The sequence below is a fragment of the Capra hircus genome, chromosome 18 (assembly GCF_001704415.2).
Source record: "Capra hircus breed San Clemente chromosome 18, ASM170441v1, whole genome shotgun sequence".
Taxonomy (NCBI): Eukaryota; Metazoa; Chordata; class Mammalia; order Artiodactyla; family Bovidae; genus Capra; species Capra hircus.
In genome coordinates, this window is record NC_030825.1 from 50,004,231 (window position 1) to 50,072,980 (window position 68,750).

Genomic DNA, 68,750 nt, shown 5'->3' on the forward strand with positions numbered 1-68,750 from the left:
GAGAAGGCAAAGGCTGGACCAACGGAGGAGAGGAAAACGAAGAGAGACATCGGGTCAATCAGAGATGGAGCCAGAAGTCACAAGTGACAGAGGCAGAGGCCAATGCTCAGAGAAAGAAGTCAGCAGGTACAGGCAGGCGTGAAAATTCCAAGACACTTGTGGCAGAAATAGGAGAAAGGACAGCTGCTGCTGCTAAGTCGCTTCAGTCCTGTCCGACTCTGTGCGACCCCATAGACGGCAGCCCTCCAGGCTCCCCTGTCCCTGGGATTCTCCAGGCAAGAACACTGGAGTGGGTTGCCATTTCCTTCTCCAATGCATGAAAGTGAAAAGTGAAAGTGAATTTGCTCAGTCATGTCCAACTCTTAGAGACCCCACGGACTGCAGCCTACCAGGCTCTTCCACCCATGGGATTTTCCAGGCAAGAGTAGTGGAGTGGGGTGCCATTGTCTTCTCAAGAAAGGACAGCAAAGACTCCCAAATAAGCACCTGCAGGATTAAAGCCAACTGGTGTTTTCCAGTGGGAAGATAAACAGGCCACAGAATGCTCAGGCTGGACACACTCTGGACTGCCTCATGGGGCTGTTTGGGGGACAGGGGACACTTCTAAACTCTCTGGTCTCTCCAGGATGATCCTAATAACCTGGCTGAGTCTGGTATCTTGATTGGGGGAAAGGAAGGGAAGAGAGTTCTCTGAACCACGACCTCCCTACTCTAGGCTCACCATCTCCCCCAGCCTCTGGGAGTACACTTCCAGGTATCTATGGATTGAGTAGAGATGGAAAGGCAGGGACGGGGCATTTCCTCTCCCCTGTTTTCCAGCTTGCTCCCTCTCTCTGTACCTCTTGTTTCCAGGAAACCAGGCTGCAACCAGAGAAAGTCTGGGGATGGGCAAGGTGTCCATGTGGCTTCTCTGGACCACCCTTCTGCTGGTGCTGCCCTTGGGAGGCCTAGGACCACCCCTCTGCCCGAGGGAGCCTTTCTACTTCCTTGTTGCCATCACAAAGATGCTGGTGAGGAAGGAGGGAAGAGCCAGCAGACAGGGGCAGGCTAGTTAAGGAGTGGGGCGGGTGGCATGTTTGTGCAAGGGTCAGTCTCTCCCTCTCCAAGATCTGATTTTCCTTCCTACCCCACAATTGCAGGAAAACAAAAATGATGGCAGTCTCTACACCCCAGATAATCTATTGGTGAGTATCATGTTCCCTCCTTACTGAGGTTGGACGTTTAGGGAGAATCCACTAGCTCAGGACACACTGGAGGCCAGGAGGCAGGCAGGCTGGTATTCTGGCTGTCCAATTCTTGATCCACCCCCAGTCTTGACAAATGTATTTTGTTCACAGCTGTCTGTAACACCTAGTACAGTGATTGGAATATAATAGCAACAAAGGATGCTAATGACTACAGCTATTATTTTAAATATATATATTTGTTTGGCTGCATTGGGTCTTAGTTGTGGCACCTGGAATCTTTCATTGTGGCACACGGGCTCAGTAGTTGCTTCTCCGCATGTGGGATCGTAGTTCTCAGACCAGGGATCAAACCCCCATCCTCTGCATAGGAAGGTGGGTACTTAACCACTGGACCGCCAGTGAAGCCCCAATAACAGCTATTCTTACATAGTTTCTTACTTGGTGCCTGGTACTGGTCTAAATGCTTTAAGTGTATCGGCCTTTTTTTGGAGGGGTGCAATCTTAGTTCCCTGACCAGCGATCGAACCCTGAGCCCCCAGCAGTGAAAGCGCCAGCGCGGAGTCCTAACCCCTGGACCACCAGGGAAGTCCTAAGCATATTAGCTTAATTACTCTTCACACTGACCCTACAAGGTAAACAGAGTTGTCACGTATGGATGTGAAGGCTGTACATTGCACAAGGGTCCCACACCTACAAGGACAGCATTCTCATTCTGGGTGTATTTGTCAGTTTCCAGCAGACGGCAGTAAAGTATCTTGTTCTAACAAAATCAGAACGTGGAAGTATTAAGGAAGGAACATCTTTTTGCACTTCTAGTAAAGTAAAAGGTAGGGATTATTCAGAACTCCATTTACCGCGGAGGAAACAGGCTTAGATTGGTGAAGGGGCTTGTTTCAGGCTACAAGTCAGAAACTGTGGGGGTGAGGACTTGGGATCAGCCCTTGCCCAGAGACACCAGATCACTCTGTCTCTACAGGTGTGTCCTGCTGAGACTCTCCGTTGCTTCCGGCTGGAGCTCTCTGTGATTGGGTTTGAGGAGGGCCCATCCGTGGGGATTGTTGTGTTCCGCCTACAGCGCCTACTGGATACCCTGGGGTCCCGGCTGTGGGTGACTGGTCAGGGCCCTTGTCCACCCTGCGAAGGACACCCTCAGAGACCAGTCCCTCTTTTTCTGGCCAAACTCTTGGAGTTATTACAGGGGACTTGTGCTCAGGAGCTGCCCTCAGCATAAACTTCAGAGGAAGTCTCCCTGGTGCTCCCAAAGAGGCCAGGTGGGGAGGGAGAGGAGACTTGATTTCCAGCCCTAGTTCCTAAACCCTAAGCCTTCTCCTTCTAGGCCAGAAGACCTTACCTGTAGCCCCAAGAGCCAGGGGAAGAGGTAAGAAGGAAGAAAATAAGGTGAGATGTGAAGCCTGAAATCTCTGACCTACTGGGGCAGGAGGTTGGATAAATTACCCCACCTTACCCCATTGTTCTCCCTCTCTTTCAGATACTTCCTCCTCTCTCTGCTTCCAGGAAGGGACAATGCACACTTGTCCTCTAACCTCATCCCCATCCCTTGAGGAGAGGAAGTCTTGTGGCTCATATCCCTGGCTACAAATAATCACCACTTGGAGAACTTTTAAATACTGCTGATGGCTAGGTCCTAGTCTGGAGAACTTGACAACTGGTCTCTGGTGAATCCTGAACATCTGTATTTTAAAAGTCAACTTTGTTGAGGAATAATTTACATACAGTAAAAGGAGAAGGAAAGGCAGAGAGAAGGAAATGGCAGCCCACTCCAGTACTCTTGCCTGGAAAAATCCCATGGATGGAGGAGCCTGGTAGGCTACCATCCCTGGGGTCACAAAGAGTCAGACACGACTGAGTGAGTTCACTTTCATTTTCTTTCACTTTCAAAAGATACCTGTTTTTTTAAAAAAAACTATTTATTTCGTTGTGCCGTGTCTTAGTTGTGGCATGTGGGATCTAGTTCCCTGACCGGGGATCGAAGCCTTGCCCCTTGCATTTGGAGCATGGAGTCTCAGCCACTGGACCACCAGGGAAGCCCCAAAGGTATGCATTTTAAGTGTACATTTCAAAGGGTTCTGACAAATATATATATATATGTATATAGCCATATTTCAATGACCCCAAAGCAATTCTTTTAAGCCTCTTCCCTATCAGTCTCCATCTCTAGTCCTAGAGACTGACTAATCTGCTTTCTGTTTGTACAGATGGGTTTTACCTGCTCTAGAATCTCATATGAATGGAACAATGCTGTACACATCCTAGTATCTGGCTTCTTTCACTCAGTGAATGTTTTTGATATTCATTCATGTGCATTATCAGTGGATTGTTATCATTCCAGGGCATGTATGCGCTGCAACTTGCTTATTCCTTCTCCTCATGATAGACATTAGGTTGTTTCCTGCTTGGGGCTACTATGCATATCTCTTATCTTCTCAACTGTTCTCATGTGCTGCCAGATGGAGAGTTGAGAACCACTGATACCCCAAGAAAGAGTTTTCCACAGGGAGAAAATGATGGTTCCCTCTCTTTCCTGGAGTAAATGTCTTCCTGCAGAAGTGTCAATAGGCATTTTTATGTGGAATCCCATTCTAAAGAACTGCTGTTTAAAGGAACCAAGCTTAGGAACTTCAATGGTGGTCCAGTGGCTAAGACTCAATGCTCCTAGTGCAGGGGGCCTGGGCTCCCTCCTTGGTCAGGGAACTAGATCCCACAAGCTTCAGCTAAGAGTTCACAGGCCAGGACTAAATATCCCACATGCTACAACAAAGATTAAGACCCCAAGTGCAGCAAGTAAGAACCCCGCGGCCAAATAAATAAATACATATTTAAAGAAGAAAAAATAAAAAAAGGAAGCAAACTTATAGAAAAAGAAACTTTTTTGTGTGTGCCACTGTCAGCCCATCAGTAACTCATTTCCCTGTAACTAACTAGGTATATATTAAATTTCTGTAAACTGAATCCAGATTTCTCATCGCTTACATGGGAATTTTAGCAATATGTTCTAAAAGCTCCCGATTCTTTTTCCCCCTGCATCAGGTTAATTTTTATCTCTCCCTGATGCCTGTTCTCTTTGCCGTCTCTCTGACAAATAATTCAGTTCAGTTCAGTCACTCAGTCGTATCCAACTCCTTGCAACCCCATGGACTTCAGCACACCAGGCCTCTCTGTCCATCACTAACTCCTGGAGTTTACTCAAACTCATGGTCCATTGAGTCGGTGATGCCATCGAACAATCTCATCCTCTGTCGTCCCCTTCTCCTCCCGCCTTCAATCTTGCCCAGCATCAGGGTCTTTTCAAATGAGTCAGTTCTTCGCATCAGGTGGCCCATCCAGTTACATACATAATTTTTCTGAGCTTAGGTTACCTCATCTGAGACATAGGGGTATCTACCTCCCAGGAATGTTTCAGAGGCTGTGAGATAGAATCTGACTTATTTGCAAATTTGTTACTATTTGCTAATTCCCTGCCTCCTCGCGGCTTAGCACACCGCGTTAGGCATCTGGACTAAATTACTTCTGGCTGATGCTGAGGCTGGAACTCCAATTCTTTGGCCACCTCATGCGAAGAGTTGACTCATTGGAAAAGACTCTGATGCTAGAAGGGATTGGGGGCAGGAGGAGAAGGGGACGACAGAGGATGAGATGGCTGGATGGCATCCCCGACTCGATGCACATGAGTTTGGGTGAATTCCGGGAGTTGGTGATGGACAGGGAGGCCTGGCATGCTGCGATTCATAGGGTCGCAAAAAGTCGGACACGACTGAGCGACTGAACTGAACTGAACTAAGAAAAGGCCGATCAGAGGGGAGTTAAAACACACCCATTTGACCCTCCGAAAATGTCGGCTCCACGCCCTACTTTAAGAACTCTCTGCCACTCTCAATATGGCGTCCTGAAGTACGTCATCGGGGACGAGCCTCGGGAGTCTCGCGTTAGGCGGGCGGGGCGAAGGGGTAGATTCTCGCGAGAGAGCACGTCAATCCCAGTTAGGCGTCGTGTGAACAGCAGCTGGTAGCGAAGGCTAAAGAGTTGCTAGAGCGGTGAGCCAGTGGGTTGGAGGCCGGGGTTTCAGGCCAGAGGGTTGTTGGAGGCCAGGGAGGCGTAGAGACTGTATTAGGAGCTCAGGAGGTATGGCAGGTGGCGTGGGGGAGGGGGTTCTCTTTCGGGTTCACGGTTACCAGACAAGGCTGCCGGAAGTGCGTTTAGGGATTTTTCTTCCTGGAACCCTAGGGGAAACTGAGGCTCGGGGTGGGATTCCGAACTGGGGGTTGCGCTGAGGCCGCTGTCTTTCCCTGCGAGCAGAAGATGTCGGACAGCGAGGACAGCAACTTCTCCGAGGAGGAGGACAGCGAGCGCAGCAGTGACGGCGAGGAGGCCGAGGTCTGTGGCCGGGACGCTGGGGGAGATATGGGGCCTGGGGACAGGACCAAGGCACAACGGCTCCTATGGGAGCCTAGAGAGGATCAGGACGAGCTCTGGTCTCTGGGGACTTAGAGATTGTCGGGAGGTAGAGAGAGAGAAATAGGCAAGCCCAAGTCAAGCAGAAGCACAGGTGCTGGGCTTGGATATTCCAGGTACAATGAGATAGCAAGTGATGTTTTTGAAGGACTTGACTATAGTAAGAAATATTAGTTTTTATTTTTAGGTATGCTCAGTCATTGGAGAAATATACTTTTAGTGTTTACTACATGCTAGACACAATTCTTAACCCTTGGGCTGAACCAGTAAACAAAGCAGGTTTTTAAAAAAATCTTTCTTTGCTCTGGTGAAGGTAAACAAACATAGCTGATCAGTTAGTCATTTATTAAGCTAGAAGACACTGGAGAAACGTAGAGAAGAGAAGGGAACTAGGGAGTCCTGGTTGAACTTTCAGTAGGACCACGGTGCACCTGGGAGGGTGACGTTTGGTGGTGATGGAGTGAGTCATGTCATATGCAGGAAGAGTGTTCCCATAAAGGGGAAGAGCAAGTGCAAAGTTGGGAGCATGTCTGCGGTGGTCAGAAATTAACGAGTCCAGTTTGCCTGTATCAGAGCAGAGTAGCTGTAACAGGAGCCAGATCATGTCAGATCTTGAAGGCTGTGGTGAGGAATTTATCCTTAACCGAGTGAGGTGAAGCCATGTGAAGTTTTTGAGCAAAGGAGGCATATGATCTAATATTTTGAAAAGATCACTGTGCTTTGGGTCTGTTGAATGTCAGTCTTTAGGAACCAAATACAGACATTTCCTGGGACATATCTGATTGTAGATATTCTTTTATTCTGCTGTTAGCCTCATTTATTTTTGATTTATTCATTTGTTGAACAAATGAATATTTGAGCACCTTCTGCTGTGTTCCAGAGACTTCCTAGGTGTTAGGGAGAGTGGAGCAAGGCAAATTTTTGCTTTCACAGAGTTTGCATTTAGTAGGCAATGATTACAGACTGACAAAGAGATGATACTGTGATTACAGAAATGCCAGTTTATTGTTAGTTGCAACACTTGTAAAAAATTTTATGTAAAAATCAGGTGAGGTCCACAGCAGTTCTTTGCTCAAAAAGTGGCACCCCGCCCCCGCACCTTTTTTTTTTTCACTGTACATGGCTAAGTGAAACTTAGCCATACAACTAAGATGTATAGGATCTTAGTTCCCTGCCCACAGATCAAACCCGTGCCCCCTGCAGTGGAAGCTCGAAGTCTTAACCACTGGACCATAAGGGAAATCCTGACACCCACCTTTAAAACTGGGAATTTCTCTACTTCCCAGAGTATATTAATTGCCATTTGTCATCATGCAAATTTAAGAAAAGGAAAATTTCATAACCTGGGTTCTGGAAAACATCAGATGGATGGAGAGAGCCATAGGCTTCCCTTGAACCGCCTCATTTACTTACGTTTCCTGTTTGCCCACTTGCAGGCATTTGATTGTCAATCCTTGTCATGCTCTTTGAGGAGTCCTTAGCTTGCCAGAATAGGAATGGGGCAAATGGGAAGATGACAAGAAAGGCCGTTCCTTCAAGCTGTCTCACTGGGTCCTCGGTCCTCTGACTCATGGCTTCAAGACACTGAGCTTGTGGTTAACGCTGGGTGGTAATGAGACCAGGATCCCCAGTTCCCTTGCCTGGCTGAGGCAGTGTGGTTTGTACTGTGCAGGTCTCACTTCCCTAACACCACGTTGGGCTTTTTTTTTCTCCACATCAGTCTTTTAACTCACCTGCTGGCTCACCTGCTCTCACCAGGAAAGGCAGGAGGACAATGTGAGGGCTTTCCTCACCTCCAGAGATAGGTCTGACTGGGCTTTATATTTTTATTTTAGTTGTGCTGGGTTTTCGTTGTGGCACAGGCTTTCTCTAGTTGTGGCTCGCTGGGGCTTCTCGTTGCAGAGCGTGGACTCTCTAGTTGTGGCACATAGGGTCCGGTGCATGCAGGCTCAGGAGTTGCTGCACTTGGGCTCAGTTGCTCCCTGGCATGTGGCATCTCGGTTCCCTGACCAGGATCAAACCTGCATGCCCTGCTGTGTGAGGCTGGTTCATTTGTGTGTGTGTGTGTGTGTGTGTGTGTGTGTGTGTGTGTTTGAGGCTGATTCTTAACCATTGGACCACCAGGGAAGTTCCCTGGCTGGGCTTTATAGACAGCCAAGTGTTGACATGGTCCTTAAAGGACTGGCTCCTGTGAATACACAGGTGTGTGTGTGTGTGCTAAGTCTCTTCAGTCATGTCTGACTCAGCGACCCCATGGACTATGTGTAGCCCACCAGGCTCCTCTGTCCTTCTCCAGGCAAGAATCCTAGAGAGGGTTGCCATGCCCTCCTCCAGGGAGTCTTCCCGACCCAGGGATCAAACCCAGGTCTCCTGCATTGCAGGCAGTTTCTATACTATCTGAGCCACCAGGGAAGCCATAGATAGACAGCTACAGATGGCAAATAATGAGCCACCGTTGAGGCAGTTATCTGGTTTATTATTCAGCGTAATTCCGTCACCAGGGATTAAACCAGTACCCCTTGCAGTAGAAGCACAGAGTCTTAACCAGGGAAGTCCCTGAGTGATCATCTTATTCATCCATTCAGCAAGTGTTCTTTGAGTTCCTGTTATGTTAGGATCAGTCTCCCTCACGAGCCCTGTGTTGAGGTTGAGATAGTTTATAAGCCGATGGTTACTCTAGGGCATGCTGAGGATGGGCTGTGTCGGAGCATGTTCAAGCCCTGAGGTAACAGAGATGATAGTGAGAACTGTCTCCTCAGAGAATGGGGAGCCAGGGTTAGCAAGAAGACTGCTGGAACTGACCCAGGGCGATGATGCAGAGTTCCTGGAAATCGGGCTGTGGTCCTGATTTGAGTTAAAATAAGGGATACTGTGGGCTAGTCAGAATTCTGTTTTGAACAAATACAATTGACCCTTGAACAAATGGGTTTGGATTGCTTGGGTCCAATTATATGTGGTCTTTTTTTTCAACAGTATATTATACCCCAGGTCCAAAATGGGTCAAATCCCGAGATTTATAATGGTGGATACTGAGAAACCCTGTAGTTGGAGGGTTGCCAATAAGTTACGTGTATATTTTTGACTGCATAGAGGGTCAGAGTCCCAACCCCCCCCATGTTATCTGAGGGTCAGCTGTATTTTTAAAGCCGTCTTCTGTTCCCAGCCCCGGGCTGGGTGGTGTTGAGGACCTAAGAGTGTCTGAGCTATCTTGGGCCTTTCACTCAGGGAGCTAGCTCACATGGTCAGAGCTGTGATGGTGGAAGCCCAGAGGACTGTGAGCCTAGAGAATGTGCCTGACTCTCCCTGGTGGGGAGAGGGCAAGCATCACTTCCTAAAAGAGTATTTTGATAGAAGTATGAGTGAGAGGCAGAGGAAGATGGCTTTTTATGCTGAGGATGGATGGTGGACAGTGCTAGGAGGGCGTGCTGTAAGAGCCTCCGAGGGTTTGGACCTAGCGTTTAGGAGGGCTGCCTGGAGGGCCGCCTGGGGAGGTGGCACAGGGAGGGGCAGTGGGCCCAGTGTGCACTTGCGCACCAGGCAGCTGGGCCTTCGCCTGAGGGCAGTGGGGAGCCCTGGCTGTCTTAAGCAAGGGACTAAATGATCAGATTCATGCTTTAGATCATAGTGTCCCAAGACTGTAGATGCTTTCCAGGTGGGGAGTAATGAGAAGTGCTTTAAGGTGGAATAAAAATAAGACCTGAAACCACATTGAATCATTTAGTAAGACAGTTAATTTCCTTTTTATTTGCATATCTTATCTTTTAACTGGGTCATGGAGAAAGTTTCACTTTAGTGCTACTGTGTCTTGAACACCTTTCTGAAATTTGCTAGTCTCTGTGTTTGGCAGGGAGAACAGGCTTTAGGCCTGGCCTGCAGGAGGCAACAGGCAAGTTCCAATCATGTTGGAACTTAGTTAACATTGTTTTCCTTTTAATTTTATGGTTACTTTCTATTTATAACAAGTGAAGTGAAAGTTGCTCAGTCCTGTGTACTCTTTGCAACCCCATGGATAGTCCATGGAATTCTCTAGGCCAGAATACTGGAGTGGGTAGCCGTTTCCTTTCTCCAGGGGATCGTCCCTACCCAGGGGTCGAACGCAGATCTCCCACATTGCAGGTGGATTCTTTACCAGCTAAGCCACAAGGGAAGCCTTATTTATAACAAGCTAACATTTAGAGTTTTAACTTCTGAAATGTTTAAAAGCAAAAGAAGTGCCTCTTCAGTAAAATTTCCAGTGAATTTAAAGAAAAATACCAAATCGGTTGTTCTGATTTGGAGATGGTGAGAAGTCATGAAGTTAATGAGGGAAAGGTTAATGTTTGGGGACACTGTTTGGTATGAATCATGTCCTTTTGTGATTTGTATGAAAAGAGGGGATTGGAGGTCAAGAGACAGGAAAGGAGGCTGGGGCAAAGATTCAACTTTAGAGGGCAGTGTTCTGGCGCAGGCTAGGGGGCTCTGGGAAGGGAAAGGGATAGATTGAAGCGATAATGTTCAGAAAGTAGAAAGATCAAGAGTTTGGTGCCTAGTGGGAGCTAGAGGAGGCTAGCATGGGTCTAGGGAAAGACCCTGAGGCCAGTTCGTGACATGGTGGATGTGAAGGGCTCAGAGGACATCAGGGGAAGGTATCCAAGAGGCTGTTGGCACAGGAGGGTGTCTAGTTCTGGGAGAAGAGTTGGGGACTGGAGACAGATGGGGTTGTCATCTACAGAGACAGGCAGTGAGATCATGGAAGATAAAAGGGCCAGAGAGAGGAGTGCATAGAGGGAGAGGGAAAGTGGGCCTTTGGCTGAACCCTGGTGATTGACACCAGCATGTGAGCGGTGAGCCCAGTAAGGGGAACCTGCAGAGGAGCAGGTGGAGAGGTTAGAGAAAAACCAGGAGTGATGCGGCAGATGCCAAGGGTAGAGCGGTTCCCTAGGGAGAGAGAAGTCGGTGGGGTGAGAAGTCTTACGGGTAGGGACCAGAGCCTGTCCACAGAAACAGCTGTGGAAGGTGATCGTGGCCTTGGCAAGCAGTGCAGACTGGAAGCAGCCCTGGGCGTCATTGGCACAGTGACACGGCCACGGGAGTGGATGAGATGGCCTGGGGGAGTCGTCGTATAGAGAAGGACAGGGACCACGGGTCAGGCCTAAAGGAGAGAGTGCTCAGAGGCCTGGCAGAGGCTAGCCAGGAGGTCTAGGGGAGGGGGAGCCCAGGTCGGCTCCCAGAGGCTGATTGGGTGGATGGTGGTGCCGTCACTGAGATAGGATGGCTACTAGGGAGGCCCGGCCAGGGTGGAAGAGCGTGTTCACAGAGCAGAGGGGGCGGTGGTCAGCCAGGCAGAGCTGAGGTCAGATTTAGGGATGGAGAGCATGGTGTCTGAATTTGTGGGGTTCAGAACACTGGTTCCCCAACCCCCCCACCCTGCAGGTAGAGGAGGAGCGGCGGAGTGCAGCGGGCAGTGAGAAGGAGGAAGAGCCCGAGGAGGAAGAGGAGGAGGAAGAGGAAGAAGAGTATGATGAGGAAGAGGAGGAGGAAGATGACGACCGGCCCCCCAAGAAACCGCGCCATGGCGGCTTCATTCTGGATGAGGCTGGTATGTGACAGGGCCGGCGGGTGTTGAGCAGACACTGGACTTCCACCTTCGGTTCTGTTTCTCCAGGGTATTATACTTGTTAAACTTTTCCTTTTGGTAAATGTCAGACACTCCCCGGTAGGATCGTATACGGTGCCCTGTGTGCTACCAGTAGTGAACAGCTCAACGCTGCACTTGCTTTGTGTATTCCTCCTCACTCCCACCCACCACCAGAAGGTGTTGAAGCAGATCTCAAATACATAATTTTACCCCCAAATATTCTTCTGAATAACCTGTAAGATAGATCCTTTTAAAACACAGAATTAAAATACCATTGTCATGTTTTTAAAAACTGGCGATATGCTGTGCTAGTCCTGAAAAGCTCAGGTGACGTAGAAGTAGGCAGCTGGACAGGGCACCAGAGGCAGACAGATCCTGGCCTGGCTCTGCTCTTTCCTCAGGGGCCCTGGGCAAGTGGCTGCCTGTCTCTCTCAGCCTCTTTACTCTTCGGTGCAAGGCAGCAGGCAGATCTGTCTACTTCAGCAGGAATATTTTCAGGGACTTGGGGGATCAAGTGTGTAAAGCACATCAAGTTGGTGGCAACCCAAAATGTAGTGGCCAGCCTGCAGTAAGCCCTCAGAAAACAGGGTTGTTATTTATTCACGTTGTGTGGGCCCACATCATATCTACTGTTCTGTAACTGCTTTTCTGTTCAATGATTATGGAGGTGTATATAATGTACATAGCTTAAGTTAAATGAGTTAGGTTAAATGAGTTAAGTTAAATGTAAGAAAAGTTTTCTGAACATTTGGCAGGTCCTCAATAAATTTTAACTCTTGGCATCATCATCATAGAAATATGTTTTTTCTGATGGCTGCTTAGTGTTCCATTCTAAAATGTGCTTTATGGAACCAGTCTCTTAGTGGACGTTGAAATTGTGTCTAATTTTCAGTAGTAAGCAGCATTACCATGAATATCTTCATATATATTTAAACACATGTATGCAAGTTATTGCCTGGGCTAGGGGTTCTTAATCTTTTTGTGTGCTGTGGCCCCTTTTAGAGTCTGCTGAAGCCTATGGAAGTGTGAATCCCCAACCCTTCTCAGAATCATGTTGTGAAATGCATAAAAAAAAGTACATAGAATTCCAAAGGAAACAATTATGGTGAAATACGGTATCTGAATATTAGAAGAACACTGTAACGTGGATTTCTTTGGTGGCCTAATGGCTAAGAGTCTGCACTTCCGCTGCAGGGAGTGTGGGCTCAGTCCCTAACTGGGGAGGTTCTGTATGCTGTGCAGTGCAGCCAAAAAGGAGAACACTGTGATGTATGTGCTGCCTTTTTTTTTTAGCATATTGAAAAAGCAAGGTTTAATGGAGGATCTGTTAAGAATCTAATTTTGAAGTAGCAATGACTGTGAGTAATATTTTGAGATATCTGTAGTTATACTATGCTATGAAAGTACCAGACTTCACTGCTTGACATGCTGTGGTTTGTTGCCATTGTTCACGATTGATGTAAATACTTAGAGATTAGTGAAAATGAAGGTGCAGTTTTTTTCATCTAACACAGACCGTGCAGATTTTCTACATGGTAAATCCCTAAGTCAAACTGCTGGACAAAGGGGATACGTATTTTTTTAAAGCTTTTTGATACCTTTGGCCAGACATAAGCTCCCAGAAAGGCCATACTACTTGATAACGCCCACCACCATCTGTGCAAGCGATGCTTGTCCCTGTGCTTGTTGCCTATGCCCAGGCAAAGGGGAGTGACTTGGAACGCCACCCCTCATTTTCTTGGGACCCTCTTACCAGAGAGGAAACCAGGGAACAGAAGGGCAGGAGATGCCCTGGGTATTCCTGGTTCTCAGAGAGCTTCAGGCCTGTTCTCAAAGGCTGAGGGGGAGGGAGTCCTTGCTTAGAGAAAAGGTCTTAGCAGATGGACTCAGATCAAGAGAGTGGATAACATGCCATCTGACACAGATGGTGGTCACTAGGGACACCCACTTAGTGATGGTGGGACTGTCACTGGGTACTGCCTGTGGGAAGGCTCTGTGGCAGTGCCCATTAACATTCCCCATGCAGGGACCCTTAGAAGGAGCAATTCCCTCTGAGGAATTCACCCCCAGGTACATAAAGATACGAGAACAGATGCTTGCTGCAGTCTGGTGTGCAGTTGCAAATGTTTGGTGACTTCAGTGTGCACTCTGGATTAGGGCCTGGTATAATGAACTCCGGGCTTCCCTGGTGGTTCAGCAGTAAAGAGTCTGCCTGCAACGCAGGAGCCGCGAGTTCGATCCCTGGGTCAGGAAGATCCGCTGGAGAAGGAAAGGGCAGTCCACTCCAGTGTTCTTGCCTGGGAAATCCCATGGACAGAGGAGCATGGCAGGATACAGTTTATGGGGTTGCCAAAGAATCGGACGTGACTTACCAACTAAACAACAACAGCATGATGAGCTATAGGGCCAATAATCAGGTGGCACTTGAGGCGTGTGCCGCTGTGGAAGAGCTCGAAGCCGTCTCATTGCTTAAAGAAAGAGGGTGAGACAGAACAACGGGCTAGAAAATTGTGTGGAGGGAAAGTAGTAGTTGGGGGGGGCGGTTTATAGGCATTTCTTATGTGTGGCCAGATTATCTCTAGAACAGAACCTGGTCACACGGTTGCATCTGGGAAGGGGACTGAAAGGGCTTAGAAATGGGAGGGAGACTCAGTGAACACTTACCTCTTCTGTACACTTTGGAATTTTTTGTCATGTTAAGTTTTTAGTGTAGTGTTTGATACGTACAAAAGAATACATGTAATGTAACGAAGAGGTTAGGTGCATGGACCCTGGAGCCAGATTGCTTCTCAGGTACCAGTTGAGAGCCTTTGGACAAGTTAGATGACCTTTCTGTGTCTCGGATCTCTTACTGTGAAATTAGAAAGATGGTGATATCTCCCTTAGGGTGGCCAGGAAGATTCAGTGAGTAATCTAGCAAGTACTCAGAGGAGGGGCAGGGCACTTGGTACCCTAACATTAAGTGTTGGCTATTAGAAATGTAAGAGAATAATAATAAAACCAACAAACCATGAATCCTGTCTTAAAAAAAAAACAAAACTATGTACCAGTCTTCCCTTAATAGTTAGGAGGGAACTCTTTTGCTTGCTTATTTGGATCTTGTTTTTAAAATGGATCTGTGGGTGGTGGGAGGAAGGGATAACTTTTAGAATCAGGTGGATCCACACATGAGACTGTCCCTGGGGCTTAAAGCACCTCTGAGGCCTTGGGCAGGAACCTTGCCTGTCTGAGCCTCAGTGTCCTGATCTGGAAGCTGGGGGTCCATAATACCCACTGCCTGGAGGAGATATCTGCTGGGAGCTGGTGCGATGAGGTCACCTCTGCCCTGGCTGCGCTGCTGACCACTCGGCATTTCCGTTTCAGATGTGGATGATGAATACGAGGATGAGGACCAGTGGGAGGATGGAGCAGAGGACATCCTGGAGAAAGGTGAGGGGGGCCCCACCTCCTGGAGACCGCTGGGGGTGTGGCTGAGAGGGTCTTGAGAGCCCACCCACCCCCGCACTGTCCTGCCCCTCACCCTCCTCACCTTGCTTCTTTCTGTCTTTGCCAGAGAGACCAGCTCTGCACCCTTTTCCTTTTAGGCCCATGAGCTGGGGGGTTGGGGGCTGTGGGGAGAGGACTCTGGGATCCCAGGGCCCCAGTGAATCCCTTCTGGGGGTTGGGGGGGGCAGGCTGTACCCCAAGCTACCCCCCACTTCTTGGGCCAGTGCCACCCCTCCCCTGTTATTTTCCGTTCTGTGCGCCTCATACATTTCGGCTTCTCCCCCAACCACCCAGTGCCTGGCCTTTACTTTTGATTTTCAACCTTCTTGTGTCCTTCCCTCCCCCTGTCCCCCACCCATTGGTTGATTTCGCTGCTATAATTTGGCTCATACTTTGTCTGCCCTCGCCCACCACCACCACCACCACCACCACCACCACCACCACCACCACCACCACCACCACCTCTTCCTCCAAGTAGAAGAGATCGAAGGTAAGAGCTTGAAAATGTGATTCCCCACCCTCCTCCCATGTCCTGACATCTCCTCCTTCCTGCCCGTGGCACCCTCCCTCACCCCTGGCCCCTGTCCAGCCCTGGGGGCTCTGACTCATGCAGGGTCCCCAGGCAGGGGGTTCTGGGGCCAGATTTGGCCTGGGAAAGTATGTGTGTGTTTATGTGTGAGTGTTGTGGGGTGCAGGGGTGAGGGGCTGGGTGAGTGGCGTGGGGTAGAGTTCAGGGTGTGCATAGACAGTGGTTGTGAGTGGCTAGGAACAACTGGGTGTCCCCAGCTCCTGGGCCCCACCCCCAAGGAGGACACTGGGAGCAGGATGCTGAGGGGCTGAGGGTTGGGGGTTTCCTCAGTGAGGTGTCTCCTGCCCCAGGACCCAACTCTGACCCCCAATCCCCCACCGCTTTCTCCTGGCCCCCGCTTTTCATCTCCCCTTACTCACCCTGTCTGCCCATTTCTTTGCAGCCTCCAACATCGACAATGTTGTCCTGGATGAAGACCGGTCTGGGGCTCGCCGCCTGCAAAACCTCTGGAGGTGAGCTGAGATGGGGAAGGGTGAGGCCGGCTTCCATGGGGAGATGTGGGGGCAGGTCAGCCCACCCTCCTCTCCTCAATCTTCCATTCTCGTTCACTTTCTCTCACACACCCCAGGGACCAGCGCGAAGAAGAACTGGGCGAGTATTACATGAAGAAATACGCCAAGTCATCTGTGGGAGAGACGTAAGGGCGTGTGCTGGGTTGGGGTGGGCCTGGGAGCATGTGGTCCTTTAGGAGGGTTGGGGTCTGACAGACGCCCTTCCTGCCTGACTGCCCCTCTCTCTCCAGGGTGTATGGAGGGTCTGATGAGCTCTCGGATGACATCACCCAGCAGCAGCTGCTCCCAGGAGTCAAGTAAGAGGGTGGGACAGGAGGGCTTAGGTGGGAATTTTTATGGGGTGATGTGCCCACATGGCTCACTCCCTGAAGTGAATCAGGCCACAGAGTTGCACAGACGGAGTGGTGGCTGGTGGGGAAAGAAGGGAATGGCAAGTCGGTGCTTTTCTCTCTCCTTCCTCTGCCTGCTCAGTTGGTGCTTTTCTCTCTCTCTTCTCTGCCTGTGGATGGCAGGATGGAGAAGGGAGAGGGTGTGGAGGGAGAGGAAGAGGGGTGGGTGCGGTGATGTGTATGTTTCCCATGAGGAGACAGATTTACTAAAGGGCTTCTTTTTCCTCTCCTGTCAGGGACCCCAATCTGTGGACTGTCAAATGTAAGGTGTGTGCCCTGGCCTCATGGCCTGAGGGAGGCAGAGGAGTGGCGAAGCGGCCTTGTCAGGGGAACTCGCCTTGACCTGTCAGTCTCTTGGTCCTTCTTCCTCTGCTTCTGCCTCCTTCTCTCTCCTTCCCCCACCCTCTTCACCCCCTCCCCTCTCCCTCACTAAGTGTCTCCTCCCAGGTTTGCTTGCTGTCTGTGCCTCTTGCTCTCTGACCCCTCCTTCTCTCTTGTTCTTCTCTCTCTCCTGTTTTATTTTTTACTTTTTTTGACTGCACTGTGTAGTTTGTGCAGTCTTAGTTCAACCAGGGATCAAACCCAGGCCCCCGGCAGTGAGAGCACTGAGTCCTTTCTAACCACTGGACAGCCAGGAAAATTCCTGCTGTCTTACTTTATCTTTTGCCCAATGACACTGTCTGTATTTTTTAAATTGAGGTATAATTGACTTACAATATTATGTAAATTTCAGGTGTACAGCATAGTGATTTGCAATTTTTAAAAATAACTACATTAATAGTTATTATAAAATATTGGCTTTGTCCCTTGTGCTGTGCAGTGTATCCTTATAGCTTTATTTTATTTTATACATAGTAGTTTGTAGCTCTTAATCCCATACCCCTATCCTGCCCTCCCCAGCTCTGTCTTCCTTGCTGCTCTCTCCTGCCCACTTTTCCTATGTCCTCTTCCCCGTCTTGTCGTCTCTCTCAAGCCTGCCTTTATTCTTCCAGATTGGGGAGGAACGGGCCACAGCCATTTCCTTGATGCGCAAGTTCATTGCCTACCAGTTCACAGACACGGTGAGTCGGGTAGGCAGGCAGCCTCGGGGTGAGAGATGGGTAAAGCCCAGAGTGAGAGACAGAACAGGGTCAGGGGTACCAGGCACCCCAGGTGAGCTGTACTGCCTGTTAAAGTGAGCTGCTTCAGCTAGAAAGTGATCCCTTTCTGGGTTGAAGGTTCTTTTGTGCCTGTCGAGGTGCTGTTTTCATTTTCTCTGCATTTCTGGCAGGGTTTCCCAGCCCCTGCACCCCTCTGAAAGTCAGCCATCTCTCTTCCTGAGCCTTTTCTGCCTGAGGGTGAGTTCTTCCTGTTCACCAACCCTGGTGGGCAGCTGTCACCCTCTTGCTGTTTGGTTGGGAGTCCTAGCATAGGGCAGTGTGGCCAAGTGCATCACAGAACAGGCCTGTCAGGAGAATTCCTTCCTTCTCTTTCAGTGTTATCAAAGTCCACTGAGCCGCTCCTCTGGGCTGCTCCCTGCGCTCGGCGATGCCGAGGGTACAGCAGTGGCCGTGCCAGCGCTGGTCCCGGCCCCGTCAGGGCTCGCTTACATGCAGCACGCAAGACATGAAGTAATGCTGACTGCGTGCAGGGCAGCAGATGCTGCAGGAAGGGCACAGATCTATCTATAGACTGTCGAGTTTTGAATCCTGCCCCTGTGGCTTCCTCACTCTATGACCTTGATCGAGCCGCTTCCCCTCTCTGTGCCCCTTGTTTTCACCTCAGCATCTTTAGAATTAAGTTATCTTTGAACATGTCCAACTCTAAGTCAGGGCTTGTTCTACAGCACGTGTTCAGTTGTTTTCAGAGGGGTAATTGTTAGTTTTGGAACCAAGGCCTGCTGACTGGTAACTTTCGCTGAATGTAATTTGTATTAGACTGAGTGCATTGCTTTCACCTGTCGGAGCAGTGGGTGTGTGTCAGTGGGGCCAGTGGACAGTTGCAGGATGTGCAGATCGTGATTCTAAATGTGCTCAGACTTCTGCTTTGTGCCCTAGGCAAGATTCTAGTAACCTCATTTGAGATAGGACTCAAATGGTACATGTATATCATAAAAGCCAAAATCTCTCCATACCCGAGTCCCATTTTCCAGAAGTAATTATTGTTGGTCTGTGTTCCTTGGCTTCATAGGTGGCTCAGTGGTAAAGAATCCACTTGCCAATGCAGGAGCCACAGGAGACGCCAGTTTGATCTCTGGGTTGGGAAGATCCCCTGGAGGAGGAAATGCAACCCACTCCAGTATTCTTGAGGAGAAAATCCCATGGACAGAGGAGTCTAGCGGGCCACAGTCCATGGGGTTGCAGAGTCGGACGTGACTGAGGAACTGAACGCACAATTTCGTGTCTTTCCAGGCCATCTTCCCTGCATACTGGAAAATGTGCTGCTTGTTAAGTCGCTTCAGTTATGTGACTCTTTGTGACCCCATGGACTGTAGCCCGCCAGGCTCCTCTGTCCATGGGATTCTCCAGGCAAGAGTACTGGAGTAGGTTGCCATGCCCTCCTCCAGGGGCTCTTCCCGGCCCAGGGATTGGACCCAAGTCTCTTATGTCTCCTGCATTGGCAGGCGGATTCTTTACCACTAGCACCACCTGGGGAGCCCCATGTTGGGTATGTGTATTGTCAAAACCAGGAAAACATGGAATAAAAACTTGAATTTCTATGTTTAAATGATTATTAAAATATCTAATACCTAATAGGTATTTTAAAAAATAAAATGGTATTGTATACATATCATTCTGCAGAGAGCCTTTTCTCAGCACCATGATTGATCATCTTTCTATGCCCAGGAAATACAAAGTTGTTTCCATTTTTTGCTATTAGGAACAATACTGAAACAATCTACTTGCTTTTTAAAAAATTGAAATGTAATTCACATACGATATGAACATATATTGCTGGATTTGATGTTCTGTTTCATTAAAGGTTTTTGCATCTATGTTTATAGGGGATTTAGTCTGTAGTTTTCTTATGTTGTCTGTGTTAGGTTTTGGTATCAGGGGAATAATGGATTCATAGGACTGATTGGGAATGTCCCGCTTCTATTTTTTGGAGGCTTTTGTGAAGGAGTGGGGGTAATTTTTAGATGTTTGATAAATTTTACCAGTGCAGCCATCTAATCCTGGGCTTTGGGTGAGTTGGTGGGTGTGCGTGTGTGTTTTTTGATTATTAGTTCAAAATCGTTACCTTGTATAGGTCTATTAAGATTTTCTATTTCTTTTTGAGTCAGTTGTAGTAGTTTATGTTTTTCTACAAAAAAGAAATATTCCTTTCATTTAGGTTTTCTAATTTATTGGCATGCAGTTATTCATAGTATGCTTTAAAATTCTCGAAGTTTGGTTGGTAGCAATGTCCTTTCTTTCATTCCTGATTTTGGTAATTTGAGTTTTTTCTCCTTTTTTCCTTGGTCAGTCTGGCTAAAGATTGGTCAAATTTATTGATCTTTTCAAGCAACCACCTTCCCTATTGTTTTTCTAACCCCTGTTTCACTTATTTCCAGTCTGATCTTTATTGTTTCTTCCTTCTGCTTGCTTTGGGATTAATTTCCTCTTTCTTTTCTATTTTCTTAAGGTGGAAATTTAGGTTATTGATTTGAACAAATTTTTAAGTTGGTGTTTGCAGGTGTAAATTGATCTCTGAGCACGCTTTTTTCCTGTGATAATACCTGCAGTGCGCATCCTTGTGATGGGGTCGTTGCACAACATGTTCCTATGGGATAAGTCCCTGGAAGAGAACTTGCTGAGGTGGCAGTCGTTTCTGGTACTAGCAGTCATGTCTCACTGTCTCTGCCCACCGGCTTGGCCCTCCAGCCCCTGCAGATCAAATCGGTAGTGGCACCGGAGCATGTGAAGGGTTACATCTACGTGGAGGCCTACAAGCAGACCCACGTGAAGCAGGCCATCGAGGGTGTGGGCAACCTGCGGCTTGGATACTGGAACCAGCAGATGGTGCCCATCAAGGAGATGACAGATGTGCTTAAAGTGGTGAAGGAGGTGGCCAACCTGAAACCCAAATCCTGGGTCCGCCTCAAGCGGGGCATCTACAAGGATGACATTGCTCAGGTGCCTAGGGCTGGGCTGGGGCAGCTGAGGAGGCCAGGGCGCTCTGTTCTATCCTCCCTTCTCTATGCTTTATCCTTTCCAGCCCTCTAATTTAGTCAGAGAGCAGAACCCACTCAGGTCAGGTGAAGCAGAGTCTGGACTTTGTTGCGAACACACAGGAAATGGAGGACCATCTTCTGTGGGTGTTCAATGAATGTTAGGTAATGATCTGAAGATGGTGAGGAAGTGAGCCATGTGAGGTTCTCGGGAAAGAGGTGTGGCAGAAAGCAGCATGTGAGCCAGGATGGGCGAAGCAGAGTGAGCGAGGATGAGAGTGGCAGGAGATGAGCTCAGGGAGGCAATGGGGGCCTGTAGCCCATCCAAGAACTTTGCCTTTTACTGGAGTAAGATGGGAGGCTCCAAGGGAAGCTTGGATTTTAATAGGATTACTCTGCTGACTACATGGAGATCAGACCACTGATTCTCAAGCAGGGGTACCCCCAGGGGACCTTTTACATAGAATGGAGACATTTCTGGTGGTTTTAACTGGGAAATGAGTTGATTCTAACATTCAGTGGATAGAAGTCAGGGATGCTGCCAACATCTGACAAGGCCTGGCACAACCCCGCACAACAAAGGATCACCTGGCTAAGGAAACCCTGCAATAGACAGGATGGGGCCGCAGAAGCAGGGAAATCCATGAGGAGACTGCTGTCTGGGTTGCAGGTGATGGTGGACAGTACCGAGGTTGCAGTAGTAGAGGGGGGAGAAGAGGTCAGAATTGTTGAAGGCAGAGCTGACAGGTTTGCTTCCAGGTTGGATGTGGGTGTAAAAGAAAGATAGGAGTGAAGAGTGCCTCCCACACTGTGTGCCTGAGCAAAAGGAAGAATGGCGGGGACCTGTGGGGAGAGGAGCAGATTTGGAGGCAATGAGGAGATTAGCTGCAGTTATGCTGGGTTTGACGGACCTTTTAGACATCCAGGTGGAGCTGTCACGTCGTCAGTGGGTACTTAATTTCAGGCTGGAGGGAAGACAGTCTAGAGAATGAATCTGGAGGAGTTGTCAGCAGTTTCGTTTCCTCTCATCACGCTCTGTCCCTGGCCCTTCCTGGCATCTCCTCACCCTCCCTGTGTCTGGAGCTGGGGAGGGAAGGCTGGGGCCTTGCTGACCTCCCAACCGGACTTCTCAGGTGGATTATGTGGAGCCAAGTCAAAACACCATCTCCCTGAAGATGATCCCACGCATCGACTACGACCGCATCAAGGCCCGCATGAGCTTGGTACTGTGGGGATGTGCTGCTGGGAGCGGGGAGGGCGTGCTTGATCCCTGCTGGTGGCCAAGTCCTCGTCCCGCATGCTTCCCATCCATGCCTCTTTTCCTACACAGAAAGACTGGTTTGCCAAAAGGAAGAAGTTTAAGCGGCCCCCACAGAGGCTGTTTGATGCAGAAAAGATCAGGTGAGTGTCCTTGGGCTGGGCCGGGTGCCCAGATCTTTGGTGTAGGATGTCCCTTTGCAGATTCTCCTGTAGAGCTGGGCTCCCAGAGCTGTCGAGGGTTTAGTTTATGAGTGGTTAACTTGGCAGTATAGCCTTAGCCAAGTTATTTAACATACCTGTGCCTCAGAGTTTCCTCTGCTGCAAAGATCAGTAAGAGTAACCCCTGCTTCCTAGGATTGCACTGAGACTCAAAAGAATTAATATGTGTGTGTGCCCAAAATAGCACTTGGTACCTAGTCAGTGTGAGGAATGGTGTCCCTTAATGAAATGAGATTTATCGACACATCAGGCCTTATAGTCTCTTTCCTGATCTCCTAATGCCTGGACACCTCAGATGGGGTACAGAGCCCCTTCTGCTCAGGACGTCTCTGTCCTTCTCCCCCTCCCCAGCTGAGTGGACCTCTGGAGCACCCCAGGGTTTCCATCATCCCAGGGCTTCTGGGGGCTCCAGCAGGGAGGGTAGGTGAGGAGGATGAAGCAACAAAAGCAGCCAGTGACACTTGCCCTCTGGTCCTGCTCTGGAACACATCGTAAATGTGAACAGACAGTTTTTTCATTCTGATAAAGGCTGGATTGTAGAATGAGCCTTTTGATCTGCTAGGCTGGGCTAATACCTCTAGGCCAGGCCAGATGAATACTTCACATGTCTGAACTGGACTCATTTACAGCACTGGTCTCCCCCCAGCTGGAAATCCCCTTATTGAGAACAAACCAGAGTGACCTTTCCCTGCCCCGCAGCCGTCCGTCTGACGCAGTGCCCAGACCTGCCCAGCTGAGCACACTCGAACCCCTCTCCCTAGATGCACCGTGTACATGAGAAGATGATGGGCAGGAGGAACCCAACCTGCTCCGCACACTCCCCTTTTTGAGACGTGGACAGGCTTTCCCTCCCCACTCTAGCAGCATGGGGCAGGATCTGAGGGTCCCCCTGCCCGCATGACCCATGTGGGTCACTGCACATGCAGGCCAGGAGAGTTAGAGCACCGGCTTGGGAGTCCTCACCCCTGCATTTGAACCTTGCCTCTTAGACTCATAGGCTTGGCCACCTTGACCATATCGTGTACCCTCCCTGAGCCTCATCTCTCACTTCCCTGGAAAATGAGGGTCCTATTACTGATGCCACGGGCTTTGGAGAGGAGTCAGTGAGGTCACGTGTGTGTGATCGTTAACTGTTAGCGTGGTCTGATACTTTGTCTAGCTCGTACTCAACGAGTGAGTGCCTGCCGTGTGCCAGGGTAAATAGTGAATAAAAGATGCTAAGTCCATGCCCTTCTGGAACTGCCATTCTAGGGAGATGGATCAAACAGGAGCTCATCAGAGGGTGTCAATGAGCCGTCATTAAAAATAAAGCAGGAAAGGGGGCGGCAGAGTGCAGAGGGGCGGGAGCAGTGTACCCTGCCATTGAGGCAGGGCCCTCGGGCTTTGTGAGAGGTCACTTCCACCCAGAGCGAGTGTTTGGGATGGGATGGCTCAGGCATCCCCTATCCACTTCCCCCTTTGCTAGCGGAGGAGACTGAGGCCCAACAAGCCTCTTAACACCCTCTTCTCTCCCCCACAAAATTCCAGATCCCTGGGGGGTGACGTTGCCTCCGACGGTGACTTCCTCATCTTCGAGGGGAACCGTTACAGCCGGAAGGGCTTTCTGTTCAAGAGCTTTGCCATGTCTGCGGTGGTAAGAGTCCCAGAGGGAGTCGTGCCAAGGGTGGTAGGGAGCGGGAAGGCCCAGCTTTCTCCCTCCTGCAGTTCAGGCCCCAGAGTAGTGGGTTATCTGAGTTTGTCCCAGGTAATCCTCAAAGGAGTATCCCTAGGAGAATAACCTCACCATCTTTCCAGCCCGTTAAGCTGGGCTGTGCCTCTGACCTTCATCTGCTTCCTTCTCTTCCTCTTGTTTTGGGGCTCAGATCACAGAGGGTGTGAAGCCCACACTGTCTGAGCTAGAGAAGTTTGAGGACCAGCCAGAGGGCATCGACCTGGAGGTGGTGACTGAAAGCACAGGTATGAGGTCACGATCGGTAACCCAGTCCCAGGAGAGGCGGCCCACGGTGAGCAGCCCCCAGGTTAGCCCTGTGTCTGCCCCGCAGGAAAGGAGCGGGAGCACAACTTCCAGCCCGGGGACAACGTGGAGGTGTGCGAGGGCGAGCTTATCAACCTTCAAGGCAAGATCCTCAGCGTGGACGGCAACAAGATCACCATCATGCCCAAGCACGAGGACCTCAAGGTGGGGGCTGCACCACTCGTGTGTACCTGCTGGGTTGAGAGCATGATGAGACCATGGAGGATTCTGGAGGTCACTGGTTTTAGTTTGCTTGGGGGTGGGTGCGTCTGACACTTGTCCAGGCCCAGTGGTATGTGTCTAGGGCGAGGCTGTCTCCAGGTGGGTCTGAGGAGGTCTCTGTAGTCTGGTGTCACATGTCTTGGGGATGGCCCATCTCTATGCAGGGTTAAGGCTTGTCCAGGCTGATATCCTGGGTTTCTGGGGCAGGCTGAGGGTGGTCTCTAGTTGGGGGCGTGAGCCTGGTGTGGGTTGTGGCCTGAACTTTCTGGGAATACGAGTGGAATCTGAAGGCGGGTGGGCACGTGGTCTGTGGTGACTTCCCTAACCTGCTCGCTGTCCTCACCCCCATCCCCAGGACATGCTGGAGTTCCCGGCCCAGGAACTTCGCAAGTACTTCAAGATGGGGGACCACGTGAAGGTGATCGCTGGTCGGTTTGAGGGCGACACAGGCCTCATCGTGCGGGTGGAAGAGAACTTCGTCATCCTCTTCTCTGACCTCACCATGCACGAGGTAGCTGGTGTGGGGCTGGGAGCGGGGTGGATGTACACGGAGCCACATGGACCCTGCTTCACCCACTCCCATCTCCTACAGCTGAAGGTGCTCCCCCGGGACCTGCAGCTCTGTTCGGAGACGGCATCAGGTGTGGATGTCGGGGGCCAGCACGAATGGGGGGAGCTGGTGCAGCTGGACCCCCAGACCGTGGGTGTCATCGTGCGACTGGAGCGGGAGACCTTCCAGGTGTGTGTGCTGCACGCAGGGGTCTCCTCTCCCTCCAGCTCTTCATCCTGGGAGGTGGTGGAGCAAGGTGGCCGAGAACCCAGACTGCTCCGGGTGCAGACCTGGCTCTGTCGTGCGGGGCCCGCTGTGTAACATCAGTCGGGCAAGTGCTTGTCAGTTAGCACCTCTGTGCCTCAGTATCACACCTTGTGAAAAGGAAGTAGCAGCGGCATAGCTTCACTGGCTGTGACTGAATCCTGAAGTCAGATGCGTACCTGGGCACTGGGTGCTGGGCTTAAGGGCTGGGTGCTGCTAGTGTCTTCCTCCCCTTCCCTGAGGATGTGGCAGCCAAAGAGCATGAATGCTTCAGACCTCAGACCCTGGGTTCTCAACTCAGCTCTTTTACGTTCTGCTGTGTGACCCTGAGCTAGTAACTTGCCCTCCCTGGGCCTGAGATTTTCCCTCTAGAATGGGAGCTGTGACAGCACCCACCTCAGAGGGAAATTTGAGGCCTCAGTGGAATCTTGTGTGAAGTTGAGCACCCATCTGGCACAGAGTGATGGATAGACTAATTTAACTAGTATGTTAACATTTGTTCCTCTGCTCATCTCAGGTCCCTGATGCTCAGTCAGAATGGAGTCTCCTTCTAGAGGGTGTTTTGGAATGACGGGGACATTTTTGGGTGACCCGGTGCCCAGGGGGTGGTTCCTAACATTGCCTGCCCCAGAGTCAGGGAGTCTAGACATCCTGCAGAGCTTGGGACAGTCTCCCATAGGAAGAACCATCCCACTGCAGGGAAGCCCTGCCCCACATGACGCCTTTCCACTCTCAGCCACTCGGTATCCCCTCCCATCCCTCCATAGGTGCTGAACATGTATGGGAAGGTGGTGACTGTCAGGCACCAGGCTGTGACCCGGAAGAAAGACAACCGCTTTGCTGTGGCCCTGGACTCAGAACAGAATAATATCCACGTGAAAGACATCGTCAAGGTCATTGACGGCCCCCACTCGGTGAGTATAAGCTTTGTCCCATCTGTTACAGCTGAGAGATTTGGGGTAGAGCGTGGCCACGAGCTGACTGTCCTTCCCCCGTCCAGGGCCGGGAAGGCGAGATTCGCCATCTCTTCCGCAGCTTCGCCTTCCTGCACTGCAAGAAACTGGTGGAGAATGGTGGCATGTTTGTCTGCAAGACCCGCCACCTGGTGCTGGCAGGGGGCTCGAAGGTGAGGCGGGCATGGTGGCACTCTGTCTGCTGGCCACCTGGCTCAGCTGTCTGGTCTTCCCTGGCCTCAGGAGTGACACAAATGGGCTTGATGTCCATTTGGACAGGAGGGCAGCTGTCAGTGTCAGGTCCTAGGCAAATTGTGAAAAAAAAAAAAGGGTTTTGAGATTCTGATCTGTTTACCAAATCATTTATTCATTCAGTTTTATGGAGCACCTGTTAGGTGTTTGACGCTGGAGCTGCGGCAGTGAGCAATACAAAAAACCCGTCTCCTAGTGCTGCTCCTCTGGAGATGAGCAGATAAATAAACACATGTGTAGCACAACTTGGGCTGATGGTGAAGTATAAACCAAGATGAGAGAGAGAGTATGGGGGTTGCTGCTTTAGAGAGGACGCTAAGGACAGACTCACCTCCTTGAGGAGGTGGCATTTAAGCCAGAGACTTGAAGGAAGGGTTGGGGCGCCCCATGAATGTCTCAGGGAACAGCACAGTTCCTGGGGTGGGATTTGTAGGAAGTGTGCAGAACTAGGTATCCGAAAGGAAATCAGATGTGGGATCTGGGGAGGTGGGATCAGGAGATGGTCTCCTCAGGGCCCTGCAGATGGAATGCGGAATCCCCATGGCTTGCAGTTTGTATGTCACCCGGGGTTTAAATTCCTGACCACCACATGGTAGTCCCACTCCTTGCCTCTTGATTGACAGGCCCACAGTGGCGTAGGGGTGGCAGTTTTCCTAAAGGGAATTGAGCCATTGTGACCAGAAGGAGGGAGGGATGGCTGCTGGGCAGGTTCAAACAGCAGACGTGGGATGTGTGGGGCCTGGGAACCTGTCACTCAGGCCCTTGGCTGCCAGTTCACTTCTTGTCCCTCCCCCTAGCCTCGCGATGTGACCAACTTCACAGTAGGAGGCTTTGCCCCTATGAGCCCCCGGATCAGCAGCCCTATGCACCCCAGTGCTGGAGGTGAGGGGGATCTGGGGTGTGGATATGTCTGGGGGCTGGAGGAGGGATGTTGTTCAGCCTGCATTCACTATCTGCTCTGGGCCAGCCTGCAGATGGTAAGACTCACAGCCCAGGGGAGACCCGACCCCCAACCCCCTGCCAACAGTGACAGCCCAGGATGGTCAAGGCTGTGAAGGGAAAGCCCTGGGCTCTGGTGGGGGGGCCCCAGAGGAGGCTCCTAACCCAGAGGTTGGGGGCGGTCAGGCGAAGAGGGGGCTGGAAGGGACCCTGGCTATGGGCACAGCATGTGGGGGGGGTGAAACAGGGACTAGTGACATTCTTCCTTCCCAGGTCAGCGTGGTGGCTTTGGCAGCCCAGGTGGCGGCAGTGGTGGCATGAGCAGGGGCCGAGGGCGGAGAGACAATGAGCTCATCGGCCAGACTGTGCGCATCTCCCAGGGGCCCTACAAAGGTGATCTGCAGGGCTGTGTGGAGGCCCGGGGAGGGCCGTGGGGAGGAGAGCCCGCTTGCTGACCTCCTGCCTCCTCACCAGGCTACATTGGTGTGGTGAAGGACGCCACAGAGTCCACTGCCCGCGTGGAGCTGCACTCTACCTGCCAGACCATCTCAGTGGACCGCCAGCGCCTCACCACCGTGTACGGGCCAAGGCCGGGCTGGGAAGAAGGCTGTTGGGCGGTGGGAGGGCCCTGCTCACTCCACTTGTTCTTTGTGTCTACAGGGGCTCACGGCGCCCAGGCGGCATGGCCTCAACCTACGGGCGGACACCCATGTATGGCTCCCAGACGCCGATGTACGGCTCTGGCTCACGCACACCCATGTACGGCTCTCAGACCCCCCTCCAGGATGGTGAGCGCTCCCAGCAGACAGGGATGGGGGTGATGTGGAGGGGTCTAGAGACAGGACATAACTGACGGACACATCTCTCTCTCGTTCCAGGCAGCCGCACCCCGCATTATGGCTCTCAGACGCCCTTGCATGACGGCAGCCGCACTCCTGCCCAGAGTGGGGCCTGGGACCCAAACAACCCCAATACACCATCACGGTGAGCTGGGGCCAGAGCAGGGTTCCCTGAGTGTGTGTGCCCGTGTGCATGGGTGGTTCCACTGGGTGTCTATGGAATGGTCAGATCTGTGTGACCTAGCCTGAGTCCTCTGCTCCCAGCCCCAGGCTGCTTATGTGAAGGAGGGTAGGCCTTGCTGGGGCTGGAGCCAAAGTCATTTCCCCAGCTCCCATCAGAGTAGTGAGTTGGGATTAAGACATGGGCCTGGAGACAGAGTGTGTGACCGTTGTTATGTGGCTGGTTGCATGAGCTTGGATGGGCAACCTCATCTCTGTTTCCCAAGTGTGCCCACCTGTGAAAAGAGGCCTCTGGATGGGCTGTCCGTGAGGATGAGGTTGCCTTGGTTTTGCCTGGTGTTCCGTGCTGTCCTGGAGGCATTCGCTACATCGCTGTGACCACCATAGTCATTCTCAACAGACCTCTCTCCCCAACAGGGCTGAGGAAGAATATGAGTATGCCTTTGATGATGAGCCTACCCCATCCCCACAGGCCTACGGGGGCACCCCCAACCCCCAAACACCTGGCTACCCAGACCCCTCGTCCCCGCAGGTCAACCCACAGTACAACCCACAGACTCCAGGGACACCAGCCATGTGAGTCCATTGGGGCTAGCCCTTATCAGCTGCTGCCAAAACCTTCTCGCTGCCAAAGCCTCCTCACTGCCATCACCTCCTTCTCTCCTTCTAATATTTATTTGGTGCATTGGGTCTGCATTGCATCATGCGGGATCTTTCATTGCAGCATGTGAACTAGTTGTCGCCTGTGGGATCTAGTTCCCTGACCAGGGATTGAACCCAGGCCCCCTGCATTGCAAGGCGGATTCTTAACGACTGGACCACCAGGGAAGTCTCTTCTCTTCCCTTCTAATGCCCACAACTAATACCCGCTTCGCTCCTTGTCTCTGCAGGTACAACACAGACCAGTTCTCCCCCTATGCCGCCCCCTCCCCGCAAGGCTCCTACCAGCCCAGCCCCAGCCCTCAGAGCTACCACCAGGTGGCGCCAAGTCCAGCAGGCTACCAGAATACCCACTCCCCAGCCAGCTACCACCCCACACCCTCGCCAATGGCATATCAGGTACTGGTCAACTGACACGCCCTTGAGTGTGCTGGGCTAAGATGGGCCTTGGGCCTGTAGGGACACCCAGGCCAAATGACCTGTTCCCAGCAACCGCATCCCCTTTTCCCTACAGGCCAGCCCCAGCCCAAGCCCTGTTGGCTACAGTCCGATGACACCTGGAGCTCCTTCCCCAGGTGGCTACAACCCGCACACGCCGGGCTCAGGCATTGAACAGAACTCCAGTGACTGGGTGACCACTGACATCCAGGTGAAGGTGCGGGACACCTACCTGGATACACAGGTGGTGGGGCAGACGGGTGTCATCCGCAGTGTCACGGTAAGTAAGGCCCCAGCTGGCGGTGGGCAGGCATCCTCTCCTTTGGGGTCCCCAGTCTCTGTGGTACTGGTTTGTCCTGGTTTTCATTGTTGTTGGTTGTTTGTTTTTGTTACTATCTATCCACATCTTCCAGTAGCTGTTTATAGCTCGAGACACAGATGTGGAAAGGTTTGGCGTGCAAAACTTCACAAGGCAGGGAGTTCTGCCTTTTATGCTCATGGCCCCCATCAGCCTGGGAGATCTAGTGACTGGCACCCAGGAGTATGGTTACTTTTTGACAGTTCAGTAACTAGAACTGAGTGCTCCTCTGTGCCAGGCTTTGGCTTAGCACCAGACCCCCGTGCCCCATGGGCGCCCCTGCTCCAATTTTGCCGACCCTTCATTCTCCCTAGTCACTGACTTCTCTTCAGCCTCAGGGCCTTTGCTTGTTACTTTCCTTTGTCTAGGACTCGCTGCCCTCCATTCTTTGTCTAGTTAACTCCTACTCATCCTTCAGAGCAATACCTGGGCTGTCTCAGGTCTCTTTCTTTCGGGTTCATGTAATTCTTTTTCATGTTATCTACCTGCTGCCTAAAAGCTTAAAGTTTACTCATATGGGATTCTTTGATCACCAGGTCTGTATTTTCTTCCTAAATAGCCCCAGTTTCTCGATGCAGGATTGACACTTTGTTGGCCTTTCAGTACATACTAATTGAATTAATTAAACAAACACTAGAGATGAAGACAGCTCCAGCCTGCCCTCCCAGATCTCACATTCCCATCGGGGAGAAAGACATGTCCCCAGACAGCCTGATGGCCAGAGCTGGGATATGGGAAGCACAGAAGGAAAGGGGAGCTATGTGAACCCTGGGGAGGCACCTTACCCAACTTTATAAGTGTTCAAGGAGGGCTTCTGGGAGAAGGTTAATGTCTGCCTCGAGACGTGAAGAATGAACAGGAGAAAGCCAAGGGAAATGGCCGGGGAAGGGGTTGAGGGCGCTAAAGCTAGGGGGCGTGTGCAGAAGCCTGCAGGAGAGGAAAGCCTGGCACACGTGGGGAGTTGAAGTCTATGCACTGTGGCTGGAACTTAAAGAGTCAAGGGGGAAGTGAGTCATGAGGCCAGAGGGGAGGCTGCAGCAGGTTACATGCCAGCCTGGAGAACTTGGATTGTGTCCTGAGGACACTGGTGGGTGGGCATCTCAGCAGGGATGGGATCAGATGTGTGGCTGGGAATTAACTCACTTATTGCTGTGTCATAGATGGATCAGGTGTGGTGAGATGGGATCAGGGGCTGGGAGCCCAGGGGGAGGTCAGGTTGCACTACTGGGCTGTGGGAAGGAGGGAGGTGGGAGAGAGCCTAATTTAGCCTCAGGAGCCTAAATGGACAGCCCGGGGACCTTGGGGCCATCCTTGAGACAGGGGCCCAGGAGAAGGAGCAAGTGTCGGGGAGAAGCTGAGGCCAGTGTGGGACACGAGTGAAGGGCCTGGGCAGCAGTCTCCCTTTTGCCCTAAGTTAGCTTCATGCAGATGCTTCTCTTGCTGGTCTGATCACCCTGCCCCGCCATCCCCTCTACACCACAGACCTCAGCCTTGGAACCAGGCCCAGCCTTCCCCTTTCCTGCCCCTGTGTCACCTTGGGAAAGTGACTTCTTAGAATGAGTCCTGATCCTGTGTCCCTTGAGGGCAGGGGAGTACCAGTCCCGTGTTGGGAGCTGACCAGGCTGTCCCCACCCCCAGGGAGGCATGTGCTCTGTGTACCTGAAGGACAGTGAGAAAGTTGTCAGCATCTCCAGTGAACACCTGGAGCCCATCACCCCCACCAAGAACAACAAGGTAAGGGAGGGCAAGGCGACGCTGGGGCGTGGGGCTGCTGCCGTGGCCCCTGACCCCGTGTGTTGTCCCCCTGCAGGTGAAGGTGATCCTGGGTGAGGATCGGGAAGCCACAGGTGTCCTGCTGAGTATCGATGGCGAGGATGGCATTGTCCGCATGGATCTTGACGAACAGCTCAAGATCCTCAACCTCCGCTTCCTGGGGAAGCTCCTGGAGGCCTAAGGCAGGCAGAGTGGACTTCCGCAGATAATCTGGCAGATGGAGAGCATCCCTCTTTCCTTCCCTGGTCCTTGGCTCTGCCTTGGGATCCAGGGCCGGGAGTAGGTCTAGCCTGGTGGTTCAGGATTTCTTTTATTTTCCTTTCTGCGTTCCTTTCTCCCTCCCTGATATTCATGGGAATCAGAGTAGAGTCTGGGGGAGGGTCCCCACCTTCTTATTCCCCACCTTCCCCAGCTTGCTTTTGTGTTACGGTCTTTCAATAAAAAACTGTTTCGTCAAAAGTCCTGTCTGTTTGTGTTCTGGTTTGTAAGTGGAGTCACTTGCAGACCCCACTTAATACCTTGCTGTGGGGTCTTCAGCAGATAATGGTCCTACTTAAGCCTCATGTTATTCAATGGAGTTTGAGTAAACTCCGGGAGTTGGTGATGGACAGGGAGGCCTGGCGTGCTGCAGTCCATGGGGTCGCAGAGTGGAACACGACTGAGTGACTGAACTGAACTCAGCTCAACTCAAAGCCTCATCTAGAAAATGATACTCCTGCCCCAGAGACTACTGAATGTATGAGAAGACACTGGCCAGAGATTTTAGAACAGAGACTGCCATGTGATTGACAAAGTTACATCTAACTTGCGCTTGAGCTGTGTTAAGTGAAAATTAGTGTCCCTCTGCAAGGAGATCAAACCAGTCAATTGTAAAGGAAATCAACCCTAAATATTGGAAGAACGGATGTGGAAACTGAAGCTCCAATACTTCTGCCACCTGATGCGAAGAGCCGACCCAGTAGAAAAGACCGTGATGCTGGCAAAGATTGAGAGGGGGACGACAGGACAAGATGGTTGGATGCCATCACTGACACAATGGACATGAGTTTGAGCAACCTCTGAGAGGTGGTGAAGGACAGGGAAGCCTGGCATGCTGCAGTTCATGGAGTCGCAAATAGTTGGGACATGACGAGTGGTGGAACAACAATCCCTCCACAAATCTAAATAGGACCTATGGTGCAGGCTCCAGCATCTGATGGTCCTTTCCCTCGAGTCCATCTAGCAGTAACCTCAGAATTGCTGCAGCTCATCTAAGGGCTTGGCTGGGGCTGGGGAGCAGTGTAGAGAATGGGGCTTAGTACCTTAACCACCTTCACTTTTCTCATTTCATGTTCACGTCTTCTTACAAATGTAATATAATTTGTATTAAAATAGTTCAAATGTTTTAAAGGATATGTCAGGAGCACCCATGTCTCCACCACCCAATTTAGGAGCTATCTGTGTACCAAATAAGAAGGACCAGTCCATTCCCCTCCAGAAGTAACACAACCCTAAAATTCTGTGTCTTTCACCTGACTTCGTATGTTTACTACCTTAGTTGCTGTTGTTTAGTCGCTCAGTCCTGTCTGACTCTTGTGACCGATGACCCCATGGACTGTAGCCCAGGTTCCTCTGACCAGGGGATTTTCCAGGCAAGAATACTGGAGTGGGTTGTCATTTCCTTCTCCAGGGGATCTTCCCCACCCAGGGATGGAACCTGCGTCTCCTGCTTGTCAGGCGGATTCTTTATCACTGAGCCACCTGGGAAGTCCTTATTATCTTAGTATTTATCCCTAAATGCCGTGTGGTGATTTACATGTGGAAGATTAATCATGGCTCCCGTAGCCTCTGATTCTCGGATTTCCTCTCAATACCCTGAGCCCGCAGCGGTTCGTTTGGCTGAGCCTCCATGAAACTGGCTGACTTTCCAGACCCAGTTTAGGAAACTCAAGCAAGAAAGGGCTGGGAGAAGGGGAGGGAAGGCGGATGAGGCTTCTCGGTCGCTCGTGAGGAAGGTGTGTGAAGCTGGCTTTTAGTTTTTAGGACAAATCCAGCAGCAATTGGGTCCCTTCCTTATGGCCTCCGCTTGACCTCGGGCAATGGGTGTCCCGCCCCGTCCTGTGGCGTGGGCGCTGGAACGCCCTCCGGCCTGAGCAGGACGTGACGGCGGGAGACTCCCAGCCCGCAGCCTTTTGTCTCTCTCGGGCTCCCGTCCACCCGCCCCGCCCCTGCATCACCATTGGCCGCGGCCCTGACCCGGGGCGGGGGGAGAGAGTGAGGAGGCGGGGCCGCGTGGCGTCAGCGCAAGATGGCGGCCTCGGCGGCGCTGTTCCTGAGGTTGCGGAGCGGGCTCCGGCAAGGCGCGCGGGGGCTGTGTGCGAGGCTCGCGACGCCGCCCCCTCGGGCCCAGGACCAGGTGAGCCGGATGGGGTTGGTCCCCGGGTGCTGGGGCTCCTTCCTGTGGTTCCGGGCGGGCCGGGGCCGCCCGGAGCTTCTGGAACGCAGCACCTCAAGGTGCTGAATGGAACGCCACGCGCGTTTTGAGTCTCTTCCCCGCTTCCCGGGGTTGGCAGCCCTTGCTTCCCCGGGATAGATGCTTGGGGACTCAAGTGTGTCCTCCTCTGGATCCCACCTCTTCTGGACCCCAGCTTCTCGACCCCACGTGGGCGCCGGGGAAGGAGGGGTCACCTGCTCTCCTGTCTCGGTGACGGTTCAGGTAATTCTCGAGGGGGAGGGGCCCGGGACACTGGAGTCCCAGCCTGGCCTCGCGGTATTTTCCCCGCCGTGGTGCTGGTGGTGTTGCTAGGTCTTCTGATTCGACCTGCCTCCATCTTGACGGAGACCGTGCCCTTCTGACCTCCGGGTCCATTACTTCTGTGCCCTGCTCCCCAAGTCCCAGCAGGTGATTGCCCCTCCCTTCCGTCCCCCTCCATACGCTACTGTGAGCTCCAGACGGCTGGAGGACTTAACTCCCCGTCCTGTCCTCTTGCGTGGCCTTCAGTGGCTTGCTCCAGAAATCTTAGTCAGTGTTCAGTCAGGGTCCCTAATCGTATCTTCCTGCCCTGCTTCCCCACCCGTGCTCCGGTTCTGTAGGATCCTGGACCCCGGGCTTGTCATCTCTTGAACCCCTGGGATCATAGCGCCAGTTTAGTTATTGGCTTTTCTGAGAGACCCAGTCCCCTACCTGCCCCTTTAGGCACACAACACCTGGAGGCCATATGGGTGTCCTCTTCCTGGCTCTCAACCTTGATTCTTCTTAGACCAGGGTGCTGGAACCACCCTGACCTTGTTTCTCTTCTTTCTTGGCCAAGCTACCCCCTCTCAATTGCAGGTTGCAGAGATTGGGAGCCGAGCAGGCACTAAGGCCCAGACGCAGGGACCACAGCAGCAGAGAAGCTCTGAGGGTCCCAGCTATGCCAAAAAAGTGGCACTCTGGCTCGCTGGGCTGCTTGGGGCTGGTGGGACCGTGAGCGTCATCTATATCTTCGGTGAGGAACATATCCCTGTCCCCCAGTTATGTTCTCTTGGCCCTCTATTCTGCTGGGGGGACTGCCCCCTCTTTCCCCTAAGGACTTCACCCATCTTCTTTCCCTGGCTCCTCCCTCAGGGCAGCCAGCTGGAACTAGGAAATGAGAGAAATCCCCTTACTACCCCTCTGCTCAAGGTTCTACTCCTTCTAGTTGGTTCCTGTACTAAGCTATAGGGAGTCAGTTTAAAGGGGGGAAGGAGAGGTCTGGACCAGCCCCCTAAGCTACCTTTTCCCTCAGCACCCAAAATTCCAGTCCTCCCTCTAGTCTCTTTATTCCTCAGAGACCCAGGAGACCCTGCCCCAGCCCTCCTTATCTCAGAGACCCAGATATTCTGGCTACCGGCCCCCTCCTCTTTCTCAGGAGACCATACCTCTAGCCCCCTTCCCTCAGACCCGGGAGGCTAGGCCCTCTGCCCTCTTCCTCCCATAAGTCCCAGGAGACCAGGCCTCAAGTTTCTCATTCATCACTATCTCCCTTGCAGGAAACAATGCTGTGGATGAAAATGGTGCCAAGGTGAGTGGGAGAGAGACACAGAGGCCTTACCAGGGGTCGCATCCTGTGGGTCTCCTCCCATCTGGTCTGTTCAGGCTCCTTTCTGGTCTGGAGTGAACCCTCCCTCCCAGGGACCTTTGCCTGCTCCTCCCAGGGCCCTGGAGATTCCTTGCCTGGGTTTTGCCTCTGCCGTCCCAAACCCTTCTTTTTTCTCTCTACCTCCCAGATTCCCGATGAATTCGACAACGGTAAGTATACAATCGTAGATTCTGGGGTCCCCTGACCCTCTCTACTGTGCCCTCCCCATTTGGTTTCCCCCGCCCACTTCCACTGGGAGGTGGGGGAGTCAGCAGCTGTATGACTTGGGGGAAGAGGGGCATACAGAACTCCAGTCCCCTTCCCTGGCCCCTCAGCCCAGGAGCAGATGGTCAGGGACAGTGGGGGAGGGGACTCCTGGGTAGGTGGGACTGCCTGGGGGAGAACTGGGCTTTCTCTGCCAGACACATGGCTTCCTGTGCCTTAGATCTGAGCATCTGCAGCCCCTCACCCCCTTGTTTATGACAGCCTCTCTTTCCCACCAGGCCATAGCCCATCCAGCTCATTTCCAAAACAATGCCTCCTTCCTCCCTCCCCGCCTTCTGATTAGCCAGCTTTTAGGGAGTTTCTGACAAATTGGATAGTAGAGGGAAGCTGCCAATTCTATCACACCTGGTCCTTCCCAAGAGAAATGTAAAACTGGTAGGTCCAGAAAGCCACTTGTTTGTGCTGGAGATGTTTGCAAGCCGGCATGTTATTACGTTGGTGTTGGCTCAGAGGGTAAAGCATCTGCCTGCAGTGCGGGAGACCCGGATTCAATCCCTGCATTGGGAAGATCCCCTGGAGAAGGAAATGGCAACCCACTCCAGTACTCTAGCCTGGAAAATTCCATGGACAGAGGAGCCTGGTAGGATATAGTCCATGGGGTCACGAAGAGTCGGACACGACTGAACGACTTCACTTTCACTTTAAACTTGGCAGGTAGCTAAGTATGTATTAATTGGGCAGATGTAGAGTCATACTATTTTAAACAAGTCAACATACTGATTTAAGGTGAACGGGTAAAGCTGTAGGTTTTTAAGTGTGTGTGTTCACAGCTTAAGTGGTGTTTCAGTGTTTTGGTTTCAAAAAGACAGGTCTAGAGATAGCAGTTTAACTACACTAAAAATACTGTATTGAAATAGGGAGTCATGTAAGATTTCTGTTTTAAACTGGACTTGGTGTATTGCTTTAAACCAGGATTTGCTAATCTCAGCCACGTTGATAGCTTGGGTCATATAGTTCTTTGTCCTAGGGGAGTGTCCTGTGCATTGTAGGGTGCTTAGCAGTGTCTGGGGTCTCTGTCCACTAGATGCCAGTGTTGTGACAATCAAAAATGTCTCCAGACATTGTGAAGTTTCCTGGGAAGCGAGGAACAAAATTGCTTTTTAGTTGAGAACCAACTGGTTTTAAAGTATATAGATGGTGTGCTAAGTTGCTTCAGTCATGTCCAACTCTTTGCGACCCCGTGGACTATAGCCTGCCAGGCTCCTCTGTCCTGGGATTCTCCAGGCAAGAACGCTGGAGTGGGTTGCCATGTCCTCCTCCAGGGCGCCTTCCTGACCCAGGGATTGAACCTGAGTCTCTTATGTCTCCTGCATCGGAGGTGGGCTCTTTACCACTAGCACCACCTGGGAAACCCATATAGAGGTGTGTGTATTTATCATGGCTTAGCTAGATTCCACGTACTCGCTTAAAGTGGGCACACCTGGAGACTTAGAGGTTCAGAGTTGACAAAATATACTGCCATAATGTTAGATTTATTTATACATATGTGGGATTTAAGTGGGCAGATACAGCATTCTATTTTATACCTGGGGTGATGTGCGGATGTAAGTATTCAGATTAAAACTTGACAGGTGAATAAAAACATTTGTTCCTACCTGGCAGTAGGTTATGTCTTTCCCTTTTGCCTTGGTTCTTGGAAATGAGCTATTTCAAACCAGGTGGGTGTTTTAGGCCTGTTTGTATCTGGTAGATAAACCCCTGGTTTGTCCAGGGGGTTGAGCAGCAGCTTATCCTGGAATCCCTTTTTGCCTTGGTGTTCTCCTAGATCCAATTCTGGTACAGCAGTTGCGCCGGACATACAAATATTTCAAAGATTACAGACAGGTGAGCAGGAGCCTGGGGCCGCAGCCCCACCCCACCCCCGCCATCCTCCCGCCCCCCTTGTCTGAGTACCCAGACCTGGTCGCTCTTTTCACAGATGATCATTGAGCCCACCAGCCCCTGCCTTCTCCCAGACCCTCTGCGGGAGCCGTACTACCAACCCCCATACACGCTGGTCTTGGAGCTCACTGGTGTCCTCTTGCACCCTGAGTGGTCGGTGTGTCTTGGGGAAAGCAGCGGGTTGGGGACACCGCATAGGCCTGGGTGGCTGGCTTGTGGTGACATGGTCAGGAACACAGATGCTGGAGCCAGGCTGGGGTTCGGCCCCCATTCTGCTCTGTGGTCTTGGGGAAGAGGGGTCACCCCTCCTTGCCTTGCGTTCCTCGCCTGTGCTGCTTCCCAGCCTGTAGGTTATTGCAGGTGTACCTTGGCACACAGTCAGTGCTAGAGGGGAGTCAGCTGTTACTGGGGGACCCGATCCTGCAGACTCTTAGACCCTCAGTCACAGCCCTGTACCTGTGGATCCCTCCGCGAGCCACAGAGAGAATACTCTGGGTCTCAGCGTGTCACTGTTCTCACTACATTTCCAGCTAGCCACTGGCTGGAGATTTAAGAAGCGTCCAGGCATCGAGACCTTATTCCAGCAGCTCGCCCCTTTGTATGAAATCGTCATCTTTACATCGGAGACTGGCATGGTGAGGGCCCGGGGCCGGGCTGGAGTGGTTGATGCGGTAAGAGGTGAGGGAGAGCTGCAGGGCCAGGACTCAGCCTGACCTTGTTCTTCCCCACGCCCCACCCCCAGACTGCCTTTCCACTCATCGACAGCGTGGACCCCCACGGCTTCATCTCCTACCGCCTGTTCCGGGACGCCACTAGATACATGGATGGGCACCATGTTAAGGTGCCGTGTGGGGGCCATGGTGGGCCTCTGGGATTTGGGGGAAAGCTGGCACTTGTTTGCCTTGGGCTCTGTTGCTGTGACTGGTGATAGGGGTCCAGGAGTCTGTGGGGCTGTGAATTGGGTCTCTTTATGGGTTGTTGTCCAAATACCCATGCGTCTTGATCGTCTATTGGGTTTCTGTCTTGGTGGGTCTAGAGGTCTATGGAGTTTTTCAAGGTTCAGAGGGAAATGGGTTGTAATGGAGGCTCTTGAAGGGTCTGTCTGGGTGCCTGTCTTTGTGTGACTCCATGTGTGTTGCTGTGGAACAGTCTGCACCTCTACCTGTGAGCGATTCAAAAACTTGCAACCTATCACAAACACCAGAGGCCTATGATTAAATGTACAAGTGGCCACCTCCCTCCCCAAGGAACCTCCGAATCAACCTGTCTGTGCGCCCAGGCTCGGGTCCAGGAGTCTGTGTGGCTTGCTCCCCACTCCCTGGAGGGTTGGGTGTCATCATCCCAGCCTGGTCTTCAAGACGCCTTTGCGTGGTGCTCTCAGTGTGGGATACCAAGTGTGTGTGGTCTGTCTATCTGCCTCTCTCCCCGTCTTTGGTTTCCTGCCTGGCAGAGAAGGAGCATAGGCCTTGACCTGACCTTTCACCCACTTTTAGGACATTTCGTGTCTGAATCGGGACCCGGCCCGAGTAGTAGTTGTGGACTGCAAGAAGGAAGCCTTCCGCCTACAGCCCTACAACGGCGTTGCCCTGCGGCCCTGGGATGGCAACTCCGATGACCGGGTCTTATTGGACCTGTCTGCCTTCCTCAAGAGTGAGGCTGACCCCTGACCTCCTGGCCTCTGACCCTGAAGCCCTTGACCCCCAAGAGGAATGATTGATGCTTGATCCTGGCTTGTTTTTTATGGAAAACTGGGGATTTAAGATGCAGGAGATCCATAAGCATCTTGGGGATGCTCTTCTGGAGTGGTTAGAGGATGCCCAGGAATGTTCAGGGGGAGCCCTTTTAGGCTACTGAGAAGGGTCCATGTAACTCCAACCACCCCGCTAAGTGTGACCTTTACTCTTGTGGGCCCCACCTCCCTCTGGCCTTCATCCTGGCTGACCCCCACCTGCTGTGTCCCCAGCCATTGCTTTGAATGGTGTGGAAGATGTCCGAACCGTGCTGGAGCACTACGCCCTAGAGGAAGACCCACTGGAGGCTTTCAAACAGCGGCAAAGCCGGCTAGAGCAGGTGGGTGCTCAGATCCCCAGTGTGGGTGGGGGATGTCCTATCAGCTTCCCAGGCTCTTGATGGAGGAGCCCTAAGCAACCTGTCTCCACTCTGGCTGTGTGACCTCATTTCAAGGGCCTTCTCTTCCACACCACCCATCCCCGAAGGCCCTTGTAATGAGGGGTGAATAGATCCTACAGCCTGCTTTGAGGACAGGAGGCAGGAAACACCAGGCATTTGAGATAGGTCCAGAGACCTTGAAGGTTTCCCTGGTGGCTCAAATGGTAAAGAATCTGCCTGCAATGCAGAAGACCCAGTTTGATTTCTGGGTCAGGAAGATGCCCCTGGAGGAGGGAATGGCAACCCACTCTATTATTCTGGCCTGAAGAATTCCATGGACAGAGGAGCATGGCAGGCTCCAGTCCACAGGGTAACAGAGTTGGGTACGACTGAGCAGCTAACACTTCTGTCTCTCTTTTCAGAGACCTTGATGTTCTGGGGGCCCTGGTATTTTGTAGGGTGGGGGTTTGGATCAGGTCTGGGAAGAGGGATCCTTGGACACTTGGCCCGAGGTTTGGGCAAGTTCTGATGACCTTGGTGTGATCCTCATCATTTGTAGATGGGGCTAAGAATATAGATTGAGAAGAGATTCCCAGGCGTTTAGGCTCAGGTTGACCAGGTTTGGGGTTGTGTTCCTGACTGGTGCTCCTGAGGGCACAGAGGAGGGGTCCCTGGAGATTTGGGCCTGGCATCCCTCAGCATCCAGACAGGGGTCTTAGGGCTCAGGACTGGGCACCAGGGGCTCAGGGAGCAAGATGACATCATCGGGGGAGGGCCTGGGCTAGGTCCCCAGGGTTCAGGGGACGGGGATTATGAGAGTCTGGGCTTCTGTGGCTCACAGCTGGCTTTTTCCAATGTCTGACGGCAGTCTTTGCAGTCTGGTCTCATCCTGTGTCTGGGCTGGTGGGCTGGTGGGTAAAGGAGTCTGGGCTGGGCAGAGGTTTAAGGATGGAGGTGGCCCTCAGGCTGACTGTCCTCTCTGTCTGCCCTCAACTCCAGGAAGAACAGCAGCGCCTGGCTGAGCTCTCCAAATCCAGCAAGCAGAACCTCTTCTTCAGCTCTCTCACCAGCCGCTTGTGGCCTCGCTCCAAACAGCCCTGACCTCTGGGCCTCCGCAAACTCAGTGCCTGGGTTCCAGGCCCGAGGCCCAGCGCTCCCAGACCATGGCTTGGGCAACCACATGTCCAATAAAGTTAATCCCAGACGGCACACTCCAGTGTCCAGAGGGTCTCCAGATGGGCGTGTCAGGGTGCAGTGCGGGACACTGGGGGACCTCGTCCCACAGTGGCTGATGAGCTGCCGACCACAGAGTGGGTTGGGCTTTGACCCTGGCCTGGGAATCTGAAATCCTGGGCAGGACCCCGCCCTGCCTGTGTCTTCTGTGTGCCGTGTGGTCTGCGCAAGTGTGTCTTCCTCTTTGGCCCCAGATTCCCTTTGGAAAAAGAAGAGGATGGCGCTGTGGGGTTGGAGCCACCAGGCTGCTGTGTAAATGTATCAAGTGTGGGCTTGTGGGGCACCGTGGACCAGAGACTCCTCATGTCAAGGGGGCAGCTGCTGCCTGGCTCTGCCGGCTGGGGCCCTAAGGTGGGCCTGGAGTTGCTTGATGTTCTGATTTTTCAGTGGAAGCCAGGAACGGGGATGTTTATGTTGAATCTCTCGGTTTTACATGTTTGCTCCTAACTCTGCAGACTGTAGCAGAACTCTGCAATGGAACTGTCCACCATGTTCACCCCATGTACTGGCCAGTGCAGCTGCCAGTGGCCGTGGGGCCGTGACAAACTTGAGATGCGGCGAGGGTAACTGAAGGATGAGATTCGTAACTTTGTTTCTTTTTAATTAATTTTAAATAGCCACCTGCGGCTCCTGGCTCCTGCGTTGGATGACACATTTGGGTATCATTTAAGTGTGAATTCTACACTTTGTTTTTGGGAGCACAGAGTCTCAACCACTGGACAGTCAGGGAAGTCCCTCCAGACTCCCAAATCCAAGTTCAGATCCAAGCCCTACCACTCCCTGACTTGTGTGGTCACAAGCAAATGAGCAAGTTAACTTCTGTGCTCCGTGCCTCAATTGCCACATCTGTGAAATACTAGTACTCACCTCACAGGCTAGGCTTGAGGGTGGATGGAGACCCTCCACAAAGACACTCAGATGGCAGCTGTGGGAACCTTGGAAGCACCTTTCTGCCTCCCTTTCCTCAGCTCTAAAATGGCGATGATAACACCTGTCTTAGAGTGGTCAGGAGGAGTAAATGGGCTCATGCTGAGGTATGTATATTCAGTGGAGCTTATTGTTGCCAGGCCATATTGGTTCTGCACAGGCTGAACTATCCTGTACTATCTTGGCAGGCCCCCCCACCAGCTGTCTTAGCCTCCTGCTCCAGCCAGTGTTTAGTACTAATACTAGTTAAATACTTCTAGAAAGCGCTTCCCTCGTATTTGTTAAAATAATTAAAATGTATTTGAAACTGTGCAGGCCAGATTGAACTTTTGAACTCTGGTAGATTTTTTTTAAAAGCTCACAGATGTCTATAAGGAATTTAAAATTGCAACTCCCCACCCCCACTTGGAAGTGTTACCATGAGATATACCATTTGTAATCCAAGAGGGAGTTTCCCAAAATCCAGGACACCCTAGCTTGAGGGCATCTGCAAGACTGAGGGAGGGCCTGTGTTTTTGCACATAGCTTTGAGAGTTGGAAACTCCTAACAAGATGGGCGGGTCATGGTGGAGAGATCTGACAGAATGGTCCACTGGAGAAGGGAATGGCAAACCACTTCAGTATTCTTGACTTGAGAACCCCATGAACAGTATGAAAAGGCAAAATGATAGGATACTGAAAGGGGAACTCCCCAGGTCAGTAGGTGCCCAATATGCTACTGGAGATCAGTGGAGAAATAACTCCAGAAAGAAGGAAGGGATGGACCCAAAGCAAAAACAATACCCAGTTGTGGATGTGACTGGTGATAGAAGCAAGGTCCGATGCTATAAAGAGCAATATTGCATAGGAACTGCTGGGAGGGATTGGGGGCAGGAGGAGAAGGGGACGACAGGATGAGACAGCTGGATGGCATCACTGACTCGATGGACGTGAGTCTGAGTGAACTCGGAATTGGTGATGGACAGGGGGCCTGGCGTGCTGCGATTCATGGGGTCGCAAAGAGTCAGACACGACTGAGTGACTGAACTGAACTGAATGCAACGTATTTGGGGCTCCTGATCCTGGGGAGAGTGGATTGTGGACGGAGCCATTGCAAGTGAATGTTCACCTACCAGAGGAGGTGACACATGGAGCCTTCTGAACTAAGACTTGGATCTGTCCACCCACGGGGCATGAAAGGAGGAAGTACCTCAGTTCATTGGCCTGTAGCCCCTGGGAATTAGGGCTAGCACTCTGGGCAGTGCTTCAGTCCAGTGGGTTCCCCCAGGCGTTTTCCCCACCGCTGTGCTCGTTTGGGGATGGTGTAGTCAGGTCCTGGTCAAAGCTGGAGGGGAGGAGAGGGCATTTGACTGGTGCCAGGTGGTCTCTGAGACACTGCTTATGCAACGTGGCCTTGGGTGTTTATATTAAATGCTCGGGCTGCATCAGGGCATCCTTCAGTTGGCAGGACTGGGCCAACATTAAGGCATAATTTCCAGGTTGCACACCACTCACAAGTCATGTGACCCTGGGCAAGGTCTCAGCTTGCTCATTTATAAGAGGTTAATAATAGGACTTCTCTCAGCAAATACAAGTACCAACTGCCAGACCTCATTTTAGGCACGAGGGTGCATCAGTGAACAAACTAGAGAAAAAGCTCTGCTCTCAAGGTGATGTTTTCATAGAGGAGACAGAAAATGGTCTGATTGCTTGGGGTAAAATAAATGCATAACGAAAAGTATGATAAGGAGACAGAGTGGTTTGGGGACTGGAGTACTGTTTTAGATTGAATTGAACAGTCAGGGAAGGCCCGGAAGGATGTGTTTGAGCAGAGATCAGAATGAAATGAGGCAAACCACGGAGAGATTAGTGCCAGGCATGGTCACCCCAAGGCCTTTGCACTTGCTATTCACTTTTCGTAAACTTTTTTTGAGATCCATAGGGCTCCTTCCCCTCTTTTAGGTCTTTGCTCAGATGTCACCTCAGCGTGGCCTTCTGTGGGCTCTAAGATGGGCACATAAGGGAGAGTCCTAAATAGCCAAGAAGATGTTTGGAACTCCCTTAAGGTACACATGTAGACCTGAGAGAATTCACAGGAAACAGGCCTGGCACAAACCCTCAATAAAGGCTGGCAGTTTTTACAATCTTTAAAATTTCTGAGCTGTATCAGACCTGGAATCTGTTACCTTTTCCAGTTACGATTCAGGGCAGGAATTTGCCTTCCCCAACAGCTAACGGCTATCCAAACTCCACGTGAGTATCTCCTAGGATGGGATGCTCACTGCTCTACCTATCCCAGAAGAGGGCCTAATTTGCCTCCCAGTAACTGTGATCTACAAGGTTCTATGGCTTCGGGGCCACAGAACTTGTTGAGTACGGGGAACGTGTCACTCAGTCATGTCCAACCCTTTACAGTCCCATGGACTGCCAGGCTCCTGTGGCCGTGGGACTCTCCAGGCAAGATACTGGAGTGAGTAGCCATTCCCTGGAACCCAGGTCTTCTGCGTTGCAGGCGGATTCTTTACCATCTGAGCCACCAGGGGCATCTCAGAAGTCCGAAGGCACTGGGGAGCCACGGCAGAGTCTATGTAGGAGAGGGCCATGGTCAGATGTGTGCTTAGAAAGACCTTACTAGCCACAGTGGTCGCGGCTGGTATAGAGGAGACATGGGGGGAGTGGGGCTGTGGGGACACAAGGGGTGCCTGACCCCCTTGGGGAGTGTTAGGGAAGGCCTCCCACGGGAGGAGTCTGAATGGTAAGAACAGAATTAAAGAAAGAAGGAAGTGGAAAGCATATACAAGTAGGAAAATCTGTGCAAAGAAAGCTGGGATGTTCTGCACAACTGACCACGGCCCGCCCCTGCCCAAATCCTCCTTGACTCCCATCCTCAGGACGACGAACAAACTGTTTAGATGAGTCCTTTTATTCATTAAAAATGCCAGAGCCCTCACTGTATGCCTGGCTCTACTGAGCTGTGGTGGATTGAGCACCTTCTCCAAAAGAAAAATATGTATGTACATAACTGAACTTGGATTTTCCTTTTTAATTATTAGCCTCTAAGTAGGATTTTTTTTTTTTTTTAATTCTAGCAGGGAAAAAAAAAGTTTACTACATCTAAAGGGCTTTGCTCAGCACCTGGCACGGAGTAAAATGATTATGGCCAGAGGGCTGGAACATCTGCTCTAACTGGCTGGCCTTGCGGACGTCCTGGAATACTAAAGGGCTTCTGGAGGGCGCGGGGGTGGCCCCCTTTTCCATTCATCCTAGAGTGGAGGGAGCGGGCCCCTGATCCGTGAGGACAGAATTTCCTGCCCATTTGCTGCTCACACCTTCCGGAGGCCAAACGGGCAGCCCAGCTGCGGCCCTAGGGGGAGGGGCGCGGCCGCCCGGCAGATGGCGGCATTTACATACAGCTGGGAGTCCCCTCTGAGGCGGGGCGTCTGGTGCGTCTGTGATGGGGGGCGGGGGGAAGGTTGGGAGGGTGGCTTTGTTTTGGGGAGGGGAACATACTTGAGCATGCAGGCATACACACGCACACACGGGTCCACAAAGAACACTGGATCTCCATCCTAGCCACACAGGGCTACACCCCTGGACCTTCCACACCCAGACTCCTTCACACACAAATCCTCAGTCATTCACAGCCTGGTGCAGACCTTACCGTGTACACAAACCCAGCCACCTAGAGGCAGCTGCACAGACCACAAAGTCACAGGTTCCTACAACTATACAGGAGCTCACAGTCACGCACTCAACTGCACGGAGAGGCATCTACACAGCCACGGCAATCTCAGAAAGTCACACAACCATGAAATCATGTTCGTCGTCATGCAGGTGTGTGCATGCGACCACCCCTCCCACCACCGCACACCGCACACACAATCTTAGAATTATTTACGACTTCACAAAGAGGTTTAACCATACACGTGGAGCTACACAATCTCACCTAGACACACAATCACAGTCACGTGTACCCTCCCCTTCCTGTAGCTCTTATACCACACACATACTTACTGAGTCTTAAAATTATATCCAACCTGACACGCGAGCTTAACCCCCAACCCCACCCTGTCCTCAGTCACACAAGGTTGTGCCCACAACGGCATGTAAGATCACACACTCACTACATCGCCTGTGGCCAGGACAGGATCTCACTGTCGCTCCAGCGCGCTGCTCTCCTTCCCCTGCGACCTCCTCCCCTGGGGTCCCCCGAAGCCCGCGGCTGCCCGAAGGGGCGGAGCCGTCCTCTGAGATATAAGGCTCCGAAGCCCGCAGCTGCGGCTCCCAAGGCCCCCCGAAAGGCCATGGTCGCCCCGCAGATGCCCCAGCTCCTCTCCTCGACGGTGATCCTGGCGCTCTTTTTCCTTCCCCAGGTCAGAGCCAACGTGGAAGGGGGGTATGGGAGGGAGGGAGACCAGGGAGTCTTGGGGACAGGGCGCGGGAAGGATGAGACGCCTGCTTCCCCCCCGGTCCCCCTCACGCGGTTCCCCTCTCCGCCCCAGGCACAGCCGGCCGGCGTCTTCGAGCTGCAGATCCACTCTTTCGGGCCGGGACCAGGTCCGGGCGCCCCGCGGTCCCCCTGCAAGCCCGGGGGCTCCTGCCGTCTCTTCTTCAGGGTCTGCCTGAAGCCAGGGCTCTCCGAGGAGACCGCCGAGGCTCCTTGCACCCTGGGCGCGGCGCTGAGTGCCCGCGGGCCGGTCTACACTGCGCAACCTGGAGCGCCAGCGCCTGAACTGCGGCTGCCGGACGGCCTCCTGCGCGTGCCTTTCCGGGACGCCTGGCCGGTGAGACCCAGCCCCGGGGCATTCCCGTGTGGGGGCCTCACCAGAACCTCGGCTGCCATCTGCCCTCAAACTTCCAACATCCTGCCCTCCTGGGACTCCAAATTCCCAGTACCGCTATCTCGAATTCCACATTCTCACACGCAGAAACCCTACCCATGCGCGCATGCTCAGCAGCTGTGTCCGACTCTTTCGACCCAGTTGTCTGACTCCAACTTGCCCTCTAGGGATCCCAGATCCAGCCTCCCCCAACCCACATCTGGAAACCCGAATTCCCAGAACCCTACGCTCACCTTCTGGAAATTCTCATTTCCCAGAACCCTCCCCGTGTTGCTTGGGGATCCCTAAACACTGGGATCCTAATTTTTATCCCCAAATTTCCTTGCACCTGGAGACCCTTCTATACTCTGTCTTGGGTACCCCCAATATCTTCTCACCTTATCTCACACCTTTCAGTCGCGGCCTGAATCCATGACTTTTTCACCTCCAAAATCTTATTTCCCATCCCACAACCCTCAAAGCATAGGGGCGAACACAGGTTTTTTAAAATTGTAGACCCTTGTCCTTTTAGGGAAGTGACTTTCTCTTTTCCAGCCTCAGCTCCCTCATCTGTAAAACAAACGGGGGACCATCATGGTAGATCACAGCAGTCCCTTTTGAGGGATTCAACTAGGTGTCTTGAGTTCCCACATAGTGAGTGCTCAGTTGTCATTGTTCATTCGCTCAGTGGTGTCTGCCTCTTTGCGACCCCATGGATTGCAGCACACCAAACTTCCCTGTCCTTCACCATCTCCCAGAGTTTGCTCAAATTCATGTCTATTGAGTTGATGCCATCCAACCATCTCATCCTCGGTCATCCCCTTCTCCTCCTGCCTTCAATCTTTCCCAGCATCAGGGTGTTTTCCAATGAGTCAGCTCTTCACATCAGGTGGCCAAAGTATTGGAACTTCAGCATCAGTCCTTCAATGCTCAATAAAGACAGCTGAAAAAGTCATTCCTTCCCTGGGCCAGTCCCTGTGGGAATCGTCCTGTCCATGACTGGCATCCAGCACGGTCATCATTCTTTTCCCCTAAACTCTGGCCTTGACCAGTACCTGTCCTGACCACTGTCTTCATTCTTTTCTCCCACCTTCCTCCACCCAACCAGGGCACCTTCTCTCTCATCATCGAAACCTGGAGAGAGGAGTTAGGTGGACAGATTGGAGGTGAGTGTCTTCAGTTCCTGGTCTTTGCTGCGGAGTGTGGGGGCTCCAGGGAGTTGGGGCATGATGTGAGGTCAAGGAGAGTAACATTGGGCTGTCCATAGGGTGGGGTGTTCACAGAATTGCTGCCCCCAACTGTGTCGTCACAGTTCTAGAGTGTGGTGCGGGCCATTGACAGCCCCAGGACTCTTGGCGTGTCGATACAGAAATGTCCTGACATCAGACAAAGCGGGTTGGGGGCCGGGAGAAGCTCTCTTACTCTCTTGGAATTGAGTCAGTGGACCAGGACATAATATTTAACAGTTCTGCTCTGTCACCATCTGATTTTGAGAACCCAGGGTCCAATATGTTACATTATTGTTCTTGTATGCCAAGCTCTGTCACCTTGTCTACATAGAGGGCCCCAGGAGCCCTTTGGGACGTTGCAGTTTCACCAGAGAGGTTTCAGGGAGGGACAATCGATTATCTTAACCTTAATTGGAGGGGAACTTTGGTGCTATGTAAGACCCACTGTGGGGGGTCTGTCACCATTTTCATATAAGAAGATCCTGAGGCACAATTTGGAGGTGTTTTGACCTCACTTCAAAGACTGTCATTGTCCCTTGGCCATAAAGGGGTGTCTATCATACGTCCCAGGGTGGTTAAGAGGTCTCTTCACTACTTTAATATGCAAAGATCCTAGGGCAAAATACAGGGCCATTTCAGCTTCGGGAGCACCGTTATCATCATGACGGTCATCAGGATCGCGTCATCAAAGATCCCCAGGGCTCACTGGCGGTGTTTGCAGCCTTGCTAAGTAACTGTCATCCTCAGAACTCAAAAGGCGTGTTTTGACCTCCTTGAGATGGGCAGGGAGAGTGCGAGCCTGCGCCCTCCGTCTCCAACCCGAGACTGAATCGGGCCGCATCCCAGCACATCTCCCTTCTCCCCGCAGGGGCCGCCTGGAGCCTGCTGGCGCGCGTGGCCGGCCGGCGTCTTCTGGCAGCTGGGGGCCCGTGGACCCGGGACGTGCAACGCGCAGGCGCCTGGGAGCTGCGCTTCTCCTACCGTGCGCGCTGCGAGCCGCCGGCCGTCGGGGCTGCGTGCGCGCGCCTCTGCCGCTCGCGTGGCGCTCCCTTGCGATGTGACCCGGAATGCGTCCCTGCGCGCCCGTTGAGGACGAGTGCGAGGCTCCGCGTGAGTCCTGCATTCAACCCCACCCCATCCCGTCACGGCCCCCAAGCCCCTTTCACAACCTGGCTACCCGCTTCAAGGAACTGGGGACGCGAGAACCTCTCCCCAGTTCCACTCAGGGTCTTCAGCCCGCTCCCAGGATCCAGCTACCACCTTCAGGGAAAGCCCTGCCTGGACGCTCCAGCCCCGTTCCTTCTTCCCAGCACTCTTGTCTCCCCCAGTTGGAATCTCACACCCATTTCCCATCTTGTACCCCCAGTTTATCCCCTAATCCATACTCACACCCCTTTCCCGATGCTCGGACCCCAAAGCTTTTCTAATTCTGGGGCTTTCCTACTCCTACTCAGGAACTTGGGTATCTCCTCCCATTCCCCACCGCCCTGCCCCACCAATCCCCGCTCCCTGCGATTGCACTCCAGACCCCACTGTGTTCTAAAGCTTGGGATCCCCACCTACCTGGATACCCCAGTGTCTGAGCCCCTAGAACTCCCAGGCTTACCATATCCTCCCAGACCCTCCCTAATCCAAGGCCCTCCCATTTCCCCTGAAAGGCTGGCGGAGGGCGGGGGGGGGTCGGGTCCCTCCTCAATCTTCTTTCTTCCTTTCCCTCTCTCCAGGCTCAGACCTGGGAGCCCCCACTCCATTCTCCTTCCAAGAGCACAGACTGTGGAACTCATTGGTCTGGGTTTTAAATCCTCCCTCTACTGCTTCCTTGCTGTGTGAATCACCCTGCCTCTTGGGGCCCCAGTTTCCCTGTCTGTAAACGGGGGTCTCAATACCAGGTAGCCTAGTGGGTTGTCAGTCACAAAGATCAAACAAGGGATGCAGGGAAAGTGCTGAGAATGGTCTCTGATTTCCTATCCTCCTGACTCTGCCCTTCATCAATAATCCTCTTCCTTCTGCCTCTCCTTCCCCCCACAGCGGTGTGTCGAGCAGGCTGCAGCCCAGAGCATGGCTTCTGTGAGCAGCCCGATGAGTGTCGATGCCTGGAGGGCTGGACTGGGCCCCTCTGCACAATCCCTGTCTCCAGCAGCAGCTGCCTCAGCTCCAGGGGCCCATCATCTGCCACCACTGGATGCCTCGTGCCTGGGCCTGGGCCCTGTGATGGGAACCCGTGTGCCAATGGGGGCAGCTGTAGTGTCAGTATCAACCCTCCCACCTCATCCTGGACCATAGTTTACTCGGGGAGTCCCCTGTCTGGGGCTCCATGACACAGCGGCCTCAGGGAGGCTAGCTATCAGGGAGGGCTTCCTGGAGGTCTCCAGCTTGCATCTGGGGCTCTGAAGTAGGATGAGGTGATGGGGGTTGGAGAGAGCAGACCCAGTGGGTGGCACCTAAAGGTGTGGATGTGGGAATGCTGAGGGATCCTGTGGGGTAGGGAACAACTCAGGGCTCAGGTAAGGGTGGTGGGACCAGGTGAGTTGAGGATTCGGGATGGGCGAGCATCAGAGAAGACTTCCTGGAGATGGGCCGGGGCTGGGCTTCTGAAGTCCAGTTTGGTGGATGGGGGGGTGATTGGAGAAGCTAGACCAGATGAGTGGCCTAGGGGAAGCAAAGGTGGTGGTGGGGGTGAGCCTGCGATGAAGCAGAGCTCAGTGAGGGGGCCAGTGACAAACACTCAGCGTTCAAGTTAGAGGGAGGGTATGAGAAGGGGAGACCCAGGGAATGCTTCACGGAGGAGGCAGGCTTAGAGCTAGGATCTGGAATTGGGCCAGGGCCACGCAGGCAGCACCAGGGAGGGCAGACAGGGTGGGCAGCATTTGATCGGCAAAGGTATAGAGGTGGGAATGGAATCTCTCTGGGCCTCCAGAGCCTCCCCTCTGTGGGGCTGGGTGGGCAGACCCAGAAACACGGAACAGAGGGGTTGTCTTGTCCCAGGGACTTCCCCAGGAGGCCTCTGTGACCTGGGAGGTGGGACCGGAGTGAGGAGCGGGATAGGGTTTCACTCCAAGGGAATGCTGATCCCAAGTCTTCTTGCCTGTGCCCAGGAAACCCTGGGGTCCTTCGAATGCACCTGTCCCCGAGGGTTCTACGGGTTGCGGTGTGAGGTGAGCGGGGTGACATGTGCGGATGGACCTTGTTTCAACGGTGGCTTGTGTGTGGGGGGCGCAGACCCTGACTCTGCCTACATCTGCCACTGCCCGCCCGGTTTCCAAGGCTCCAATTGTGAGAAGCGGGTGGACCGGTGCAGCCTGCAGCCATGCCGGAATGGTGAGGTGGGGAGAACAGAGTGGTGAGGGATGAAGGTGGGGGACCCTGCATGGTCAGTGGGCAAGAAAAGGGCTTGGCTCACACAGTTGCGGGGCAGGGTAGGCGGATCCTGATTCTGCCCTGAGGCCTGAGGAAGTGATTCTCCCCCTGGCTCCCCAGCCTCAGTTTGTTCTGTGATCTGGGTGAGATGCTATTCCTATCTCAGAAATCTTTGTTGACCATCCACTGTGTGCCAGGCCCTGTTTTGGGAATGCAGTAGGAAATGAGATGGAAACTTCTACCATCACAGAGGAACTTCCCAGGTGGCGCTAGTGGTAAAGAACCCACCTGTCAATGCAGGTAGACATAACGCAGGTTTGATCCCTGGGGTTCAAACCAGGTTTGAATCTCCTGGAGGAAGGCACGGCAACCCACTCCAGTATTCTTGCCTGGAGAATCCCATGGCCAGAGGAGCCTGGCAGGCTGCAGTCCATAGGGTCGCACATGACTGAAACGACTTTGCATGCACACAGACACACAAAGGTTAGATGGTGATAAAAACCTAAGAAGAAAAATAAAGCCGGGGGCAGGGGGTGGGGAGTAGTGTGTATGGGTGGCAGATTGACATGTCAGCTAGAATGGGTAGGGAAGGCCATGCTGAAGGTCGGGAGGGAGTCATGTGGGAGTCTGAGGGAAGAGTATGTTTCAGGAGGAGGGATGAGCACGTGCAAAGACCCTGAGGCAGGAATGTGCTGAGGATGGTGGGGAAGCGGGTGTGGTTGGAGCAGAGTGAGTGAGGGTTGATTCAGAGATGAGGTTAGGGAGGTCAGCCTGTAGGGCTTCATCGGTTACGGAGAGGATTTTGGTGTTACCCTGAGGGAGATGGAGCCACAGGAGGGTACTGATTTGATATAGGTATTACAACATTAAAGGAGATCGGGAATGTGAAGGGCTCAGTGAGCTCTTCTTCTTATAATACTTGTTTAATCGCTAAATCGTGTGGGACTTTCGGTGACCCCATGGTCTGTAGCCCACTAGGCTCCTCTGTCCGTGGGATTCCCCAGGCAAGAATACTGGAGTGGGTTGCCACTTCCTTCTCCAGAGGATCTTCCCGAACGGAGCCACCGGGGAAGCCTTTTAGAAGCCCACCGCTCTCCAAAACACTCATTGAGTGTGTTTACTCTAGGCTGAGTGGTACGGGGGACACAGTAGTGACCAGGACAGCTCTGCGCTCTGTCCTCAGAGGGGTATCAGTCCAGAGGGGAAGACAGAGTCGTCCTCAGACAGAGCCAACAGTGGCTAAGGGAGCGCAGGGCTGGGATGGAGGAAGAATCAGGGATGGCTTCCGGGAGGAGGGGGCGCCTGAGTACATCTGAGAAGAGAGCAGGGGAAAAGAATGGGAGAAAAGAAGGAAGAGAAAGGGGAGGAGGAGGCATGGGCAAAGGCAAGGTGGTTCAGACCCGTCGTTCTGGAACTGTTAACTATTTCAGTACGGTTAAAGCCGAGACAAAAAGAGACAAACAGGTGTGAGGCTCAGTCAATCCAAGACCACTCGAGGGGAAAGGAGGCGGGCTGGCTTTCCAGGCGAACTCCCAGAGCCCTTGAATTAAACGAGATAGAGGGGGCCCAGAGAAGAGGTGAGGGCGGGGACTTCCGAGCTGAGAAAAAGAAGCGCGGGTGGGTCGGGGGAGCCGCAACCCCGACGCTCCCTTCCCCACAGGCGGACTCTGCTTGGATCTGGGCCACGCCCTCCGCTGCCGCTGTCGCGCCGGCTTCGCGGGGCCGCGCTGCGAGCACGACCTGGAAGACTGCACCGGCCACACTTGCGCCAACGGCGGCACTTGCCTGGAGGGAGGCGGCGCGCGCCGCTGCTCCTGCGCGCTAGGCTTCGGCGGCCGCGACTGTCGGGAGCGCGCCGACCCGTGTGCCGCGCGCCCCTGCGCCCACGGCGGCCGCTGCTACGCGCACTTCTCCGGCCTCGTCTGCGCCTGCGCGCCGGGCTACATGGGCGCGCGGTGCGAGTTCCCGGTTCACCCCGACGGCGCGGGCGCATTGCCGGCGGCCCAGCCCGGCCTGAGACAGGGGGACCCACAGCGCTTCCTTTTGCCGCCAGCTTTGGGACTGCTGGTGGCCGCGGGCTTGGCCAGCGCTGCGCTCTTGCTGGTCCACGTGCGACGCCGTGGCCCTAGCCGGGATGCTGGGCCTCGCTTGTTGGCGGGGACCCCGGAGCCATCGGTCCACGCGCTCCCTGATGCACTCAACAACATGAGGACGCAGGAAGGTCCCGGGGACGGCCCGAGGTGAGGGGCTCGATCGCAGACGTAAGCCTTGAGCTCCTTGGCTGCTTTCATTAATCTCTGTGGTGCAGTTGGCCTGAGTCCTTGATAGACCTTCCTGATTGGTCCGTTTCTCTCCAGCCTTTTTCTGGTTGGGTCGTTTCACAAGTCCCTTGGTTGGCTTTGGGTTCCTCTCTGTGGCGGGTGGGAAAACAGGATATGAGAATTTAAAGGGTCTAGATCTTACTTTTCTCCCCCGTAGCCCATCCTCAGACTGGAGTCACCCTGAAGATGGAGACGCTCGTTCGATTTACGTCATCTCTGCTCCTTCCATCTATGCTCGGGAGGTAGTTAACCCACCTCTCCCGCCTCTGCGCACTTTGGGCACAATGGACAGAGGCAGCCCCTGCTTTAGCTGTAGATCCCCTTTCTCCGTAAAATGGGTGTGGGGTGGGGGTGGGTAGAGTCTCTGGAAGATTCTAAAGGCCACTTCTCAGTTTTCACTTGATTTAGTTCTGTTTCTTGTCTGGAGAATCCCAGGGACGGCAGAGCCTGGTGGGCTGCCGTCTATGGGGTCGCACAGAGTCGGACACGACTGAAGCGACTTAGCAGCAGCAGCAGCAGCAGCAGCAGCAGCATCCCTTTTAAGTGTCCTTTTGAGCTCCTTGGCATCTTCTCTTTAGATGACCTTTGGGCCTCAAGAGGTGGGGAGCTTCAGGCTTGAGCTTCTCCACTGATTTCCAGTCACTGGAGAGAGGGAGGAAAGGCAGAGGGCAGCCCCCCTTCCCCTTATTTTCGCCCTACCCATTGGCTTGGGGGATCTTAGTTCCGGTTCAGGCAGGGAACCCAGGTCTCCGGCATTGAAAGCCTGGATTCTTAACCACTGGACCGCCGGGGAAGTCCCAGAGGCAACCCTTTCTAATGCTTCCTACTTACTCTGTTTCTAGGCTTGACCTGGCCCTTCTCCATGAGCACGTGGAAACAGAACCTGAATGTTTTTGTGTTTTCTGCTTCAGACACTTAGGAGTTCAAGCTGGAAAGGGTGACGGGGAGAATTTTGCCATTGAAAGTTGTACATAGTGGTTATTTATATCCTGTCTCTCTTTCTCTCCCTATCCCTCCAGAGACAGCTATAAAAGCTCTTAGTTTGATCAGCTTTGACTCATCAAGTTGAGTGCTTTGTATGTGGTGTTGGGGCTGAGGGAAGAGATTTTTGTCTCCTGAGAAGAATAATAGACAAGACTCTGTTGCAGAGGGTCGGAAATAACTCAAAGTTGTTTAAATAAACAAGAGAATTTATTAGTTCATAAAATTGAAAATCCCGTGGCAGGTGTCGCTTCAGCAGGACTGAGTTCAGAGGCTCAATGTTTTTCTCCAGTTATCTCTGGGAGGACTTCATATGTAGGATGGATGGGCTTTCACTGCCCCTGGCTTGTCACATGGCCTTACTTGAACTAGTGGCCAGACAAGTATGACTTATTTTGATTGGCCAGGCTTGGCCATTTGCCTGGTGTGTGGCGGGGATTAAGGTTAGCCTGTTCAAATCACATGGAATACGTGAGCAAAAGAGTGTCCCTTTCTCTACCAAAAGTCAGGGTTTGCTATTAATACTAGATGTAAGTACTGTACGTGGCAGGCAAAAAAACAGAACCAGTTGGTGAGAACAGAAAGAACCTATTCTACAGAGGAATGGGAGGCTCAGAGAGTGGGGTAATTGTTGCTGCTCCTTCCTAATGAGATGGAGCAAATCTAAGATCTAGTAGAGAGGGGGATATCTTCCTAAATTGGAGGACTGTCCTAAAACAGCGCATCATACATCTAATACTACTTCGACCACTGAAGCTATAAAGAGTCTGCATCAGGACTTCTCTGGCTCTCCAGTAGTTAAGACTCCACACTTTTCTGTGTGGTATGGTGCAGCCAAATAAATAAATAAATGAATTTTTTTTAAAGCCCACATCAGCCAATTTCTGCCAGTCCTCCTTCCCCGTATTTTCTAATGGCTGAGACAGTGCCCAAACCCCTTTGGAAATGAGCAAAATCATAGGGGTGAAAGATGAGAGAACGGTGAGAAAAGTAATAACAAATGAAGGAGTCCTTCTCTATGAAGGCCATCAGCCAAGGGATCCACATACTCTTTAAAAAAATTTTTTTTATTGAAGTATAGTTAATTTACATATATTCTTTTAATTTAGTTGGCAGATATCATGTTGAATACATACCTATATGTACAAACTCCTCTTTCACGTTTCACCATATTGAATTTCTGTGTTATGAGGATAATCTGTACCATTAAGGAATATGGACATTGAGGGACTTCCTGGTGATCCAGTGGTTAAGATTCCATGCAGCCAATGCATGAGGCTCAGGTTTGATTCCTGGTGGGGAGCTAGGATCCCACATTCCACATGAAACAGCCAAAAAGTAAAAATTTAAAAAAAAAAAGGCGGGGCAGGGGGGGAATATGGACATGGAAGCAAAAGCCTATCATCAAATAATATTTAAATTGAGATTAAAGACAGACATCAACACCAGCCCCATTATTCCTTCAAAGACAAATTGCTTTTCAGAGCCCAAGTCTTTGCTGCCTTGAACAAATTATGCCATCTGCCCAGAGTGCAGAACTCAGTTTAAAAGCAAAGATGGAAAGTTGTTACCCTCATCATGTGGTTTTGATCAACGACTGCGTAAAATCTGAAAGCGGGCAGCTGAATCCCATGGGCTCTCTCTTTGATGTAGTTCCTTGTGTTAAGGATGCCTTACCTGTCTCAGAATCTTGGCACCATTGCTGTACACATCTCTGAGTCATCACAGGAACAGTGATGGATTATCAAAGAGCGATGGCCAGAGTTCTGATTCATCACCATAGGGAAGAGTTCCACACCCAAGTCAGCAGGCCCTTTAAAACACAGGATTTGTTCCATGGCTTTTCCTCACAGGCTGCTGTCGGCTTAGCCTAAGCTAGCAGCTTCTGGGGCAAGGAAGACCATCTTGGATGATCAGTGCTTGCAGGGAAGATAAAGTTATTCTGGTACAAATCCTTCACTTTAAAGGTGAAAGGAGGGAGAGCCCAGAGGACTCAGGTGTAAGGTATTCCACACCAAGGAGAAACTGGTCCTTTTTTTCTCTTTTGGCAGAGCTTTAAATCTTTCAGGTGTACACTTACTGCATTTAGCACAATGGTAATAGGAAATAAAGTAACCTAAATGACCACTCCAAAAAAAACCAGAAACAAAGACAATTCCCCACCACCTCATCTAGCCAGAGACTTCCCTGGTGGTCCAGTGGTTAAGAATCTGCCTTGGAATACAGGAGTTCAATCCCTAGTGGGAACTAAGATCCAATAAAGCCTGTGCACCGCAAGCTTACTGAGCCTGTGTGCCACAACTGGAGTTCATGGGCCACAAGGAAAGATCCAGCATGCTGCAACTAAGAGCCGATGCAGCCCAAACAAACAAAACCCAAAGCTTGCAAACACACAGAAATCCGACTGCTTTGGTTCAGATCTTGGTTCTGCCACTTATTCAAACAAGTCGCTTTACCTCTCTCTCCTGTAAAATGAGACTAGTAATAGAATCTGCTTCAGAAGTTTGTGAGTAGTGAGTTAATAACTACAAGCATTTTATAACAGAGGCTGGCATATGATAGCTGCTCAGTAAATGTTAGTTCTCGATATTATGCTATAAGAGGAAAGCCTACTTCAAGTTCATTTCACAGAGGAGCAAACTAAAGCCCAAAGATGTGGAAGAGGCTTACCCAGCATCACACAGAAAGTTCAGTCTTTCTTGATCCTCCTGGTTTTGGGAACCCAGGCCCAAAAATTAGCACAGGAAGGACTCTCAGAGGTTGAGAAGCACTGTAGGCTTCTGCTTGAAACCCTTGCATGAATCTGAATAAGGTCTGTACCTGACCTAATCGTATTGGACTAGTTGGTTTTGATAACGTACTGTGGTTACTTAAGATGTTGTTATTGAGGAAAGCTGAGTGACAGTTACACTGGGATTCTCTGTATTATTTTCCCAACTTCTGGGAAGTGTTACAACTGTTGCAGGGGCTTCCCTGGTGGCTCAGTGGTAAAGAATCCACCACTTGCCAGTGCAGGAGACACAGGTTCGATCCGTGGTCTGGGAAGATCCTACATGCTATGGAGCAACTAAACCCGTGTGCCACAACTTCTGAGCCCATACTCTAGAGCCAGGGAACCGCAATTACTGAAGCCTCTGCACATCCTAGAGCCCAGTGCTCCTTAACAAGAGAAGTCACTGCAGTGAGAAGCCTGAGCACCACAATTAGAGAATAGTCCCTGTTCACTGCTACTAGAGAAAAGCCTGAGCAACAACAAAGACCCAGCACAGTCAAAAATGAATGAATGAAGTCACTCAGTCGTGTCTCACTTTGCGACCCCATGGACTGTAGCCTACCAGGCTCCTCTGTCCATGGAATTTTCCAGGCAATAGTATTGGAGTGGATTGCCATTTCCTTCTCCAGTGGATCTTCCCAACTCAGGGATCGAACCTGGGTCTCCTGTATTGTAGACAGATGGTTTACCGTCTGAGCCACCAGGGAAGTAAATAAAATTATATTTAAAAAGCTGTTTCAAAATAAAAAGACATTTATTGAGTGCCTACTGTGTGCCAGGCCTTATTGTATGAGCTGGGGATTCAGCAGTGAGCCAGACAAGTTCCCACCATGGAGGAGCTCACAGTGTGATAGAGTCCTGTATCCAGGATTCTGTGTCCGGACCCTGGAGTCTGATAGCTGAGGTTTGAATCCTGGTTCTGCCGCGTTCCAGCTATGGGCATGTGTATCGCATTTAGTGCTATGTGAATGTAAGATCTGTTGTTATTCTTCTCCAGGTCACCCTCATTCTGACCTCACTGGAATGTCATTGTTTGGGTATATCTCCCCTGGGCTTTGCGGGTGGCTCAGTGGTAAAGAATCCGCCTGCCAGTGCAAGAGACACAGGCTCCATTCCTGGGTCAGGAAGAACCCCTGGAAGAGGAAATGGCAACTCACTCCAGTGTTCTTGCCTGGAGACTCACATGGACAGAGGAGCCTGGCGGGCTACAGTCCCTGGGATCGCAGAGTCGGACTCACGCATATCTCCCTTACTGTACAGGGAGCCTGATCTCCGGACACGGTCTCCTGACTGCTGTGTCTGAAGAGTCACCCAGCTCAGGAGGGTGCACACTGCAGGCACTCGATAAACATATAGTGAATGCCTGAACATTAAGGACATTGGCAACTGGACGTAGGGATTCGTGGGATGGGAGTTATCAGGTGAGATCCAGAGGTCCCTGCCCCATCCCCGGCTCGAGGCGGTAGAATCCGCGCGCCCAATGGAACCCCGCGCAACAGCGCCCCATTGTGGTCGCTAGAATCCAGTGCGGATGAGACTCTTCCCGCCCCAAGGCAGGAGGGTAGGGAGGGATCGTCATCCCGGCTACCTGGGGTGCGCCGCGGGACCCCATGAACAACCAGCCGCGGACCCCAGCCCCTACCCCGGTCCAGGCCTCGACTCCGGTCCGGGGTTCGACCCAGCGCAGGACCTCCATTCAGGTTCGGACTCCGACTGCGGGCCCGAACTCGGGCCCGACCCGGATCACGACTCTGGTCCGGACGCCGGCTCTCATCCAGACCCTGACCCCCATCCGGACCCCAACTCCGGTCCGGACCCCAACTCCGGTCCCGCCCTCAACTCCGGTCCGGACCCGAACTTCGGTCCGAACCCCAACTCCGGTCCCGCCCTCAACTCCGTTCCGGACCCCAACTCCGGTCCCCCCCTCAACTCCGTTCCGGACCCCAACTCCATTCCGGACCCCAACTCCGGTCCCGCCCTCAACTCCGGTCCGCACCCCAACTCCGGTCCCGCCCTCAACTCCGTTCCGGACCCCAACTCCGGTCCCGCCCTCAACTCCGTTCCGGACCCCAACTCCGGTCCCGCCCTCAACTCCGGTCCCGCTCTCGACTCCGGTCCGGCCCCCGACTCCCGTCCGCCCCCCGACTCCCGTCCGGCCTCCGACTCCTGTCCGGATCCCGACACCGATTGGGACCCCAACACTGATCCAGTCCCCGACTCCGGTCCAAATCCCAATTCCGGACCCGATCCCAACCCCGATCCCATCTCGGGTCCTGATTCCTGCCTTGGAATCCCTCCCTGACTCGTCTCTGCCTTCGGGCCCGCCCCTGGAACTTGAACCCACGCTCACTGTGTCACCTGCCAAGAATCTTGAGCCAAGCCCGAGGGTGAAGCAAGTTTCCTCAGCCACCAGTGGATTTCCTCCCATCCAAGAGCCCCTTCCTGCTCTTACTCCATTGGCCACCGATTTGCGGTCCCCATCCCGCGGGTCCCCTCTGAGGACAGACCCATCGACCACCAAGTTGATAGCTTCTTCTTCTGGACATGTCCCAGGGACGCCCATCCTAGGGGCCATCCAGGCCATCTTACCGGTTCCTGCCACCGCATTAGCCTCCATCAGTGGGAACCTCAAAGCGGAAAACAAGATCATGGTTCGAGTGGTTTACTGGTAAAGAGCTGTCCCTGCTTCCGCCTCTGGGCCTGCCATTCTCTTTGGGACCAGAAAGCTCTGGGTTCATTCATTCACTCTCCTGCCCCTGTGGGCCAGGCCTTCAGGAGACAGAGGGCTGAGCCAAGCCATGTTTTCCTGGGGTGGGGGCGGGAGATGGGGCAGGAAGAGGGAAGAGGAGGAGTGGGAGAACTTCAGAGGCTGAGGGCTTAGAAACAGCCTTTCTTGGGAGGTGGGTCTTAGGCTGCAACTTCTCAGTGATGAGGCTACCAAGTGGGGTGGGGAGGGTCAGATAGAAGTAGGGGGATCTGGGTAGCAAGGGAAAGGGGGCCCACCGAATACAAAGGCCAGAGGGGTCCACATTTGTGATCCCAGAGTGGAATCTTTGTGTCAATGACGAGAGTAAACAGCAGTGACCTTCCTTGACTTCCTTGAGACCCAGGACTGAACGTGGCTGGGCGTGAGGCTTTGTCTTCCCCTCCAGTGCCCCCCAACCCCTCCTGCCCCCGCCCCCGTGCAATGGTTTCTCTCTAGCTCTCTCTCCAACTCACTGCCTGTTTCTCTTGCCCCTTGTGATGTGTAGCTCTTTCTCCTTCTCTCTTTCCCCCTCTCCTCCACCTCTCTTTCTCTGCCTATCTCCTCCTTTTTCTTCTTCCTTTTTTGGTCAAACCTGTGCTGCACGCAAAGCTTCCCTGACCAAGGATCAAAGATCAAACCCGCGCATCCCTCAGTGGAAGTGTGAAATTTTAACCGCTGGACCACCAGGGAATTCTCCATCTTCTTTCTGTTTCTCTGACTCCGTGGATTCATTCATTATTTTATTCACGGAACAACCATTTATTCAGCACCTACCATGTGCTGACCCTACTCAGCATCAGAGACACAGTAGTGAATAAGACAAAAATGGCTGTGGCAGTGACATTCTGATGTGGAGGGGCAGAAATGGGCAATAAACACAGCACGTGGCAAGTTATCTAGTATCTTAGAAGGTGACCAGTGCTATGGACAAAACGCATCTTGTGGGGGTGGGTGGGTGTCACAGGTTAGCTGGAGTATCCACAAGGAGGCAATACTCGACCAAAAATCTGAAAGAGGGGCGAGAAGGAGCCTTTGAGCTACCAGGGAAAGAGTATTCTGCAGAGAGACCAGCCAGGTCAAAGATCCTGAGGCAAGGCAGCCCTGGAGTTTTGAAAGAAGGGCTAGGAGGTCTCTGTGGCTGGAGCCAGAGGGACAGAGGGAAGAGATGGAGCAGAGAGGTGATGGGGTGGATCCTGTCGGGACTTGTGGACCATGGGGAGGACTCTGTTATTTTTGTGTTCAGATGCTTCTGAGCAGGGGAGGGACGAGATCTGACTTAGCTCTTCACAGTGTCCCTCTGGACTTCAGGAGATTCTAATGATGTATCTTCCTTCCACCTCTCTCCGCCTCCCTCCTCTCTGTCCTCGGCCTCCAGTGGCCTCTGAAGCTACAGCCTTCGGGTAAGCAGTTTTGGCTTTGGAGGTGGGGGGAGTTTGAGCCACGATGTCTGGAAGGGGTTCCTGTTTTCCCTCTTCTCAAGACCTATGACCTTGTGATCCCATGATCACATAATCCCATCTCCTCCCCACAGTACATCCTACTGAGAAAGAGTCTGGAGCAGCAATTTCCAAACTCTCTAATCTTCGTGAGTGTGCTGGTGGCTTGGGAGAGTGGGGGGCAATCAGGGCTCCAAGACTCCCCAAGGGACTTGGAGGGGAGTTCTTTGCCTCCACTAACCTCCACCATTCCCTCCCCAGGAGGAAGAAATATCTGCCCAGGCTACAGGGGAGTTTGAAGTATTTGTGGATGGGAAACTGATACATTCAAAGAAGGTGATTCTGAGCAAGGTTCCTGGACAGGGAGGGAGGCTGGAGCTCCCAGGGGGTGAGAGACCTACATACAAGTCTGTGCTCTTTCCCTTCTGTGCCCAGAATGGTGATGGCTTTGTGGATGAGGCCAAGCTACAGACAATTGTGAACCTGCTCAATGAGGAGTTCAAGAAAAGGGTAGCAGGCAACTAGTGGGCTGGAGGTGAGGTGAGGGAAGTGAGGTGGGAGTTGGTGGAGGCTGGACCATGGGTGGGCGGGCAGGCAGAAGGCAGGGCCTTGCCTTGGAGTCAAAGACACCTTAGCCCCAATCCTAGCTCAACCAATCCTCACTGTTGCAATCAGGTTAAGTTATCTATATCCTTTTCTGAGCCTCAGTTTCCTCATCTGTACAATGGGGTTGTTAATTCCATAAAATGCATCTTATAAGGTAATAAATAGTGCACGGCTCAGAGTATGTTAGAGTATGCTCAGCGTATGTCAACTATACAGTTTTTTTTTTCAAATAACTTTTTTTTTAAACTTTTAGTTGTAAAGCTGTGCTGTGGCAGTATATGACAATAACAGCATGTGTCTTTTCACCTTCATGGAGTTAATGAAAATAATACATTAAAAATTCAGTTATTAGTCCCACTAGCCACATTTCAAATGTTCACAGCCGCATGTGGCAGCTGTATTGGACAGTGCAGATACAGAACATGGACTCAATAATTGCAGAAAGTCCTATTGCTAATGTTGTCTTAATGTTTTAAAGCATAGACACAACCATTTATTTTCCACCAATACTGGATTTTTAAAACCACTCACTACGTAGATATTTGTAAGCTGCTACTGATTTAATACTTTGCCTATTGTGTATCTACTTTACAATTATTTCCAACTTTACTGAAGTGTAAGTGATGCATAAGAAACAGTACATGTTTAAAGCACACAAGTTGTTGAGTTTTGATATACTCGTCATAAGTATACCATAAATCCCAGCGAAGATTCCCATTGGCATGGATTAAGTTACACATCCGTCTCTGAATGAATCACTCAGGGCCAAGGGAACGTCACTACACTGCTATCATTGGCCCGTCTTGAGTCACGTGTCTTTAACCCCACTGGATTTCATTTTAGTCAAGTATTTCCTGAGTACCTACAAGGTATGGTTCTAGGTCCTGGAGATGATACAGTGGTGAACCAAACAGACACAAACCCTTGGCCTAGTGGAGCTGACAGTTAATGGAAGACAGTGAACAAGACCCTAGGTGAAGAGAAGGCATTTCATTACTTTTTATTTCTTTTTTTGGCCACACCATTCAGCATGTCCAATATCAGTTCCTCTGTGCTATGCTGAGTCGCTCAGTCATGTCTGACTCTTTGCGACCCCCGTGGACTATAGCCCCCCAGGCTCCTCTGTCTATGGGGATTCTCCAGGCAAGAATACTGGAGTGGGTTGCCATGCCCTCCTCTCTTAATTCCTCTATCAGGGATCAAAACTGTGCCCTCTGCAGTGGGAGCGAGGAGTCTTAACCACTGGACTTTAGGGAAGTCCCTAGAAGGCATTTTAGGAGATCAGTGATGAGAAGAAAAATAAAGTAGGGAAAGGGCTTTGGAGGCTGCCGGGGACTTTTTGCAACTCTAAGTTGAGTGGTCAGAGACAATCTCATTGGGAAGGTGATATTTAAACACTTGAAGGATGTAAGGGACTGAAGCATGTGGATGTCTAGGGGAAAGTATTCTGGGCAGAAGGGACAGAAAGTGCATGGGCCCTGTGGTAGGAGTGTGTCTGGTGTGTTTCAAAAATGTCAAGGAGACTCTGCTAGGCATTATAAGCCATGGAAATGGAAAATCTTAGAGGTGCCTGAACATAGCAAGCCCTACAAATGCTATTATTTATTTTTTAGAGTTTTTTTTTTTTTCTTTCTTGTTCCCCCATTTCAGGAGCCTCAGCAGGATGGTGAGAAGGGCTGAAATGATGTCAAATCAGGTCCTTTTCTGATGGCAGCTGGGACAGGGTCAGGGAGAGGTGGAGAGGGAAATACAGAGTCTGCCTCCTGTGTTCTCGTCTGATTGCTCCTGTCCCCGCACTCACTTCTGATGTCTGGGGACATTGCCTGCGACCGTGCTCCCAGCATCTCCTGGACCGGGTGGGTGGGGGTGGGGAGGCCAGCTTGGAACAGAAGGCTACTCCTGTTGCGCCCCACCTGGTGTAGCTTCAGCGTTCTCACACTGTCAAAGTCAATTTCTTTCTTTTGTGGGATCTTTATTTCCCATGGCCTGGTTTGGAATTTGAAAACCTCCCATTTCGTTGGCATTTGTAGGGGCTGAGACAGAAATAGGAATGGTGGCAAACCTCAAAAGACATTCCAAACTTCTATACATGTTGATGTTCACTTTCTAAACCCACAGATCTTAGAATGTCAGTGCTGGGAGGGGTCTCAACTGTCTGGGAGAAGACCTTCCATGCATTCAGTAGGCATTGATGAGCCCCCTGCTCACCATCTGACTCCGTGGGGTCAATAGGCATGTGCCAGAAGGTCCAGTGCAAGACATGGGAGTCAGACCTTTACCATGGAGCTGCTGTGTGACTTCCAACAGGGGACACTACCTCTCTGATTCTCAATTTCTCCTGCAAAATGACCGTCATACTGCTTAATTGTGAAATTTCCAAAGTTTTATACAAGATACATAAGTTTCAGTTAGTAGTAGGTTTTTGAGGACTTTCCTGGTAGCTCAGCTGGTAAAGAATCCACCTGCCATGCAGGAGATTCCAGTTCGATAGCTGGGTGGGGAAGATCCCCTGGAAAAGGGATAGGCTACCCACTCCAGTATTCTTGGGCTTCCATGTGGCTCAGAGGGTAAAGAATTCACCTGCAATGCAGGAGACGTAGATTCAATCCCTGGGTTGGAAAGATCGCCTGGAGGAAGGCATGGCAACCCACTCCAGTATTCTTGCTTGGAGAATCCCCATGGACAGAGGAGCCTAAGGGGCTACAGTCCATGGGGTTGCAAAGAGTCTGAAATGACTGGGCAACTAAGTACAGCACTGGTGGTCCAATGTTTAAGAATCTGCCTACCAATGCAGGGGACATGGGTTTGATCCCTGGTCTGGGAACTAAGATTTCACCTGCTGAGGGGCAACTAAGCCCATGAGCCACAACTCCTGAAGCCTGAGTGCCCGAGAGCCCTTGCTCTGCAACAAGAGAGGCCACTGCAGTGACCGCACACCACTAGAGAAAGCCCACATGCAGCAACAATGACCCAGGGCAGCCAAAAGTAAATAAATACAAAATTTAAAGTAGACATTGGTTAGGATGGCTCTTGCCTTCCAGTAACAGCAAGCTGGACCGTCAGTGGCTCACAAAATGTGTGCTCAGTCGCTTCAGTCGTGTCTGACTCTTTGCGACCCTATGGACTGTAGCCCGCCAGGTTCCTCTGGGATTCTTCAGGCAAGAACCCCTGAGTGGGTTGCTGTTTCCTACTTCAGGGGATGTTCCTGACCCAGGGATTGAACTCATGTCTCTTATGCCTCCTGCATTAGCAAGCACGTTCTTCACCACTAGCGCCACCTCAGACAATAGAAGCAGCAAATGATTTTGATTTCAAACTGATGGGAGAGGGCTGAGTTCAGCCAGCTGTCCAGCTCTGCCATGGGAAGCCCAGAGTGTTTCTCCACTTCTTTTCTGCCATCATCAATGTATGATGATGTGTTGATTTTGGAGCTCATGCCTGTGGTTTCATGGTTGCGCCCTTCCCGGTTATGTCTGTTTTCCAGGCAGAAGGGAGTAGACGGCAAGGACGTGCCCACTGGATCACTTTATTAGGAGAGTAAAACTTTCCCAGAAGCCCAGCTCAGTCTTCTTTTGTGACTCCAAGACAATGCCCCGCCCGCTGCCCACCCATCCACCCACAGCCCAGCCTGTGCCCCTCCCCACTCCCCTCCCTCAGCACACCTCCAGTTCACCAGTTGCCTACTACCTTTTCCTGATCTCATTAATAATGGGTACAGATTTTCTGCAGCCTGGCCTCATCCACAAAGCTGTCTGGATCATGAGAACAGGGAGTGATTCAACAGAGATTGAGCAGGGATAGGAAGCAACAGCTGGGGGCACCATGAAGCCCCCATCCTGATATATACACTAGCATTGGGAGCATGTGAGTGAGAACGCAGTGGGTGAATCAAAGGGTTTGACTCTAGAGTTCTTAATATGTCATAAAGTGAAAGTGAAGTCACTCAGTCATGTCCGACTCTTTGCGACCCCATGGACTGTAGCCCACCAGGCTCCTCCATCCATGGAATTTTCCAGGCAAGAGTACTGGAGTGGGTTGCCATTTCCTTCTCCAGGGGATCTTCCTGACCCAAGGATTTTTAAGTTTGAGAAAGTTTATGGTTATCAGGATTTGTATACATGATCACAATCAAAACAAAGAGATAAACCAAAGAATAAGACTTTTTTAACCCCCCTGAAAACATAATAAATTACAATTTCTGGTCAAATGTTATTCCTATGCTATATTCATTTTGATCTCATTTTCCATTTTATACTCTGGCATTTCTTTTCTGAATACAGTTACATATAATATTTTGTGTTAACTCCCTTGTCTTAATACCACAAAGTCACCTGTTTTACCATGGGTATATTTTTATCATTTAGAGTAGGATATCGGAGAAGGCAACGGCACCCCACTCCAGTGCTCTTGCCTGGAAAATCCCATGGATGGAGGAGCCTGGTGGGCTGCAGTCCATGGGGTCCCTAAGGGTCGGACACGACTAAGCGACTTCACTTTGACTTTTCACTTTCATGCATTGGAGAAGGAAATGGCAACCCACTCCAGTGTTCTTGCCTGGAGAATCCCATGGATGGAGGAGCCTGGTGGGCTGCAGTCCATGGGGTCCCTAAGGGTCGGACACGACTAAGCGACTTCACTTTGACTTTTCACTTTCATGCATTGGAGAAGGCAACGGCACCCCACTCCAGTGCTCTTGCCTGGAAAATCCCATGGATGGAGGAGCCTGGTGGGCTGCAGTCCATGGGGTCCCTAAGGGTCGGACACGACTAAGCGACTTCACTTTGACTTTTCACTTTCATGCACTGGAGAAGGAAATGGCAACCCACTCCAGTGTTCTTGCCTGGAGAATCCCAGGGACGGGGGAGCCTGGTGGGCTGCCGTCTATGGGGTCACACAGAGTCCGACACGACTGAAGTGACTTAGCAGTAGCAGTAGCAGTAGCAGCAGAGTAGGATATGCTTGTTAATAAGCCAGTTATACTTCAGCAACTTTGTGAATACAAAAACACTGAGAAGTAAGAACAAATAATGGAGTTATCATTTCACAGATCCTCATTCAAGTTCAGGAAAACTACTTCCAGAAAGCTGCAGTTCTGCCAAATATAGTCTACGTTTACATGGAAACTGAAAGAAAAGTGAAATTACTGGAAGCTTTTGACGGTTCACTAGACATTGTGTGCTTTCAATAGTTCAACACTTATGCTTGATATTCAAGAGTAAGTTAATAGGCTAACATTTTTAAATGTATAGTTTAATTAAGGTATACAGTATATAAACAATCAGGTAAGCTTATAGAGAAGCCGACCAAGACACATAAATTAGGAGATATAAGTGTCCATCTAAATTTTCTATTCATCTTTTTTTTTCTTTTTACAGAATATTTATTAAAATTGTTTAATATACAGTTTCTCACTTGTCATTCTGGAAATCCTTTTTCAGAAAGACTCTTCTTTTTCTGATGACAAACAGCAGCCACATTGTCAGTGATTACTCTGGACCTCCACGTTGGATACATTCAATTTCTTTTTGAAACACAAGTTTCCTTCTGTATTTCTGAGGTAAAGTTTTTATTATCTCTGCGGTGTCTGGTGGACCCTGATGCATCAGCCAGTCTGGCGATTTACTTCCCTTAGAATGCTGTGAAACTGAAGAAGTGTGAGATGGTAGTCCCGTTGATCTTAGAACTTCTGATACATTTTTTTTAGGATGTCTTTTCTGTCAGGGAACCTTATTAATGGAGTCTGTGGCCTGACTACCTGAACGAACCCACTGGCAGACGCCATCTTGCTGCGCACCATGACCCCTGAGAAGGAGCAGCTTCCGGGTCGCTGGCGAGCCGCGGTTATAACGGGAGTCCTGGGCGGCTGGCGCCCCTGACCCAGGGATTGAACCCGGTTCTCCCGCATTGCAGGCAGACGCTTTTACCGTCTGAGCCAACAGGGAAGCCCAATGTCATAAGATAAATATAAGGAACCGTAAGGTAGTATTTTAATAAAGGTTTTTATTGTAAGCAGAATTCTAAGGTGACCCTCAAAGACCTACACCTTCATATACCCCCATCCCTTTTTCACAAACAAACAAACATGTTTATTTATTTGGCTGTACCTAGTCTTAGTTGCAGCACAAAGGATCTTCATTGCTGCCTGTGGCATCTTTAGTTACAGTAGCATGTAACTACTTGGCTTTGCACCAAGACCACAGAAGCAGAGCCCAGAACCAAGGTCACCTCCGAAGCTGACTGACCCCACTTTGTAACCTTTCCAAAAGCCCCCTGATCTTCACTAACAAGCTGCCTGACTCCCAATTAGGCAAAGATGCCCACTCCAGTAAACACCCTATGGGGCACCACCCAACCACCTAATGCAACCTTCCAGCAGGAATTTTCTTTGTCTGGAGGCTATGAAAGTTGGCTAGTAGCCTACGAAAGGCTTTGGCTCTCCCTTGAGTTAAGCCTGCCATTTTCACAGCATCTCCTGTTCTAATAAACCCTCCTCTCATTCTGCTTTGTGTCTGGAAATTCTTTTCCAACCTGAGTTCCGACCAAGACAGGTGGGACCATGCCCCTGCCCCTCTAGTTGCCTGGCCGGAGGCATCCAGAACCCAGGCCCCACAAGCGGCTGGGCGGGGCCAGGTTCTAGCACCAAGGAGCCAACAGGGCAGCTGCCACGCTGTCTTGGCCAAATGCT

General features: G+C 51.7%; 4 protein-coding genes and 1 pseudogene across 8 annotated transcripts; 4 read left to right on the forward strand and 1 right to left on the reverse strand.

Moving 5' to 3' along the window:
• On the forward strand, positions 5,148-31,762 carry SUPT5H (SPT5 homolog, DSIF elongation factor subunit). 2 transcript variants are annotated; one of them, XM_018062392.1, is made up of 30 exons: positions 5,148-5,239; positions 5,502-5,579; positions 11,070-11,235; positions 14,638-14,703; positions 15,239-15,250; positions 15,732-15,801; positions 15,918-15,986; positions 16,092-16,157; positions 16,487-16,517; positions 17,243-17,311; positions 20,096-20,347; positions 21,516-21,605; positions 21,713-21,783; positions 23,389-23,494; positions 23,724-23,817; positions 23,904-24,040; positions 24,453-24,608; positions 24,690-24,836; positions 25,679-25,825; positions 25,912-26,037; positions 26,914-26,998; positions 27,329-27,448; positions 27,530-27,632; positions 27,716-27,843; positions 27,934-28,039; positions 28,492-28,650; positions 28,965-29,133; positions 29,249-29,452; positions 31,169-31,264; positions 31,341-31,762. In XM_018062392.1, exons 2-30 carry the CDS (start codon positions 5,505-5,507, stop codon positions 31,482-31,484), a joined length of 3,264 nt encoding a protein of 1,087 aa, XP_017917881.1. In that variant the 5' UTR covers positions 5,148-5,239; positions 5,502-5,504; the 3' UTR covers positions 31,485-31,762. The 2 variants fall into 2 exon arrangements, with proteins under 2 accessions (XP_017917881.1, XP_013826556.2); XM_013971102.2 differs by lacking the exon at positions 15,239-15,250.
• TIMM50 (translocase of inner mitochondrial membrane 50) lies at positions 33,554-40,866 on the forward strand. Of its 4 annotated transcripts, XM_018062393.1 has the most exons (12): positions 33,554-33,698; positions 34,176-34,184; positions 34,614-34,770; positions 35,294-35,325; positions 35,531-35,552; positions 37,433-37,491; positions 37,586-37,705; positions 38,079-38,183; positions 38,291-38,389; positions 39,042-39,198; positions 39,512-39,618; positions 40,657-40,866. In XM_018062393.1, the coding sequence occupies exons 1-12, from the start codon at positions 33,591-33,593 to the stop codon at positions 40,756-40,758; spliced, it is 1,077 nt and encodes a 358-aa protein (XP_017917882.1). In that variant the 5' UTR covers positions 33,554-33,590; the 3' UTR covers positions 40,759-40,866. The 4 variants fall into 4 exon arrangements, with proteins under 4 accessions (XP_017917882.1, XP_017917883.1, XP_017917884.1 ...); XM_018062394.1 differs by lacking the exon at positions 34,176-34,184; XM_005692403.3 differs by lacking the exons at positions 33,554-33,698; positions 34,176-34,184 and adding an exon at positions 33,778-33,998.
• Positions 46,101-53,833, forward strand: DLL3 (delta like canonical Notch ligand 3). The gene is given in 10 exon segments (XM_018063272.1): positions 46,101-46,169; positions 46,299-46,580; positions 47,725-47,782; positions 48,714-48,902; positions 48,905-48,955; positions 49,874-50,091; positions 50,941-51,163; positions 52,863-53,442; positions 53,681-53,792; positions 53,795-53,833. Coding segments are annotated over 10 exon segments (1,821 nt in total).
• Positions 58,888-61,999, forward strand: LOC102185211 (selenoprotein V). The gene is made up of 6 exons (XM_018063273.1): positions 58,888-59,185; positions 59,366-59,945; positions 61,399-61,423; positions 61,555-61,608; positions 61,721-61,795; positions 61,895-61,999. Exons 1-6 carry the CDS (start codon positions 58,888-58,890, stop codon positions 61,982-61,984), a joined length of 1,122 nt encoding a protein of 373 aa, XP_017918762.1. The 3' UTR covers positions 61,985-61,999.
• Positions 67,206-68,388, reverse strand: LOC108638114 (annotated as a pseudogene).

Excerpts from the sequence above, each read along its gene's own strand:
- SUPT5H (XM_018062392.1), top strand. The coding sequence starts at position 5,505 with ATGTCGGACAGCGAGGACAGCAACTTCTCCGAGGAGGAGGACAGCGAG. Across the intron at positions 25,826-25,911 it reads TCATTGACGGCCCCCACTCG|GGCCGGGAAGGCGAGATTCG; the intron begins GTGAGTATAAGC and ends TCCCCCGTCCAG. Across the intron at positions 29,453-31,168 it reads GTGTCATCCGCAGTGTCACG|GGAGGCATGTGCTCTGTGTA; the intron begins GTAAGTAAGGCC and ends CCCCACCCCCAG.
- TIMM50 (XM_005692403.3), top strand. The coding sequence starts at position 33,876 with ATGCTTGGGGACTCAAGTGTGTCCTCCTCTGGATCCCACCTCTTCTGG. Across the intron at positions 35,326-35,530 it reads TGGATGAAAATGGTGCCAAG|ATTCCCGATGAATTCGACAA; the intron begins GTGAGTGGGAGA and ends TCTACCTCCCAG. Across the intron at positions 35,553-37,432 it reads TCCCGATGAATTCGACAACG|ATCCAATTCTGGTACAGCAG; the intron begins GTAAGTATACAA and ends GTGTTCTCCTAG.